We start from the raw sequence: 72,089 nt of genomic DNA, 5'->3' as shown, positions 1-72,089 counted from the left end.
TCCATCAAATACCCAAAAAGTTCGTTTAAAATATGAACCCACTCATGTTATCTCCTTTTCAAGACCTCTCAGTGTCTTCTCATCCAAAACCTATAGACTTTCCCATTACGTAACGACCCTATGTCACCAGGCCCAAGCTGCCTCTCTGACACTATCACCTTCCTGTCCCTAAAGTGATCACTTTGCTCTAGCCATCCTATTCCTTAAGCACAACAGTGAGCCAAGATTCCCAGCTTTCGCTCATGTACACCCTACCTACGCAGTTCTTTTCTTGTTTTCTTACTTCTACCCTTATGTCATGTAGTGGCCTGCTCAATGTCACCTGTCCTGAGAAGCCCTCTTATCCCTTTTTACAAACTCTCGAACTCTGTCACAGATTGACATCTACTTCATTGTTATACATTTATATTGAGCATTGACCACCTCAGAAGAGTAGTCACAAGTCAATCCCCAGGTCTTCCTTCCTTTCACTCACTGGCATATTCCAAAGGGAGCTGTGTCGGGCTGGAGATCTAAGCCTGGAGACCTGTAATTTATATCCTCTCCCTAATTTATAACATACCAGATTTATAACATGTGAGCTTCAATATGAGGCAACTAAAGATCTAAGTAGAACCATTCTGAAATATTAAAGAAAAAATAATTTTTTTCTTGAAAGTTTGGCTCTCTAACCTACAAGGTGAAATTCACTAAATCTAGAATCATCTAGAAAATTGGGACATATTGTTGGTGTGTATGTGAGGTCATTCCCAGAAAGGATTACCTGTTAGAAAAAAAACTCCCCTAAATGTGGGTAGCACCATCCTATGGGCTAATAATACCCAGACAGAATAAAAGGGAAAAGCCAGGAAGAAAGCAAGAGAGCATCAAGATTGCCCTTGTCTCTGCTCCTGGCCTACTGTGATATGAAATAAGAGGCTCCACAATGCCTTGCTCTTCAGGACAAACTTAACCTTCTGAAACCATGAGTTGAGATGCATCTTGCTGCTTTTAAATTGTTTTACTGGGTATTCAACTACAATGGCACAAAGAAGTAACTACTAGCATCATAGCAGAGAAACTCTCCCTTTGTAGAGTTTCCTTATGTTTATGAGATGTCAGCAATTATACTTTTTGAAAAGTAGAAGTTTTGTGATATGGACTCCTGAAATCTAACATTCAAGAGGCGGTCATGAGTTCTAGGCCAGCCCACCCTGGCTACAGAATAAGATGACATCAAGAAGAAAGAGCAAAGGAAGAAAGAAAAAGGTATGAAAAAGTAAAATATAAAATCCTCACCTAAATGAACATATTAGGTGACATAATAGGCTATAAAGTCTGGAGTCAAACTGCCTGGACGCAAATCCTGGCTCAGTCACCTGTGTACTGTGATATGTGTCACTCTAAGTGGGACATATCACAGGTGTCTGGGTATTTGGTCAGAGTTTACTCTGGGCATGTTTATGAAGAGGTTTGTGTTTGCATATGAGACCAACACATATGGGCCAGGCAGGGGTGGTGCATGCCTTTAATCCCAGCACTTGGGAGGTAGAGGCAGCAAGATTTCTGAGCTCGAGACCATCCTGCTCTACAGAGTGACTTCCAGGACAGCCAGGGCTACACAGAGAAACTCTGTCTCGAAAAAAAAAAATGAAAGAGGAAGAGAAAGGGAGGGGGAGGGAGAGAGAGGGAGAGAGAGAGCAACACTTGTAAGGTTAAACTAAAATAAAGCAAATGCCCTCCCTGGTGGGGATAGCCTCATCCTGACAATTTAAGGCTTGAATAGAAGAGAAAGTCCGTCCCTACAATGAGATGATATTCTTCCTTTCTGACTACTTTCAAAATGGGACATGGATTCTTTTTCACTGTCAGATTATCTATGTATCCATCTACCTATTTATCCCAGTGTTTTCACTTCTCCAAACAACCCTAATACGCATGCCAAATTTCCTATCTTTCAGTCCACGTCTAGAGGTAATAGCAGCACCTAGAATGGGACACTGTTGTAAAACATAAAGAACCTCTGTAGGCCAGCTGTTTTGGTAGTCTCTAGCTTATCGTTATTGTGTCAGTGCTTGATATTATAATTCTGGAAGTCAAGGACCTTTAAGAACGATGGCTTTGCGTGGGAAGTTCGTAAGAGGTAAAGTTGGGGAAGGCTGGGAAACATCTGTACTCCTGAACCTTACCTCACATTTCCAGGAGCCTGAGAGACAGGATGGGATATGGAATACTCATTCACAAAATAATACCCCATGCCATTCCCTGAATATCTGCAAAACTATCTCAGAGTAGTAGCATTAGACTTCAAGGTCAAAGGGGTTATTAAAGTAACTTTGGAGTTTATGGTAGTGATTCAAGTCCGCCCTCAAGATAAGAAATCCAAGAGAGAGGACATTGCCAAAGTCAAGGTCATTATCATTTAATCCACTAAATCTGTACAACCAACAACAAGCCAAACCTGGCTGTTAACGCACTTGGACTCTGACACCTTGAAGCCACTAGAATCCCGTGATCGTCCTGAACCAAGATTCATCTCACAGTACTTTAGCTCCGCAGGCCAGTCTGCAGCTTACAGTTTAATTAAATCCTGTGGAGTTGCATTTTTGAAGAAGCTATTATCTTTAAGTGATTCTGGTTTATGAGTGTCTGAGAAAAAAAAAGAAGGGGAGAGAGAAAAGGCAGGACAAGAGGTGACAGAGGAGGGAGAATGGGAACAAATCGAGCATCTTTGATCTGTGTGGATTAGTTATGCATCTTGCCAGTGATAATTGAAAGACACAAGGAGAATGTGAACAGCGTGCAGAAGCTCTGGCCCGGGGTGGACGCCCTCTCTCCATCACCTGTGTCCATGGACCACTACGTTGCTGACACTGCATCACGGTTCTCAAAAGGCAATTTTGGACAGAGCATAAAACAGTTCTTCGCCCTTACAATTTACATTTAGATGCTGCTGAAATAAGGGACGGAAGCACATCTAAGTTGAGTTTACAGTTTCAATCAAAATCTCTCCTTTCTTGTGATGCTTGTTATCCATCATATAAAATGGTCGTCGCATTGGAGAGGAAATTTCAGCGAATAATATTTTTGCCTTGCCTACTCAGCCTTGAGTTTCGGGAAAGGAATGGCTTGGAGTTGTTTGTTTGTTTGTTTGTTGTTTGTTTGTTTTGCTTTGCTTTATTTTTCTGTAATTGTTGCTGTTATAAAATGAAAATTAACTATTTTTTTTAGATCTCAAAGAGCAAATTTTGGGTGAGCACACAGTAGGAGGGGGGGTTCAGGAAATGGTCAAGTCTGTAAATGTTCTCCTCGCCAGACACTCTTATTCCTGCAGCACAGAAAAAAGGGAATAGCACCTTTCCATGCAAATAGAATGGCCCCGGGGCTTTTCCTTGCAATATTTATGACCAAATTATATTTTTAATGTCTTTGGAACTCCAGAAACAATTGCAAGTACATGATTAGCTGACAGTGCTATGTTTTTAGTGCACATAATAAATCTAGATGTAAATTTCATTTCAGGGTTGTATCCTCTAAGGAGGCTAGCTACTTGATCTTTAAATTCCGGCATTTGGTGCAATCTAATTCCACAAATGGTGATTGTTGCTTATAGAATGGACACTGTATTAGGCACGGAGGGGTTGGACAGCACTGGGGACACAGTCTCTGAACTTAATGAGCTCACAGCTCAGTGAGGAGATTGGGATTGTCAAGGAGACAGAGCAAAGACATCAACCAAATCAAAGTATAGAACAAGACAGTGTTACAATGGCACGGGAGGGTACTATGCCCAGTTCAGATGTCCTCGGCCCTCTAGAGAGTCATGCTGTCAGCATCCTCCTGCTGCTCACCCTCCCCATGGACTTGTCTGTTCCTTCTCACCTCCTGAACATGCACCGTGTGACTCACTGTCATTTATTCCATCGCTACACATATCAACTCCAGCATCTTCTTTCAATGTCTCCCACTGCCTTGGTCTTTTAGTTTTGTTGTCTCCTAAAATGCAATGACCCGACTGTCCCCCACCCTCAGCATCTCTTCTTGCTGTGCAGATCACCATTAGAAGATGACTATGCTGCTTCTGGTAGCATGCCGTTCTCCATATCCCTTCACCTGGACAGCCAGGCCAGGCTCCTGTCTGTAAGCACAATATAGCATTAGTAATAGTGTCAGGTTTTGGTGCCCACCCATGGGATGGGATGGGATGGCCCAACTTGGGTCGTTACTGGAGGGCTTTCCTTCAATATCTGCTCCATTTTTGCCCTTGCATTTCTTTTAGACGTGATGGAAATTTTTGTAGGTGGGTTGGTGTCCACATCCCTCCACTAATAATTCTGTCTGTCTGCTGAAGGTGGTCTTTTCAGGTTCCATATCCCCACTTTGGGCATTTAGGCTAAGGTCACCCACATTGAGTCCTGGGAGCCCCTCATATCCCAGGCCTTTGGGACTTTCTAGAGGTTTCTTCTACCCACCACCCCTTGCAGCTGCATATTTCCATTTAGTCTCCTGGCCCTCTGGGCCTCTCTCCTGTCTCCCCCCATACCTTATCCTGCCTCCTTCTTTTCTCCTTCTCCTCCCCTCTCCCACCCACGTCCTTCCTCCTGTGATTATTTTGTTCCCCCTTCTAAGTGGGATTAAAGCATCCTCACTTGGACCTTCCTCCTTGTTAAACTTCTTATGGCCTGTGGATTATATCCTGGGTATTCTGTGCTTTCTTACCTAATATCTACTTATCAGTGAGTACACACCATGCATACCCTTTTGAGTCTGGGTTACCTCACTCAGGATGACGACTTCTAGTTCCATCCATGCAAAATTCTAATTTTTTTAGCTCACTTTTCCTAGTCCCCCAGCTCCTACCACCTATTGGGCCCATTCATATTTACATGCTCCTTCCTCACCCCTCCCATAGACTCCGAAGACTGCGGAGTGCACTGCACTGCGCATATTCTAACCTCCCTTGATTAACTACAAACCCTGCTCTAAGCCGGCACCTGGATCTCAGGCATCCAACCCACCAGATAGATAAACGTGTAATTATGCTGATTGGCTTCACTTCACATCAGTGATTCTTAACTCCCAGTGGAGCTGGCCGGCTCCCTGGGATTCATGTTATATTTCTTTAATTATTGCAAGTTTCCTGCTCTCCAGAGGAATGGTCCATATCTTCTTTCCTTTCCTAGAGCTCTAGCACCTCTTCTGCCGTTCATTCAACCATGACCTGATTTATTATACATTGAGTAAATGGAAGCAGTCAGCTAAGATTCTACATGGGCCAGAAACCAGAAGCCACCTATGGGTACCCACATAGTCTTCTTTCCTGCTAAAAGGATGACTGTTCCAATTTTCACTTTCCTGTATGAAGTCAGCCCTCCTTTGTTGTACAGTGAGAAAGCTCTGTATTCTCTCTTCTCTCTCTCTGTCTCTCTCTCTCTGTCTCTCTGTGTGTGTATGTGTGTGTGTCTTTCTCTCTCTGTGTCTCTCTCTCTCTCTGTCTCTGTCTCTGTCTCTCTCTCTCTCTCTCTCTCTCTCTCTCTCTCTCTCTCTCTCTCTGTTTATCATCTTGAATCATTCCCACAACCATAAAGGCATACAACTATAGACACATGATAAAGAAGGCTGCCCAGATTGTATGTTCCCTGACACTTTGTAGCCAATCTCGATTTTTAAAAAGTTATTTATATAACAAGGTCATGTTCCTCTTTACCAAACCTCTTTTGATCTAGATTTTTGTCCCACATCAACCTGTGTCATGATAACTCAATTTTCTTTTTTCCCTACATTGTCAATGTGCTATAAACCTTATTATTTTTTCCTCCTTGGAAAACTGTCTTCACCTGGCCTCAAGAACAAGGGTTCCAATGAAACCTGGCAGCTTCAGAGCTGATGAGAGTTACACTCTATACTACTACTTAAGCACTGGTACGTGTCTCCCATGGCCAAGAGTCGATGACACTTACCTAGCAGACATCTCACACTCAATATACACAGGACAAAAAAATATGTTAAATTACTGAATTTCCTCTTCAGATCTTCAAAAACAGTCTATTGAACCTGTCCAGTTGCTTATGCTCAAAATGTTAAAAAATTACCTTTGAGTTCCTTGGTCCCTATTTCCACATTTAATCCAATAGCAAATCTTTTTGGTAACACCTTCAATATCTATCCACTTCCTACCATTTCTACTTTTGTGACCTTTGTGAAAACCAGCCTCCTCTCATCTGGGTTTTTGATATAGCCTTTGATGATAGTCTGTTTCTTTCCTTGACCACTGAATTACAACTAAACAATTAGAGTAATGTTTTCATATTAGTTATATCATGTTGCTGTGGTCTGAATATATGCACCCTCCCTCTAAAAATGAGTTGAAAAATGATCACATATAGTAGTATTAAAAGATATGGGACTGGGGAAATGGCTCCGAGATGAAGCTGCTTGTCATGAAATCATGAGGATGGGTGTTGTCTAATTTCTTTTGTCTGTGATAAAATGACCAGACAATAATCAGCTTAGGGAAGAAAGGGCTTATTTTAGTTCATCATTCCAGGTTACAGTTCATTATTGCAGAAGAGTCAAGGCGAAGTAGCTAGTCACATCATGCTCTCAGTGTAGATCAGAGAAATTGCTTTGGCTCCATTTGAGTTCTCCACTCTTACACAGTTCAAGATCCACTGCCTAGGGAATGGAAGTGTCGCCCATATTGGGCATACTCTTCCAATATCTTCCTATAACTTAATTAAGACAATTCCCCAAAGACATACCTATAGTCCAATTTAATGTAGACAATTCCTCTGTGATACTTCCCCCACCCCACCCACCCCCAATGATTCTAGGTTATGTCAGGTGGAGAATTAAAGCTGACTGACCATCACACTATCTAAAACTTGATTCAGTAGTGCATATCTGTAAATCAGTGCCTACAATGACATAGGAGGAAAGACAGTGTAATTCCAGGAATTATCTGTAAATAAGCTAGGAATGACCAAAGATCCTGCCTCCAATGAGGCAGATGGTGTGGAACAGCACCTAAGGTTATCTATCCTTTGACCTCCACATGTGTATCATGGTACATGAACTGTACTCACATGACCACGTGTACACACGTATACACAAATACACACACACACAGCATGCATACACACATTAAAGAAAAAAAAAACAGACACCAGGAATGGTGACACATACCTTTAATCCCAGTACTTAGCAGGCAGATGACTGAGTTCAAGGCCAGCCTGGTCTACAGAGCAAGGTCTAGGACATCCAGTGCTACACAGAGAAAAAAAACTGTCTTGAAAAATACTAAATAAATAAATAAATTGGTGATAATATTTATATATAAATATAAACAAATAAATTGATAATAATAACCTATAGACAGACAGATAGATAAATGTAGAGAGATGCAGCTTTTGGGAGGTAATTAGATTATAAGCTGGTTAGATTTTTTTTGTCAGCTTAACACAAACTTGGGTCATCTGGGACGATGGAATCTCAATTTAAAAATAGCCTCCATCCGATTAGTCTGTAGGCAAGTCTGTGGGGTTATTTTTTTAGATAAATGACTGATGAGGGAGGACACAGCCCACTCTGGCTTATGTCACCCCTAGGCAGATAGTTCTGGGTTGTATACAAAAGCAAACTGAGCAAGCCATGGGGACCAAGCCAGTAAGCAGCATTCCTCCATAGTCTCTGATTCCGTTCCTGCCCCCAAGTCCCTGACATGAATACCTGCCCCGATTCACTCTAATGATGAAATGTGACCTGAGATATATAAGTCAAGAACAAAATTTCCCTCTCCAAATTGGTGTTGGTCACTGTTCAATCACAGCAATAGAAAGCAAACGAAGACAGACTTCAAGGGCTGTCGTCTCGTGAGTGACACTGATGTCTTTGCAAAAGTCTACAGGAGCTTGTTCATTCTTTCCACAAGCATGAAGGAACCATGAAGCAGAGAGTGAGTCCCCCCAAGACACCTGATCTTCTAGGACCTTATCATAGAGTCCATCCCAGCCTCTAGAACTTTAAGAACTAAATGTCTCTTGTTTATAGATCGTGCAATCCAGGGTACTTTGCTATAGCAGCCAGAACAAGATAAAAATGCATTGTTTCTTTATTAACGACATTCCAGGAGAGCCACAGCTCATTAACAGTAAAAGCCTCCACTCACTCAGTGCTGACAGGACGGCATAGGCTTGTCTTCATTGCCTGTGTGGTGCCATATTCTACCTCTCTTCCATGGCTCACTGACGGCTCTGCTACCTCAGAGGCTACGCTCTTGCTGCACCTCAAGTATGCCAAATGCACGGTCTTCCGGACCTCGGACCCTCTTTTCACCTACCACATTCCTTTCACACATATCTGGTTTGCTCTGTGCCATAACTCAGGTCTCTGCTTGAATGTCACTATGCCATATGTCACCAAACAGACTGTAAGTTATCCCCTGCCCTGTCACACTTGCTCACCTTACTGTGCTTCAGTTAGCTCCTTTGAGCTTGCCATTACCTAAAATAGTATATATTTGTTCCTCTGAAATAACGATGAGAACCTTGGTTTTATTCCCTGCTGTGTCCCAGGGGCTAGATGAACATTCAGCACACAATAGTTACCGAATAATATCCATTTAAGTAAATGAGGAAATACCTACCATCCTTCCTTCTTAATGTCACCCAAACTGGGAGGCAATGCAGAGACATGAGACTGGACTTAAGTCCTTCCTGTGATCATCATTAATCCCCTCCATTCTTTCCCCACAATATACTAGTTCTGGACCAACATCCCTCTGGACCTACAACTCTCATCTTCAGATTCCTAGTCTCCTACCTTCTCCCCTACTTTCCATCTCCTGTATCCCAGCTCTCCAGGAGGCATTCCCTATTGCCCAGTTCCCCTAACCTCAGTCACTCTCTGACCCCAGTTCCTACAAGAGCACTTAGCTCTGAACAGAATATTCCTTATTCTTAGAGCCCAGATCCTCTGTGTGTGTACAAACTGAAGCTATTTTTATCATGAAGTTAGAGTGGTCTTTTTAAAAATAAATTTGATGGGGTCATTACTCAATTAGAACATGTCTTAAACACTCGTTTTTGTTTGTCCAGATAAATTTTTCATTCTGTGGCAAATATCTGAGACTTCCCATGAACTGCGTTTTCTCCCCTAATGGATTTTTGTGTCTGCTTTTTTCCCCTCTTCGTTTAAAGCATTTTTATAAGTAACCTCTCCCTATGCCTGCTTAACTCCAATTTGTTCCTCAGGATTCAGGTCACAAAACTGCTCTACAAAATAGATACTACTCCTTACATACAGGGCGCCATACAGTTATTATGTTAGAACTGGAAATTGTATTATATACATTGCAACCAATCCCTAGGCTAAACAGTAGTTTACAAGTAAAGATGCTTTATTCCTGTATAGGTGATACAACGTCTTAAATCTAAGTCCCAAGCTTAGCTTACCACATTGCTCATGTGAGATAACATCATGGCTAGTTTGCTTACTGTCAATGCTACATAGTTACCCTTCTCTCATCCAATGGCTCTCATTTCCCAGACTTGCCTGAAAACTCAGAGGTAAGCAAGCCTGGCCACTGAAGAGTCAAGCTGGTGTCACGAAGCGTATGTCCTTTAGAGATAACCTGGTGCCCTGGGCACTATCTCAAAATCCAGTCAAGAGTAGGAGTACTCTCATTGTAAACAGCTTTCTCATGACCTGGTGACTTGGATCCTCTACCCAAAAGATGACCAAATCAATGACCACTATCCATTCTAGTAAGTACTTACGATGCACAAGACATTGTGCAGAACTATAGGAAATGTATTTAAGTCTCTGTCCCTGCGGTCACTGTCACCCACTTTAAAAACCTGTCCCCCAATAAGGCCTGATACCTTGAGGGGCAAACACATTCTGAAAAGTCCCTGGAAACTAGGGAAGTGAGGAAAATACAGCTGGCTGCTTTCCCACCGGAGACTCGTCCACCCAGCTGTGCCGCCTTCAGAACATCTCGCCAGCTCTCTTTTCTTCTTCCACTCCTCTGAGAAATTCAACCAGGAGGGCTTCAGCAAAGCCCACTGATGATTAAAATCTGTCATCCTTTGTTCAAGCTTCTGACTTAAATATGCGCACTATAGTCTAATTTAAAAGGCAAATAGGGGTTGGGCACCGTGTACTTTGAAAGGTTTTGTGAAACAAAATGTGATTTCCTTTTGTTTGTTTTTTTTTTTCTTAAAATGTTAACTTGACAGAACGTTTCAATTATCTGTAAAATCCACTTATATGGAAGGCTGCCATCTCCCTTAGTGTTAAGATAAGTAAGAATTTTAGTGTGTTATTTAAACAACCCAGCAGGGACCATCTGAAGTCCAAAGAAATTGAGATAAGCCTCCTGGGGAGTCTCCTTCCCCTGCAGTTTCTATAAAGAGAACTGGCCATAGGAGTAAGCATGTGATTCCTGAAGTCAGCCTGTTTCCCCCATTAGGAAAGTATCACCAGGATAAAGCAGCCAGCTCTCAGAAAAGACAGGCAGGTCTTCTTGCCCTCTGCCTGGCTGCTTCCCACTCTCTTCATTTCACCCAGAGAAAGGAGCAGACATGCTCTAGAGAGAGCTGGGACCACACCATCTTCCAGAGTCTCTTCCAAATTGTTCCAGGCAGCTGGTGGAGGCGTGCCGATGGGCTGAATGTTTTAAAGTTTAAACTGTTGTTCTGATATTTTAAAATTGTGTCCCTTTATAGGGAGACACCTTATAAGAGAACAAATGCATGTCCCATGTAACCACTGCATGGGCTCCTTTTGAATACATGAATGCAGACAAGCGTGAGATGCTGTCAATGTACTCAGTGATGTCAAGGAGGACCACCTCCTGTGCAAACCCGTGCTTCCCTGTATCTACACATCCATTTCATCATTTCAGGCTGGAGCCTGTGCTAAAACCAGGAATTTAACAATGTGAAACTAACTAGACTCCACCTTTGCCTTCTACCCTTTGCAAAATCACAATACTTTTATGAGCTCCTGAAAATTAGTAATGGTTATAGATACCAGTGAGCCTAGGCCAGGGGTGGAAAGATTGACCTAGTTATAGCACTGGGCCGGCAGAGAAGCCATTCTCTAAGAAACGATACCTGATCTAAAAAAGCCAAGATTGAACAATGGCATTAACCTTCAGCCCTTGATGTATGGCAACCAATCAATTATTTGCCAGCGTGTGTCAACATTTTTAACTGTGTGCACAAACTATACACCTGAATTTACTGGGAAAATACAATGTCACTGGGTCACTTGGCACATCTTACCTGCTGTCAATTTTACTCAGAACTATTAAGGAATGGGGTTTTTTTCTACCTTATTAGATCCAAGTTAGGTTTTTATAGCAGAAAAATCAATATTTAAGGTGTTCTTTGTTGTTGTGTTTATTCTTTTAAGAAGAAAAAAACGCTACCTTCTAAGCAAGTCTAGTCTGCTCCTGGATTCTTTTAGATCACATTCAAAGCCTCTATTCACAATTTATATCTGTCGTTAAGGCTATATCAGTAGAAAAATGTAAGGTTTGTTTTTGGGTTATAAACAAATTTCTGCTCAGGTCTGTTAAAGTATTGCTTTCATCACTGGGCTATAAGTAGCTTGATGGACACATGTTCAGAAGCAGCAGTGGCAGTAGAACTAGATTGCAGTAGTGACATCAGTAGTAGCCAAAGCTAGAACTGTTGGCACAGCCATCGTGGGGACAGTGGTTGCGATGACTGTGCCATGTGCAGTGAAGGATGCTTCTGTTACAGAATAGAGAAGTGACAGGTGGTGTGTCGACCATAGCCATGATAGCAATAGAAGTGATAATGCAGCAGTAGTCAGTAGCCTCAAAGGGTCCGAACCCTACTGGAGGTATGAGATTGAAGGAGATGTTCAAATTCCTCTCATCATTAGAATGAGGTTAAAGACCTCTAATTCTTCTGAGTGCAGTTAAAAGTAAATAAGGTATGCATTAAGAAAGACCCTGGCACAGAACAAACCAATCCCAAGGTATTTTGAAGAACTGTCCTCATCCTTCTTACACGTACTATGACATATGTCTACCTTCAACAAGAAGCTGGAGTGAAGGAAAAGCAAGCCAACGGAAGTATGGGAACAGGAGAACAGCAAGAAACAAAAGATTGACTTTCAGTAATAGTCAAATGCATGATCATCAAACCACGCTTGCAACCATGCAACATCCTGTGGGCATAGTTTCCACCAAAATTATCTTTTCAGCTAAGTGGGATGACTAGAGTCTGCAGTGCCAACAAGTGGGAGGCAGAGACAGGAGAATTATTGTTCAAGGTCATCCTCAGCCACATATTCTTGCATATCCACATAGGATATGCAAGAATAGCTTGGCATATTTGAGACATAGTCTAAGAAAACAAAAAACCTTTCAATGCACTGTATAATCCCCCTTTATGCTCTACAAAAGACTGTCTTACACATGTTACATATTTTCAAAAGGAAGGATTGGTTCAAACCCCAAACAAAGAATGGTTAACCTGGTATTTATTTTCCTGGAGCCAGATACTATATGGTTTTTCTGCTCTTAGCCACCTACTTCTGATTTCCTTACCTCTCTGGAATAGATTTCCACAAAGGTAATTGCTCACTGGTTTTCTGAAATCTTTTAGAGAAAAGAAAATCATCTTTAGTTGTTTAATTCTCTAAATAAAACCCAAAGAACCAACAAAAGCCACAATGCATCTGACAGTGGTCTATATTTTAACTGTAAGAGCCTTTTCCTCTTCAAAGACTAGTTGGAACCTTCTGTTCTGAAGACCAGGGTATCTGGGCATTTAATCTTCTTAGCCAGGAGCACAATAGCTTGTTTGTAGACCTAGTTGGGAGTAATATAAACATTTTGCCTTAAGGCAAACTTAGCATTCAGTTTTTCTGCATGCAAATAATTTAATCCTTTCTTTCCTTTTGCTTAGCTGCTCAAAGGCAGATGCATTCTCTTTAGAGATTAACCAGAATGTGATGACTTAATTCACATTTACTTACACGCCTGGCTTAGCATTCTTGCAATTGTGCTTTTTGAACATTCTTCCTAAAAGCAGCTACTGTCATTTTTTGCTGAAGAAAGTTCCTATGAATCCACTCACTATAACAAGGGCCCAAAACACTAAGAAAGTGTGCAGGTGAGTGGCTGAGTTTACTGGTTCAAACCCCAATCAAAGAGGCAGCCACAGAGGTTATTCCTGGCTCCAGCTCTGATGGGCAACGTGAATCATGCCCCAGTGACTTGTCAGCATTCTCTTGATGGATGGTGATAAGATTTAGCAGGTCTAGGATCAGAAGAGGTTCAGCGTTTGGCTGCACGGGGGTTGATTTATCTCTGAGTTGGTGGGGACGATCAGTTCTGTTACTGACTAGTCACCAGGGACTACTCTCCTGAAAACAATGAATGCAGTCATTTGTCTTTCTTCCTTCTTTGTTAAATCTGTAAATTCACAACTACTAAGAAACCTGCTAGCACCGAGCACTTTGCATATAATAATAATACCCAACGTTTACTGAATGCAACTGTGCCACACACTGTTCTAAATGATCTAAATATAGAAATGCATCTCACAAAACCCAGTGCAGTGAGAATTGTTATTATCCTTATTTACCAATGGATTTAGAGCCTAGAGGGGGGCTGAGTTACTTGTACAAGGTCACACAGCGAGAGCGTGCAATCAGCACAATTCGGGGGAAATGCAATCTAAGATTATCCATGGGACTTGTATAAAAATGGGTAGTGGACCTCTAAGGGGTCAGCAAAAGCAATTAAGTCATTACTATCTCCTTAGAGACTCTAACATCTTGCAGGAATGGAAGTTATATATTTCACTAGCATCATCCAAAAGTTAATGGCGGAACGAGCTACCACTATCAAAGGGGTGAAGATGAAGTGCTACTTGGAGACTACTGAGCCTGGAATCTTATCTCAGAGATGGGCAATGGCAATTCTTTGATGGTCATGTGACCCAATTTCCAGTTTTGGATATAGAATCTTGAATAAGAATTTCAATATCTCCATTTTCCCATACACTAATAGAACAATTGTACTGATGACCAACTAATGTTTGGACCCTACTTCATGGAATTACTGTCCACCTTTGAAGAGAAACACCGAGAAGATGTTTCCTAGACTGAAGAGCGCTATGCACATGTACTGCCAGTTGATGAAGCACTGAAATGTGCTTACTTCTGAGAATATTTTTTCATAACCACAAGACTCCTGTGCATTGCTCCTGTGACTCCTTAAGACACTCTAGCTTGATTTCAGCGGGAGCTACTTCTGTCCTTGACCAAAACAAACAAACAAACAAACAAAACCTCTAGTAATCTTTATTTCTCATAATCCAAAGATATCTTTGTCATGATATTTTAAGATATCTAAACCAGACCCTGGTCACTTCCACATTAAAATGACTGAACAAAGACCACCCACTACAGAAAAGCAAGCAGGTCTCCAGAGATTCAGGAAAGTATGCTGAAAGAGTCCACAAGGAAGAAAACTTTTACCCTAAATGTCACATTGTTTAAAAGTGTATAGATACTCAAAATTAAATGTGTGGGGCAGTGATTTAATTTTTGAGACAAGGCAAATGGCCTTATAGAGGAAATATCACCCCAAAAGCATATAGCAAACAGTAAAGCATATCTAAATGTGCTGTAGGGATCATCAGAAAGCAAAATAACTCTTGAGGACAAACCATGTCTTTTCCTCAGAGCAAAATCAGTCTACATCTATACAGAGTAGAATGTTAACGTCAGAAGCAAAAAGCATTGAAAGTCTCTGGAGAACAATGGAAAAGTAAACCAGGATTCAAGCATTTGCTAAAACCTTCTTGATTCCATTTCTCGACTATCTTAAGATATTCCCCTCCCTTTATTGGGAGATCTAGGGATACTGTGTTGATATCAGGGAATGAATTCTTTTTAGGGGTCAGAATTCAAAGGAGAAAAACAGTTCTGAATAAACACAAGCCTTTCCCACCAGGATTTCTTAACCTAGAAACTAGTGACAGTAAGTCTTCCTCAAAGTTTTGTTGAGAGAATGGAATGAGGTAGCTTCAGTACGCATACCTGGCCAAGAATTGTCAGTAGGAGGTGTTTTCTTTAATCCTCTCCCTGCCCTGACTAATTCAGTAGATCCATTTGCTATTTGTAGAACAGTACTCCACTGGCATTTAGCTTTTGTCATTTGAAGTACAATTTAGCTAATGCAAAACTCCTTCAAAGTCACATAACAAAGCCATTACCACTCATTTTGCATGATGCTTATAAAAAAAAACAAAAAACACTCTCATTGTTGACTTAAGACTTTGGAGGACTCAAGATGTCAATAGCCTAGTGAGTCCTGCCCTTTCTCCACCAGCCGCCTTTTACAATAGAATGCATTCTAGTTCATTTCAGAAACCACTCAGATGTCTGACTTTCATAAATTTAGTTAACAGGCTTCATTTATAAATTCCAATAGAATCATTTCCTTTGAAGTGTCACATATAGAAATTTCTAGAACAACAGTAATAACAATATAATCAGCGTAACCTACTCAGTAAGACTTGGCTTCAGACCTAACTCTTTCGAGTTGTTTTGTTGTTTGTTATTTACTTCTATTTTCTGTACATTACTACCAAGAACCACAATGATTGAAAATGAGAATAACATCCACACCTTGCAAATATGGACAATAACAAAGAAAAACTGATAAAGAAGAGAAAGAAGTAATGTTAACACCAGCATAAATCATAAAAAGTCAAAGACAGAAAATTGAAACTCTCCTTAAATCCCCCTATAGCCTAACCTTGTCCTATTAAGAAAATGAGATTCCAGAGGACATAAATTTCTCCAGCTTTATTAACACATAGTCAATCAACTGAAATGTATATATTTGTAGTATGCATTGTGACACTTCAGTATATGTGCCCATTGCAAAATGTTCAACCAAGCAAATTAACATGACCATCACCTTACATTATGTCTGTAGTGAGATCTAAGATTGGTTGCCTCAGCAATGTTTAAATACACACTGCTGTTAACTTGGCCACTATGACAAGCGTTCTCTAGAATTTGTCTGTCCTAACAAAATCTTTGTAACTTTGGCCAGCATCTTCCCATTCTTCTCCCAGTCCCTCCCCCATGTAGCCACCCACTCGTGTGAGTTCCATTCCATTAGAATCCACACACAAATGAGATGGTTCTTTCCATGTCTGATTTATTTCATGTAGCATATCCACAGCCTCATTACAAGCCCAACAATCAAAGGCTAAAGAACACATCACCTCCAGCTAAAACTGCCCAAACTGTGGAAAAAAGAGAAGGAAGAGAAGGAGGAGAAAGAGAAAGAGGAGGAGGAGGAGGGGGAGGAGGAGGAAAAGGAAGAAGAAGAAGAAGAAGAAGAAGAAGAAGAAGAAGAAGAAGAAGAAGAAGAAGAAGAAGAAGAAGAAGAAGAAGAAGAGAAACTTTTTATGTTTTTAAATTGAGTAGCTCAGCTAATTTTGTTACTATGGTAAAAAGCTTACTAATATAGTAATCACATAGAGCAGTAAGCATGTTGGCCATAACAAGAAAAATAATAAATAATGACCTGGCTATAAAAATATGTGCTTCATCTAATAGCTCATTTTTATCTAGTATTAGTTTTATGCACCCTAGGTATACCTCCACCTTAGGACATCAAGTCTCTGCAGGGTTAGACACTTCTCCAACTGAGGGAGAGAAAACAGCCAAGTTAGGGGAATGGATTCCACAGACAGGCAACAGCTTTAGGGATAGCCTCCGCTGCCATTATTCAGGACCTACATGAAGACCGAAGTGCACATCTGCTATATATATGGGCAGGGGCAGGTGTATGCTCTTTGGCTGGTTGTATAGTCGCTGAGAGCCCCCAAAGGTCCAGGGTAGTTGACTCTGTTGGTCTTCCTGTGAAGGTCCTATCCCCTTTGGGACTGCAATCCTTCCTCCTATTGTTCAATAAGACTCCTCAAGCTCTATCCACTGTTTGGCTGTGGGTGTCTGTATCTGTCTGAGTCAGCTGCTGGGTAAAGCCTCTCAGAGGACAACCATGCTAGGTTCCAAGCATGCCTCTTTGTATTATAAACTACGCTTCTAAATTTGGAAGTCCCTTTCAATCAATACAATGTTTGTATGTCCCCTAGTCTACTTGTGTTTGTTGTTCAAAGATGTTCGTAAGCATAACTTATCCTCAGAATAAAGTCCCTTCTAAACAGATCTGTTAAACAAATTCCTTGTATTTTTATCTGAGTATTAGACTAAAATGTCTTCAGTGTAGACACACTTTTTTAAGTAATTTGTCTATGTGTTTGATTAGCTGTCTCTTCCTTCCACCATGTAGCTCCTGGTACAACAAGAGCAGATGCAAAAGCCTTTCATTTGCCTAAATATTTTTGCAACAATTCCAGTATAATTTTCAACAAGAAAGACTTCCCAAAAGATTCTTACTTTATCATCTCATTGCTCATTACATTAGTTACTTTTATCATTACTGTGTCAAGAAAACAACATTTAAAAAGGTTTGGTTTAGGTTTATGGTTTAAATGGGTACAATTCACATGGTAGGGAAGGCAGGGCTCTAAGGTGGTTGGTTATATTGCATCCACAGTCAGAAAGCAGGGGAGATGAGTGCTGATCTCTCTCTCTCTCTCTCTCTCTCTCTCTCTCTCTCTCTCTCTCTCTCTCTCTCTCCCTCCCCCACCAGTTTAGGACCCACATTCGGGATGAATCTCCCCCACTCAGTTAACCCTTCCTAGAAACATCCTCACATATGCCTAAATGTGTGTCTCCAAGGTGACTGAATCCAGCCAGGCTGCCAACAAAAAAATCATCATATTTGTTACGACTGCTACTTATTATAGTTAGTTCATAAAACTGCTACATGACAGACACCAGACAAAAGTACCTTTCACATTCCTATAACTCTTCAAAGTTGTCTTAGATAGCACTCGTACTTATTGCTAAAACAAACGAACTCAATATGACCCTATACCCAAGTTTTCCCCTTGTGCTTCTGTATGCAAACAAAGGCTATCCTCTTCTCTCTCTTTTCCCTTTTTAATAACAGAGAAATTTTTTTTGCTTCAACTTATTGAAAAGTGTTAAGAAACTTTTCTTCTCCCCACATTTTGGAATTTTAATTAAAATGTCTCAGCTGATCTGTCTGCTAATGATTATTTGGACAATGATGCAGAGAATCCTTTTTCTCAAAGGAATGAACACCTTCTAAGCCAAGAACAGCTTTGGGTCCAGATGTTACTGTTGTTCGTTCTCACCATTAATCACCAAACATTGCAGTAGGACCCACCATGGATATTATTCAAACAGAGACTCAATTAAATTCAGAGGCAGTCCATTTAATCTTCATCAGCTCAAACAATGGCAACTTCATTTTTCTCAACCAAATGTTGAGACAGAGGAGAAACTTGAGAGATTTTCATTTCATTCAATATTGTTATAAAGTAAGTGGATTTACAGTTTGACTTTGGAAAAAGGAGAGCCATGGTGTTCTGCTAGAAGCAATGCCACGGGCAAGATGCTTCATCTTGCACCGTTACGCAGGAGCTGCAGAAATGTACTGATTTAAAAAAAAGAAAAGAAAAGAAAAAAAAAGATTCATTTGCTTCCCTAAATGCTGTAATAACAAGAAAGAAATAAGATGTTCTGTTCAGAGCCGGCAGCGTGAAGATGGATGTGGGGTGGGAAAGGAGTTGTTAGAAGATGAGATGGTGGGGGATGGGAAATGCCTCTAACTCCTATGTTACTCATTTCTTCAAAACCAGGAAGGGCACAGCTCCTAGGATGGGTCCTGCTAGAAAGGCACAGTGGATATGATGAATGAGGAGTCTAAAATTAAGGACAGCATCAACCAGCTAGACATCTTTCTTTTCGTGGTTGTGACCTTGGCATACTTTCAAAGGTGTGTAAATGCAGACACAGTGCTAACTAGATGTCTTTACCTGAAGTCAGTTACTTCAAGGAACTTGAAGGAATAGAATCTTATTTTTGGAAGCCTTTCACGTCTGTGCATTAGTTAGCAGCCTCCAAAGAACTAGAAGATAGACAGACAAACTTTCAGACAGAGAGGTAGATATAACCATTCTACTTTACAGACAGTCAGAAGTCAAGGTGCTCCTTGGAAGTTGGGATAAACATCTGTAGTCAAGAAAATCCCATGGGCCTGTGCTTTTACTCTGTGGGGTCTGTGTAAAGTCTAGGAATTAGTAACAGATGAAAATGGAGCTGTTAGACACCAGCGGATGACTGAGCATTTCACTCACCTTAGGGGGATGTCTGGCACACAGCACTCAGACGTTGCAGATGCTATCTGGATCAATAAAACATGAAGAAAATCACTGGGAGGAAAAAAGAAGCATGGCAGAAAAGAAAGAAGTGAGTAACCCAAGACAAGAGAACAAGAACTAAAACCATAGAGAAACATGGCTGAAAATTGTGACAAGGGCTGCAGAGATGGCTCACCGTGGTAAAGTGCTTGCCTGGAAAGCATGAGGACCAAAGTTCAGATGCCCTGGACTTCTCATCAATCCATGAAAAGGCCAAATGGGCTGCGTGCTTGTTGCTGACCCACCTAGAATTTTAGCCTCAGAAGCAGAGATGAAATGGGCAAAGCATGCTGGCTAGCTAGATTAGCCATATTAGCAAACCCCGGCTTTGACTGAGAGACTCTCTGAGAAGCAAGGTAGAAAATTAATCCTAGACATCAACGTCCATCCTTCATATGCGTGCACACATACATGCATGTGCACCCACATCCTCTTATTTGCTCACATGCATGCAAGCACTCATACATACACACACACACACACCACATGAAAATAGAAAAACTATATTGATGATGGTCACATCATAAAGTTTGTCCATCCAAATTAAAGAGATTGGGTTTCAATTCTACATGCAGTCTGAATGCCCCAATAAGTTTTTGCCCAAAAGAAATAAAAGTAAATATGTGATTTGGAAAATTATTTCAGACATAGCAGCACATTGGACTCCTCTGGAGAGTTATAAAAAATACCAACGCAAGGGTCCAACCCCAGAGATTCTGATTTAACTGGCATAAGATAAGACCCAGATAACAGGAGTTTCAAAAGTTCCTGAGCTGAACTGTGGTGGCACACGCCTTTAATCCCAGCACTTGGGAGGCAGAGACAGGCGGATTTGTGAGTTGGAGGGCCAGCCTGGTCTACTGAACGAGTTCCAGGACAGCCAGGGCTATACAGAGAAACCCTGTCTCAAAAAAAAAAAAAAACAAAACAATATATATGCATATACATATATACATACATATATACATATACATACATATGACAAGGGCATACACACACACACACACACACACACACACACATATATATATATATATATATATCAATAGCCAGGACTACACAGAGAAACCCTGTCTCAAAAAACAAAAAACAAAACAAAAAGTTCCTGGTATGGACTGTTTTACCCTGCTCTTAGGACCCTTTCCTCCTCCAGGGTTGCCTTGCTGAGCCCAGATATGAGGATTTTAACCTAGCTGTATTGTATCCTGTTATGCCATATTTGGTTGTTATCCCTGGGAGGACTGCTCTTTTCTAAAGGGAAACAGGAGAGGAGTGCATGGTGGGAGAGGGGAATCTAGGGGAGACTGGGAGGAGCGGAGGTAGCAGAAACTGTAGTTGGGAAGTATTGTATGAGAGAAGGATGGATAGATAGATAGATAGATAGATAGATAGATAGATAGATAGATAGATAGATAGAGGGATGAATAGATAGATAGATAGATAGATAGATAGATAGATAGATAGATAGATAGATAGAGGGATGGATAGATAGATAGATAGATAGATAGATAGATAGATAGATAGATAGATAGATAGATAGATAGATAGAGGGATGGATAGATAGATAGATAGATAGATAGATAGATAGATAGATAGATAGATTAATGGATGAATGGGTAGATGGATGGATGTGGGTGTGGGTGGATGAGTAGGTAGATAGGTTGGTAGGTAGGTATATACATATGTACGTACACACATACATACATACATACATACATACATACATACATACATACACAGACAGATGACAGGAAGCAAACCAGTAACTCACATAGGCAGCAGTTAGAGAACCATCACTATAGAATGGCCACTCTGAAGTCTGTGTTTATTGAATCAGTGGTAGAGTGTCACCATGGGAAGATCTTGATCCTGAAAGAGAGGGTCTCTTTTAGAAATTCATTTGCTAGGGTCAAATGTCACCTTGAGATGGTTAATTAGCCATAGGAAATAAGGGGAAAGAACTAGGAATTTAATCCAAAGTCCCCAGCTGGAGCAATAGCCCAGAATGCTGAGGAAGTAACTGGGGTAGGAAGGTGGGGAAGGAAGCTAGGCCTGTCCCCAGTTGATGTGGCCTTCGCCTCATCCCTTTGCTCTTGATCTACACCACAAAATTAACCAACATCAGCGTTAATGACTTTGCCATTGGGCTGCAAAATGTAGCAGATGTGGATTGCTACAAAATAAAGGACATCTGTCCTACCACAGGTGGCCCTCTCCTAAGACTTCCCTGCCTGCAAAGAACCTCTAAGGGATCCTTTGTGAGAGGACTTCAGCTCCTTTCAGCTGTCACCAGTCCCAGCTGAGCAAGAGAGGGGCACAGTTAAGGGATGGGGATCCAATCACCATGAGTCCATTGATCATAGTCTCCACTCTGATGCCTTGAACTATACCCAAGCAGATGGGAGCCAGCAAGGGCTCACGCTGAGCACAAATGAGCTGTGAGTTTCTTCTTCTTAATTCCTCCTCTGATAACAAGCTTGCAGCCCCATGATCAATATTGCCAGCGCACCGCTGGGCACCCCACAAAGAGTACCTTGCTGACGATTACTCTTTTTAGGAAAATAATTACCCATGCACACACCAGTGTGAAAATTATTTATAGTTTATTCTTCCTCTCCCAAACTGGAACAATTAAAGGTGTGCCGTCTTTAAAGAAGCCATGTCTCTTGCCCTTCACAGCAAAAGACTCTTGAGAAAAGCTGCTGTTCTGTAAAAAGTAGAATTTTGTCCCTCTTGGATTTATAAGCCAGATGAGAAAGTGTTGTGGTAGAGACCGCAGAGCTGAAATCAGCTTACGGACAAAGTGTGTCGCTGTGGATTCAGAACTGGGATTGTAGACATGAATCAAAGAACAGAGAAAGACTTCCTGCCTAAACCCCACTCTCTCCTCTGGAGTCAAAGGATGGAGGCACACGAGGTCTAGTCAGGTACAAAATTGTCTTTCAGCCAGGTGTGGTGATGCCACAGCATGGTGGCGAGTACCTGTAACCCCAACACGGAGGAAGCCTAGACAGGAGGTTTGCAAACTTGGAGCCAGTCCGAGGTACACAGAGCGACCCTATCTCAAATACCCCTAAGGAATCTGCAAGCCTTTCTGTGAATGACTTAGGTCACAGATACTCACTGCAATCAAAGCTCAACTGGATTACTCTGGAAAGGAAGCCTCAAAGATAGGCCTAAGGAAACATTCTTGCCCTACCCAATAAGCCAGGCTGCTGGTACAAAGAGAAATCAACCAGGGTTGGTGGCAACTGAGCTCAAGCGACAGTGGGTGCCTACCATAATGATGTCGGAGTGCAAAGCCAATACTCACAAACAGAACCCTGGTCCCAGCTCAGCATGGAGCTAATAGTGGGGCTAAGCAAAAGACTGGATGGTTCTCTCCTCTTCCAAGGCTGAGCCCAGGGATTGAAGCAAGTACATCCCCTTTGGGGAGATCAGGAGTTCTCATGCAATCATTGGAAGACTCTAATACTACACAGTTATTATCTTGTAAAATTCAAAAGCTATTGGAAACCTTGGATTTTCATTTGTTCAATCTGACAACCCTAGTCATGTCACATGAGTGTGTCTTCACAGTTTATTTCTTTGCAGGACAATATGAAGTGTATGTTCTCACTATTAGCATCATTGACAGTCATTTTCCTCAGAACAGGAATATCTCCTTAAAATGTATAATTTTCTATTAAATAACTATATAATATTTTATTTCCTCTTTTCCTTTCCTTAGATAGATAGATAGATAGATAGATAGATAGATAGATAGATAGATAGATAGATGATAGACAGATACATACATACAAACATACATACATACATACATACATACATACATACATACATACATACATGATAGAGTTAGATACACATAATACATAAATAAATACATATATTTCTACATACATAGGTACAACTTCCCCAGTCTATACCTATATTTTCAGGACTGACCATTGGTATTGGATAACCAATTGATGGGATCTTCTCTGGGGAAGACTATGTCTCCCTTTCTTAGCATCCTTTAGTTCCCTGTAGTTTTTATCTAGGAATGAGGACTCCAGAGCTTTCCCTCATTCACATTAGCAAGTCACTTGCAATCAGAATTGTTACCTCATTTAGTCTTGTCAGTGAGACCTCATGGTTGTAGCTTCTGACATTTCTAGGAGTCTTAATCTCACACAAACTCCCTAATCCTCTGGCTCTTACAGTCTTTTCTCTTCCTCTTCTGCAATGATCCCTGAGCTTTCAGTACAGTAGTTGTACTATAAATGTATCCCTTGGGACTGGGCTCCACAATTCTGCATCTTTATTGGCTGTGTTTTTCTGTAATGGTCCCCATCTATTGCCATGAGAAGGTTTGTTTGTTTGTTTGTTTGTTTGTTTGTTTGTTTGTTTTATGAGGGGGTAAGGAATATACTTATCTATGGTGTATGGATAGATATTTAGAATGTGGTTAGGGGTTGTGTTTGTTTAGTAATGCCTGGTTGTACATTCCCCTCCAATGGCTTCACTAGCCCTATATAGTTTCCAATACTAGGCATGATTTCTCTCTTGATGAACAAGTGTTAGTCCAATTAGAGAGCTATGAGTTACCACCAAGGTGTGAATGCCACTGCTGCATACTTCAGGTTACTGTACCATGTTGGCTGTTGCTGCGGTTCATAGCCAGCATGGATGGTTAGGACTGTTGATTGTTTCCCTCCTTTGGAAGCTTCTATGATACATTCTGGTACCATGAAAGCTAGCCCTTGTGAGGAGACCTCAGCACCCTGGATCTGAGGTGCATAGTGTCTTCGTTGTTCTATATTTTTAAAGCACCAGCCTCAAAGTGTCACTTCTACGCTAACTGACAGACTAACATGTGAAGGTCTCTGGTCTGAGATTATATGGTCAAGACATTTCTTCCACTGACTGTTAAAGTTACCACAGATGAACAATACAGTGACGTCCTCCCCAAGAATGCTCTCATTACAGATGCCAACATAAGGTTGCCAGACTACCCACACCTATAGCCCAATTGGCTACAAAGCCAAGCATTACCACTACTCTCCCACGTTCACATTTGCTAGACTAACTCAGAGAACTTGGGAAAATGCAATTGTTGCCTTACCAGTCAGGGTTCTTCAGAAGACAGAACCAATAGGGTGGATATTTACAGAGAAGGATAGATAGATGATAGATAGATAGATAGATAGATAGATAGATAGATAGATAGATAGATAGATACATACATACATACATACATACATACATACATACATACATACATGATAGACAGACAGATGATAGATAGATGTAGATGATAGATAGATAGATAGATAGATAGATAGATAGATAGATAGATAGATAGATAGATAGATAGATTATTGACAGACAAATGATAGATAAATAGAAATAGAATAGGATGATTATTTATTGATTAGCTAGATATAGACAATACATACATACATACATACATACATACATACATACATACATACAATAAGTGACATAAAAGAAATCAGTTTAAACAGTTATGGCAGTTTAGAAATTGATGTGGTCCACCATCTGGAGACCTGAGTATCAGTAGATAACTCAGTCCAAACCTGGAAGCCTCTCACACAAAGAAGGCAGTGGGTGTAAGTCTCAGTCTGAGGCAAAAAGCCTGGAAAATTGGAACTATTTGTGTAAGTTCTGGAGTACAAAGGCCAGAAATCTTATAGTTCAGATGTCCAAGGACACTACGAAATTGTCCTGGCTCTATGAGCAAAAAGAAATTGCCTTTTCTCTTTTCTCAGCCACGTTTAAATCTGTCTAGGCCTCCAGCCAATAAGCAGCTGCTCATCCACAGAGTGGAGTCTCCTCAACCTCCTTAATCTGCAGATGTATATGCCGATCTTCTTCGGAAATACCCTCATAGGTCTGCACAAAAGTACTGGACCATCTCCCTAGACATCCCTCAATCCAGTAGACACCTAAAATTAGCTATAACACTTCAAATTGTAATCCCATTACCAAAAAGACTCAAGTCATAACTTGCCAAATGAAAGGGTGACAGGGCAAAGTCTGGAGGTTCCACACAGAGAGCTCCACATCTTCCTTCAAACTCAGGGAGCTGTAATGATAGGACACAGTCCAGAGCCCCAATCCGCAAACATAGGGTTCTTCTTTCTGGAATAGCCAAGCACCCCACCTAGACTTCCAGTGAGACTAGAGCCAACAGTGACCTCATTACCAGGAGCTTAGGCGTGGGCCCACCACGGCTAACAAGCATGTGTCTATCTCTTGGGATTTAAAGGTTCCCTTACAAAGTACCTGCTGTGCAAGCACAGGGGCCTCAATTCAGATCTCGGGCATATCAGGAAACAGGGCAATAAGTGATAGGGACCAGGCAGATCCCTGAGTCCAATCAACCAGCTGGTCTAAGCAAACTGATGAGCTGCAAGCTCACTGTCTCAAACAATAGAGGTGACGAGAAGTTGCCACAAAGCACTCAATGACAACCTCTGGTCTCCACACATATAGTAGGCATTTGTATTCATATGCACATGGGTACAGAGCTGTATTAACAAGTGTATAACAGCAGGCACATAATATTCACATATTACACTTGTACACACTAAAAGTATCCAAGAGAAATACTAGACAAACACCAGAAATGAGATGCTTAAAAATAATATTTTTGCATTGAATTTCATGCCACTGCTCTTGGTAAAACAAGCTCAACAACAACAACAAAAGGAAACTAAAGTGGATCTCTTTTCTTTTACTATTATCACATTAAACTTAAAATACAGACCAATGCAGCAACAATAATAGTTTATTGAATACTCAATCTATGTCAAATACTAGCCAATTGAACCACATGGCAACCCAAATCACAGAAAGGATACAAGAGCCAGGAAGATGAAGTATCAACCTAAAAGAAGACTACTGGATTTTTATTCTGACCTAAAACTAATTTCTTACAGGACTGAAAAGAGATTAAAAGTATAATAATATGCTGTGACATATAAAAACTGACAACATTTTTAAAAACTTTTTACTGAATATTTTCTTAATTTACAATTCAAATGTTGTCCCCTTCCCCCACACACACCGAAACCTCCTATCCCATCCCCCCTCCCCCTGCTTCTATGAGAGTGTTCCAACACCCACCCACCTACTCCCACCTCCCCGCCTTCGCATTCCCCTACAGTGGGTCATCAAACCTTCACAGGACCAAGGGCCTCTCCTCCCCCTAATGTCCAACAAGGCCAACCTTTGCTACATATGCAACTGGAGCCATGGGTCACTCCATGTGTACACTTTGGTTGGTGGTTTAGTTCCTGGAAGCTCTGGGGGATCTGGTTGGTTGACACTGTTGTTCTTCCTTTGGGGTTGCAAACCCTTCAGCTCCTTCAGTCCTTTCTCTGACTCTTCCATTGGGGACCCCGTGCTCAGTCCAATGGTTGACTTCGAGCATCCACCTTGGTATTTGACAAATTGCCAAAATTTAATTTTCAAGTCTATAAAAAGGTTTTACAATTTAAGTACTCATCTCCCCTCCCCCACATGCACCCAGTCACCTAAGTGATCGTATGGGATGAGGCATTTAATAAGTGATTAGGTCATGGAGATGAAGCCTTGGTGAATAGGATTAGTGTACTCATAAAAGAATCTCCAAGGAGCTAGCTAGAACCTTTGTACCATGTGAGACATAGCTAGAGGGTGCCATCTACGAACTATAACAAATGTTTTCACAAAACACAGAATCTGCTAGCACCTTGATTTTAGACTCCCCAGCATCCAGGACAACAAGAAAGGTGTTTCAGAAGCCATCCATTTTATACTATTTTACTATAACAGCCCAAATCGACTAAGACAGAGTCTCATACTCAAAATTATGACTGCTTGTTGCCATATAGTCTGTAACTGCTTTCACACTGTGGGAGTGGGCTTAGATGGTAGCAAAGTGGCACTTGAAGCCTATAATACTTACTACCTGGACTTCTATAGGAAGACTTTGCTGACAAGGTAGAAGGCAACTTGGCTAGTGAGAGGCAGAAATGCAAAAGGTAGGTTTCTGTGACCACAAAGCACAGTAGCAGTAGCAAGTCCCTTCTTTATGATCAATTATCTATTTGGCATTTAAAAAAATCAACACTTTGTAAAAAAAAAAAAAATGGTGAACTCAGAGACCACCTGAACAGAACAGATTGATTTTAAACCTTAATGTACCAAAAGGAAGCAGGGCACATGACTCAGTCTGTAAAGTGCTTGCAGTAGCTGGGTACAGATCCCCAACACCCATGTAAAAAGACTGAAGCATTATAATTCCAGCCCTGGGAGCACAGACAGCATCATTAGGACTTTCTGGCCAGCCAGTCTAGGCAAATCAGTGAGCTGTAGGAAACCTAGTGGCATTCTGTAAAGAGTCCTAGAGGGAGAGTACTTGGAAAAAGGGGGTACCTATAGCCTTGATGCTTTTCAAATGGGATATTATTAAGTTGGTGAACATGGGATATACTTTTACCAAAGACTGAACATTTTGCAACATTATACATGCATTGATTTTGAATGTTTTCTCACAGCACAGTTAACCTCTTCCTGGAAAGACCCTGCCTCAACTAAACTCTGGGAGAGCCCACAAGATACTTGATGTATCTCTGGACTTTACACACATGCACATCTGCACACACTTATACACAGACTAGCATTAAATAAATAGCAGCCCCTGGAGAGCTACAACTTTTTATCTTCCTAGAGCAGAACAAACAGGAAAACCGAAACTGGAGTTCAGAATGAGAGGAATAACCCAAGTTCAAGTTCAACCACACAGAGTCATCACTGCCTGAATTTGCATATCCCAAGGCCTGCAACACAAGGTTTTTACCTTCTTATTCCACTCTGAGAGCCACGCTCTAGAGAGCTCCATCTGTCACACATTTGACAAGAGCGGGGGAGTTATAAAAACTGGTGTGATTGAAGGACTGAGGTGTTTATAAATACCCCACGTTCACAACAACAGAAAAAGGCAAGGAAAACATTTATGAATATTTGAGAGATCATACATCAAAGGAGGAAGGAAATGAGAAATTGCTTGCTGTTATCCAAGGAAAATTGTAAGCTGATAAAACAGAGCATCGCCGTGTATAACCTGTTTAGAAGCCCAGGCCGGAACACTCTTTATCAGTCCAAGCCCCAGGAAAGAATGAGGGAGGGCTTGCCAAACCTATGGACTGCTCCAAAAGAAACAAACAATCATATCCAGCCGGGGCTTACTCCACTGGCTCCGTTACATTGCAAGTTCTTATCTTGGGAATTTTATAATGACAGTGAAGAGAGTGGCCCAAGAGCAACTACTTTAGTAGTTTAGTAGTTTAGTAAGTGAAAATCTTCCTAAGGATTAATTTGGCAGATTGGACTCTACAGGAGCAGCCTCTGGCCTGTGGACCACAGTCCCGCTGATATGCAGTGCCTTCGCTCTTCTGTGGAGGCCATTTTGGCATGAGAAACGAGGAGAAGAACGATACATTGGGTAAAGTGGACTTCTTATCCACAAAGCTTTAGGTCCCACCCTGATAATGAAGATGGCCACGAGTGAACCAAGTCAGACATGGAAAAAGTACAGTGGAGACAAGAAGGAAGCTCTCTACCCAAACTCTAACAGAACCCATCCTTGGCATGATGTCCTAATCCCAGTGTCTCAGGAGGGTACAGAGATGTTGCTCTCCGTGTGACACTAGCATTGTCAGACCATCTATGGATGGTCATAAGAGCTGCTCCTGGGTTCTGCAGCTAAACGTGTGCACAGGTGGAAGTGGAGACACGTGTATAAACAGGAAAAAAAATGCTAGCTATTCCTGGAAACCTAGTGCCATTCTGTAAAGAGTCCTAGAGGGAGAGTACTTGGAAAGAGGGGATACCTGTAGCCTTGATGCTTTTCAAGTGGGATATTATTAAGTTGGTGAACCTTGACCAAAGACTGAACATTTTGCAACATTATACATGCATTGATTTTGAATGTTTTCTCACGGCACAGTTAACCTCTTCCTGGCTGACATCGTAAGTCCTTTTTCTGGTCTTACATGAGAACCTTTGTGCTCTGTGCTCCAAGCTATTCTGCAAGCTTAGGGTGTTGGTTGCTTGGTGATACTCGCACCTTTCGGTATCTCTGTCTCCAATGTGAGATGTTACTGTCTTCAGCTGATGCTGTCCTTTCTAAGTCCAGCCATTTTGTCAGTGTATTTCTATATCTGCAGAACACAGTACCTGATCCTTTGCCAGAATATCCTTGCAATGGAAGTGTTCTCCTTCTGTCCATATTCTGCATAGAGGGACAGCTATGTAACCCAGGAAACATACCCATTTTTCCATTTGCTTAATGACTCTTCTGGCTTCCTACTTAGTGCATAGATTTTTTATGCTTCATGCTGCAAAATCCCGTATAGATATTTTGACGGGGGGGAAAAAAGACTCTAATTTTTCTTTTATCTGAAAAGTCTCACGTTATTGAGAAGTTAGTGACACCCAAAATCACACTGTTGAGTGCCCCATCACACACAACAAAGGTCCAACAATGGGCTGGCTCCTGGCCAACATTCATATCTGGAACATATGCTCTGTGTAGGCAAACCTTTAACACTACCATAGACACATTTTATATTTGTGTTTGAAGATATAGAAAATAGTCTGCAACAATGTGATAGCTGTTATTTATCAAAAACTATTCTCACATCTTTTTTTTAAGCTTTTAACTAAGCAGTAGTACTACCTGTTGGTGGGATACAGGGTGCTATTTCTGCGTGTGCATACAATGTGCCATTACCAGAACAGAGGAATGGACATATCCATCACGCAAAGCGCTGTCTTTTCAGAACTTAGGATTCAGGATCCCATCAGATATTTTTAAACTTAAAACTATTGTTGTTAACCATAGTTACCTTACTATGCAATAGGGCATGGGAACTTATTCCTCCAACCTAAATGGCCCGTATTCTCCATGTCCCAGCCCTGTGTTCTTTAGTCACTGGTAAATAGTGTTCTATTCCCTGTTCCTACACAATATTTAGTATTTAGCTGTATATTAGTAACTTTTCTCATCACCTTGGCCCAAATACCTGACAAACCTGCAGCTAAAGGGAGGAAGGATCCACCCAGGCTTCCAGTTAGAGAGGGAGGGATCCATCGTGGCAGGGAAGGTATAGCTCGGTCCACAAGGAAGCAGCAAAGGGAGAGGAGAGATGCTGCTGTCCGGTCACGTTCTCCTTCTCCCTTTTTATTCAGCCCAGGACCCCAGCCCATGGGGAGTGGTCACTCACCATCACGGTGCATCTCACCTCCTCAGTTAATCTTCAGAAAATGTGTGTCATTAATGTCCCAGGTGCATCTTAATTGACAGTTGGAATTATCACTGCTTCCTCTCAGGAAAGACAAGCTGAGCAGTATACTCACCTTGGAGAACAGGAACCGGAAGCTCAGAAGCTTTAAGATGCTAGCGTCCTCTTTAAGGTCAATCCAAAAGTAGAAAGGTTGCCAGTGTTGACTGGAAGACTGAGTCCAGTCTCTGCTCTCCTTCCCACATCGTATCTCCCAGAGTAGGACTGGTCACATCATTCCAGTTCTGAAATATATACAGTCCAAGAAGGTTTCTTGTATTTTATTATCCCAGGGCCATCCTACATGAATCCTCACAATAATTTGAATGAAGTGAATTTTTTAAATATACTCTATTTGTTAATCTTTGCACTGTGATACGGAGGAATGGCATTGGATTTTAACTTGTATTTCAGTGGTAACTACGGGAATTGACTTTTTCCCTTAATACCCATTAACTTTATGCTTTGATAAATTACCTATTCATGTGCTTTGTTCCTTTTTTCTATTGTAATTTAATGATTTATGAAAAAATGTTAAAGATATTTACAAGTAAATCTTTTAACCGTTTATCCACCATTTAATTTAAACATCTGACCCCAATTTGACCTCCATCTGTCCTCTTTCCTTATTGGTGACCCTTTGTGTGCATAGTTTAAGTTTTTAACTTTCAGCTTTCACCCAAGTTCCTCCAGATCGAAACATAATTGCACTGCTTTAACTCCATTCATTTAGACAGTCTTCTAAACTAAAATACACAGAGGGAGTTCAAGAAACAGCAGCCACTTTGTCCTGTTGTTATCTACTGGTACCCATGTTAGACCTGGGCCTCCAGATAGATCAGGATTCAACAGGAATCATTAGTCATGCAACAGAAATGACTCCATCTTTGTGTCTACCCCTGCCATAGTCAAGAAGTAGTGTGCAAGTCCTCTCTTTACTGTGCTTAGTTTAAAGAACAACCTAGTATGTCTACATTTGGATGATATCATTGATCATCAAGGATAGAAAACCAATACAAACATTTTACTTTCACATGCGCGTGCACGCGCGCGCGCGCGCGCGCACACACACACACACACACACACGTTTTAAAAAGAGTACAAAAGAAAGTGATGTAAAACTGTCTATCGAAAACTTTATGATTTGTTTGTCATCGTCTCCCTCCTTGCCTTCTCAGAACATGTAGCATATCCCATGACAGCTCATAAAGCACACCACAGCCACCAAATCACCAGCTATTATGGAGACAGTAATGCACACAAGATACCTTAGTAGGAGTTATAAAAATATAAACACTTCTGACATTATTGTTTTCTTTTTTTAATTTTTTATTTTATTTTATTTTAATTAGGTATTTTCTTCATTTACATTTCCAATGCCATCCCAAAAGTCCCCCATATCCACCACCCACACACTCCCCTACCCACCCACTCCCACTTCTTGGCCCTGTCGTTCCCCTGTACTGAGGCATATAAAGTTTGCAAGACCAAGGGGTCTCTCTTCCCAATGATGGCCGACTAGGCCATCTTCTGCTACATATGCAACTAAAGACATGAGCTCTGGAGGTACTGGTTATTGTTGTTCCACCTATAGGGTTGCAGACCCCTTTAGCTCCTTGGGTACTTTCTCTAGCTCCTCTGTTGGGGGCCCTGTGTTCCATCCAATAGCTTTCTGTGAGTGTCCACTTCTGTGTTTTCCAGGCACCAGCATAGCCTCACAAGAGACAGCTATATCAGGGTCCCTTCAGCAAAATCTTGCTGGCATATGCAACGGTGTCAGTGTTTGGAGGCTGATTATGGGATGGATCCCCAGGTGTGGCAGTCTCTAGATGGTCTGTCCTTTTGTCTCAGCTCCAAACTTTGTAACTCCTACCATGGGTGTTTTGTTCCCAATTCTAAGAAGGGGCAAAGTGTCCACACTTTGGTCTTCATTCTTCTTGAGTTTCATGTGTTTTGCAACTTGTATCTTGTATCTTGGGTATTCTAAGTTTCTGGGCTAATATCCACTTATCAGTGAGTACATATCATGTGAGTTCTTTTGTGATTGGGTTACCTCACTCAGGATGATGTCCTCCAGGTCCATCCATTTGCCTAGGAATTTCATAAATTCATTCTTTTTAATAGCTGAGTAGTACTCCATTGTGTAAATGTACCACATTTTCTGTATCCATTCCTCTGTTGAGGGGCATCTGAGTTCTTTCCAGCTTCCTTTGTTCCATACCCAATGTTGGAATGCCTGGATCTCAAGGAAGACATGGTTTCACATTTTGAGCAATCTCCACACTGTGTGTAATTATGGTTGTATCGATGTTTGCTCTGCCAGCAGTGTGCAAGAGTTGCCAATTCACATGTATGCAATTTTTTTGTCTTTTTCTTTTCCCGAGGCAGGGTTTCTCTATGTAGCCCTGGCTATCCTGGAACTCACTCTATAGACCAAGTTGGCCTCAAACTCAGAAATCCAACTGCCTCTGTCTTCCAAGTGCTGGGATTAAAGGCATGTGCCACCACTGTCCTGCTTTTTTTTCTTTTGTCTTTTAATAATGTCCACTCTGGTTTAAATGGTGACATTTATGACACCTCATTTATCAATGGTTGGTGATTATTTCATGGAAAAATGCAATCCAAATCACAAAGTTCTAACCTATGTCTCTACATTGGTTCTGGGAATTGCAACCCCACTCAACTTTACCATGTTTCCTGGCATGGTCCACTGCCCCACAACTCTTCTTTTTATAAAGGAGAGGTGTCATCAGAATAGCTGTCTCCTATGTTGGGAACAGTTTCATATTGAACCAAGACCTGATTAGTCATGATCATTGCAATGCTACTCATCTGCTGCTTTAGAAATTGGATGAGTCAGGGTGCCAAAAGAAGCAAGGCTCCCTGGTGTAGTTATTCCCTGAGAGGCTCTGCCAGAGCCTGGCAAATACAGATATGGATGTGTGCAGCCAAACATCGGACTGAGCATGGGGAACCCAATGGAGAAGTTAGGGCAAGGACGGTAGGAGCCGAAGGGGTTTGCAAACCCATAGAAGTACAACATTATCAACCAACCAGAACCCACCCCAGGGACTAGACCACCAATCAAAGCATAGACATGGGGGGGGCATAGCTCCAGCTGGATATGTAGCAGAAGATTGCCTTATCTGGCATAACTGGGAGGAAGAGCCCTTGGTCCTAAAGAGGCTCAATGACCCAGGGTAGAAGAATGCTAGGGTGCTGAGGCAGAAGTAGGTGTGTGGGTGGGGGAGCAACCTCAAAGAGGCAAGGGGAGGTGAGGGGATGGGGGCTTGTGGAGGGAAAACTGTGAAGAAGTATAACACTTGAAATGTAAATAAATAAACTAACCAATAAAAATGAAAGAAGAAAAAAGAAGCAAGGTTCCAATGGCTGCTACAGGGCCAAGGAGGGTAAGAAGCCAAGCTACCAAGGGGTTAGAGTACCAAGGGGTAGAAGTGTTGGGAGCATAGAGTGCTCAGAGGTTCCACTGGGGCTCTTTGAGCATTTGTGGATCTTGTGAATGCCTGGTGCCCAAGTGGATCAAAAGAGGATGTCAGATTCCCTGTGGGTTATGGGAATTAAAACTGCATTGTATGCATGAACAAAAAGATGCTCTTCACCACTGAGCCATTTCTCCATCCTTGGGACTATGAATTTGACAGTAAATGGGCTGGAGATAACACATGAGGAGTTGGAAGGTTGAGAAAAAGCAGTACAGGTTATAAATACAGTACTCATTTATGAACTTGTCAAATAAGTACCTATTAGAGAAAGGAATAAAGTTACTGCATGGTGCCAAGGTGGGTAAAGAATCCCAAGATGGGTGGTCTTAAATTAGTTCCAAAAGCCATTTGTTGGGAAGCTTGTGGGAAGATCATATGGAAACCAAGACCATGGCAAACTCCCTGAAGTTCTGAAAGAGACAGTCCTCTACAGATTGGTACTATGTCTAAGAAACCTCTAGTGAAGGACGACGTTTACTACAGCCACTATGGTCAAGGCTGGCTTGTTCAATAATTTTGGAAACAAGTTTAATGCCCTGAAGATTGATGTACTGTGCCCTAGTGGATAAATGTGCCCTAGTGGAAAGGAAGATGTGAAGAGATGTAGTGAGTTCAATTCTGAATTGAAGGTCAAGCTCAGGAAGAGGAAGAACATGATTTTCTCTGATTGGATGACCATTGAGCACATGTGTGAAGCCTCCTGAGAAACCAAGTTAGACAAGAAGCCTTCCTTTTGGCCTACCTAGCTGCAAACAGTGTAAGAGAAAACCATAGCCCTTGCTGCACAAACTTTGTAAATAAAAATGACATTATTATATACAAAAAAGAATAAAGCTCTTGCGTTTTTTAATATTTCTTCTTTATTACTTTACACTGTTCCTTTATCAGCTATCCTAAGAAATCTTTACCTAGAGATTTTATAATTTTAGATCTTACTTTTAGAACTAAGATTCATTTAAGTACACTTTTATATCTGCTGTCCATCATGAATCCAAGTTTATTGTGTGGGTGTGGATTTTCACATAGTCCTGCCACCTGTTGAAAAGTAATCTTTAGCCAAGCACTGGTGGTGCAGACCTCTAATCTCAGCATTGGAAAGGCAGAGACAGGCAGATCAATGTGAATTGGAGGCCAGCAGGTCTACAGAACAAGTTCTATGACAGTAAAGACCACACACACACACACACACACACACACACACACACACACACACACATCCGACCACCATCACCCTGGGGGAAAAGGAACTTGCCAACAGAGAAAAGAACTCATAAAGCTGGGTGAACTCAGATCCTATGAATCTTAGAATTCAGAAAGGCAAGAGTGGAACCATTCCCTGCCACCTCTGCCTGCACTGGAACATGGAACCTCATCACCCCACTGAGAGGACCCCATATAACCATAAATCATGTAGGAAAAACACCTGGTGTCCTCTTTAAAACATTAGTACTTATAAGCATTTGAAGACATTGAACTTAGGAAGACACAAAATGGAGAAATTCTGGAAATGGAATATCTAGGTAAGAAAACAGGAACTACAGATGCAAGCATCCCCTATAAAATACAAGAGATGGAAAAGAGAATCCAATGAAATATATCCATCAAAAATGTTGAATTCCAAACATCCCTGATACAAAACAACAGGAAACTGGGATACCATGAAAAGACCAAACCTATGAATAATAGCAAGAAAAGGAGAAAAACCCTAGTTCAAAGGCCTAGAAAATATTTTCAACAAAATCAGAGAAGATAATTTTCCACTCTAAAGATGGAGATGCCTATAGAGATAGAAGCAGCATACGGAACAGTAAATAAATTTTACCAGAAAGAAGGCCTACAGAGCCAATGGACTGGACTCAAGTGGACTCACTATCTGGGTCTGAGTTAGATACTCTGCATGTATTTTATGGTTGTGTAGCTTAGTGTTCTCACAGGACAGACCACTGTGGCAGTGAGGGCATCTCTGACCCTCTTGGATGCGCTTAAGACCCTCTTCCTCCTCCTGGTTTGCCTCGTCCATCTGTGATGCGAGGGTTTGTGCATAGTTTTCTTGTAACTTGTTAGGCCATGTTCACTGGATCCTTGAGAGGCCAGCTCTTTTATATCAAGGGCTATGGAGGAGGAGGAGTGAATATGATAGAGACAAGAGGTGGAGAGGAATGGAGAAAGGAGAGACTATACTCAGCATTTAATGTATGAGAGAAAAATGAATAAAATAAATTTAATAATGGAAAATCACAAAAGGATCCTTGAAACAAGGAACTCTATATTTGAAAGGAAAAAAAACCTGATGAGACATGTTAGGACTCTTGTCTTTCTCTCTCTCCTCTCTTTCTCTCTCTCTCTCTCTCTCTCTCTCTCTCCTCTCTCTCTCTCTCTCCTCTCTCCTCTCTCTCTCTCTCTCTCTCTCTCTCTCTCTCTCTCTCTCTCTCTGTCTGTGTGTGTGTGTGTGTGTGTGTGTGTGTGTGTGTGTTGTGTTGTGTGTCCAACCAGATGTAAAGAATACCCATCAAATGACTAAAGTTTAAGGGCAAATACACATTCAAAGACTAGAGGTGGAAGATTTGTGAGGGCTTCAGGATCTCTTTCAGTGTGAATGCAGTAGTAATGATGCTTTGGAGACCTGCAGCAGAGCTCTAGGGCTAAGCTATCTCTGTCCACTTTGTATTCGCTATGGACTCCAATGGACACTCATGGCTTATCAGTTCTGTTGCTACCTCTAACTTCATCAAACATATCTATTGGTCACGTGCAACAGGTCAGGACCTCTGGTCCTTGCTCTGCCTTCAGGCCCATTGGCTGCTCGGCTGACAGGTAAACCTGGAGCCAGCCAGCTGAATTGACATTCTCATGGTGCATGAAGGTTCTCTAAAGTCTGCTGTTTCTTCTCAGTTTCCTTGGTAATCACCAGCACTCCATGGATCTTTGATCCAGGGGCTTCTGAGTTCTGTGAAGAGGAATACACTGGGCCACGGCTATTCTGGGACTGGTGACCAGCATGGGTATCCCTACATGGCATGGGCAGAATGAACATAGGCAGAACTCCTTGCCAGAATTTGCATTCAGTCCTCAAGGAAAAACGTTTTTCCTCTTCTTTCTTTCTCTCTCTCTTTCTTTCCTTCTTTCTTTCTTCCCTTCTTTCTTTCTTTCCTTCTTTCTTTCTTTCCTTCTTTCTTTCTTTCCTTCTTTCTTTCTTTCTTTCCTTCTTCCTTTCTTTCTTCCTTTCTTTTTTTTTAACTAGTTCATTAATGGATACACAGCACATACACATGAGAGCTTCAGGGAGCAACCTGAAGGGGAGGTTAGAATTTGCTCTTATTTAACATTGCAACCAAGAACATAAATTTGTCTAAAAATGACAAGACAACGGGAAGGCACCTTGAGCTTCTGAGACAGCAAATTATAGGTAGATAAAAGGGGTAAAGAAAAACAAACAAACAAGGTGAGTTAGTGGGGTAGGTGGGTCCCTCTGGTGCCTCCTGAGGAGGTTAAGACCTGTGGAGTTTCAGTGATTGACAGCTGGTGAAGAAAGAGAGCCACATCTACCTGTCTGTCGACATCAGCACACAAGGCATGGACAGAACTCTTTTTACATCTGCATTCCAATGGCCACAGACTCAAAATAATTCTACCAAATTGGCCTGCATGCATGCCTTCTATTGTCCTTCATTATTCTTGCAACTTTCTCTAGCTATCCCGGTGGAGTCACAGCTCTGCCACTCCACTGAAACCACCATGCTTTCTGGGATGTGAGCGAGCCTCCCGTGTCAGCCAGCACTGTGCACACTTGAGCATTCATGCCTCATCCAGACGAAGAGCCTCACCTTTGTTCAGCTCCTGCTGTAAGACTCCGGGGAGCCTTAGCTTACCAGAGACCCCTGAGTGAACCACGTAGCTGGATGGATGCAAAAAGCAAGAGGAATTTATTGTTCCAGTGCACAGGGGTCATCCCAGACCCAAAGGAGAGGTGCCGACCCCCAGTGCCCATTCAGTTTTTATATTCCAGGGGCAGAATAAAGCATCAGCAACTTTTCCTCTACTTTCAACCTGTGATTTTAACAGAGCCTCCCAATGGCAAAGTCACCTGGAATTCCTACCTGGCTCTGTGCTCTTCTGGTCTGGTCTGTATCTTCAGCACACTGCTCTCCACTCTCTGGTATCATCCTCCAGGGACCACAGTGCCTGCAAGAGCACTGGAAACACACAAAAGGAAGGACCCTGTTAGGAGAAATCTACAGGACCCATGCTGGTCTGTGCTGGCACAGGCCTTCAGGCTGATTCTTCCAGAGTATTCCATTGCTCCATTCACACACCCTTTTCTAGCACCCTTGCCCAGCCTCAGGACACTGTCTTCTGCTGTCAGCATGTAGTCCAACTTTGAAGGACTCCACTTAGGAGGGAAGACAGGATTGGATTTTTCTCTAAGACAGTAGCTACATTGCCACCAAACCCCTGAGCACAGATGCTAGTAATTTGTTGAGGTAACAGGACAGTCTTAAAAGTACAAAATATAATACAAAAAGTGTCAGACTACGAGTATTAAAGAATAAAGTGTGTCTCAGGCTGGTAGCTCAGGAAAAAAAAAGTACAAAATAACCATGGGCTTTCCCACCTACACACCAGTTCCTGAATAATTATTTGAAGGCTTATTATTAATGTAAAAGGCCTAGGCCACAACTTAGGCTTGTTTCCTGTCTATCTTGTAACATATTTAACCCACTTAAACTATACTATGTCTGCCAAGAGGCAAATTACCTCTCCTTGATTTCCTGTGTCAATCTTCTTTGGAGTTTGTCCAGAGTAAATCTTCCACCTCTGACTATCTCCTGTAGTTCTAATCCCTCTACTGGAACTGACCCCCCACCCACCCACCTTGATTTCCTGGCCTTTGCCTATAAGTTTAACTCCCGGCATACAGGGTGACTCACAGCAGCTCTAATTTCAGCTCCATGTATACATCACCTCTGTCCTCCATGGGTACTTTTACTCACATGCATTTGAAAAAGTTGCATCTCCGACATTTATGGTAACGCAACCTTTGGCTGTCTATAGAATTCCACAAAGGAATCTGATGGTGAGAGTACAAGCCATGAGACTCAGAAGACAAAACCATACCCTAATAGCAATAATTGTAACCAAGTAGATTTCTTTATGGTGTATTCTACAGATAATCTCTTATGTACTGTCTGGAGGTAATATATGTCAATTAAAAGATGCTGCTGTGAGTCTCATCAGCCATTGCCTAACTCTGTGATGAGGGTAGACCAAGTTATTCCAATCATAGAAAGATAACAACTGTATCAATGAAATAAATTCTTTTTTTTTTCTTTCCATTTTTTATTAGGTATTTAGCTCATTTACATTTCCAATGCTATACCAAAAGTCCCCCATACCCACCCACCCCCACTCCCCTACCTGCCCACTACCCCTTTTTGGCCCTGGCGTTCCCCTGTTCTGAGGCATATAAAGTTTGTGTGTCCAGTGGGCCTCTCTTTCCAGTGATGGCCAACTAGGCCATCTTTTGATACATATGCAGCTAGAGTCAAGAGCTTCGGGGTACTGGTTAGTTCATAATGTTGATCCACCTATAGGGTTGCAGATCCCTTTAGCTCCTTGGGTACTTTCTCTAGCTCCTCCATTGGGAGCCCTGTGATCCATCCATTAGCTGACTGTGGGCATCCACTTCTGTGTTTGCTAGGCCCCGGCATAGTCTCACAAGAGACAGCTACATCTGGGTCCTTTCGACAAAATCTTGCTAGTGTATGCAATGGTGTCAGCGTTTGGATGCTGATTATGGGGTGGATCCCTGGATAAGGCAGTCTCTACATGGTCCATCCTTTCATCCCAGCTCCAAACTTTGTCTCTGTAACTCCTTCCAAGGGAGTTTTGTTCCCAATTCTAAGGAGGGGCATAGTGTCCACACTTCAGTCTTCATTTTTCTTGAGTTTCATGTGTTTAGGAAATTGTATCTTATATCTTGGGTATCCTAGGTTTTGGGCTAATATCCACTTATCAGTGAGTACATATTGTGTGAGTTCCTTTGTGAATGTGTTACCTCACTCAGGATGATGCCCTCCAGGTCCATCCATTTGGCTAGGAATTTCATAAATTCATTCTTTTTAATAGCTGAGTAGTACTCCATTGTGTAGATGTACCACATTTTCTGTATCCATTCCTCTGTTGAGGGGCATCTGGGTTCTTTCCAGCTTCTGGCTATTATAAATAAGGCTGCTATGAACATAGTGGATCATGTGTCCTTCTTACCAGTTGGGGCATCTTCTGGATATATGCCCAGGAGAGGTATTGCTGGATCCTCCGGTAGTACTATGTCCAATTTTCTGAGGAACCTCCAGACGGATTTCCAGAGTGGTTGTACAAGCCTGCAATCCCACCAACAATGGAGGAGTGTTCCTCTTTCTCCACATCCTCGCCAGCATCTGCTGTCACCTGAATTTTTGATCTTAGCCATTCTGACTGGTGTGAGGTGGAATCTCAGGGTTGTTTTGATTTGCATTTCCCTGATGATTAAGGATGTTGAACATTTTTTCAGGTGCTTCTCTGCCATTCGGTATTCCTCAGGTGAGAATTCTTTGTTCAGTTCTGAGCCCCATTTTTAAATGGGGTTATTTGATTTTCTGAAGTCCACCTTCTTGAGTTCTTTATATATGTTGGATATTAGTCCCCTATCTGATTTAGGATAGGTAAAGATCCTTTCCCAATCTGTTGGTGGTCTCTTTGTCTTATTGACGGTGTCTTTTGCCTTGCAGAAACTTTGGAGTTTCATTAGGTCCCATTTGTCAATTCTCGATCTTACAGCACAAGCCATTGCTGTTCTGTTCAGGAATTTTTCCCCTGTGCCCATATCTTCAAGGCTTTTCCCCACTTTCTCCTCTATAAGTTTCAGTGTCTCTGGTTTTATGTGAAGTTCTTTGATTCATTTAGATTTGACCTTAGTACAAGGAGATAAGAATGGATCGATTCGAATTCTTCTACATGATAACAACCAGTTGTGCCAGCACCAATTGTTGAAAATGCTGTCTTTCTTCCACTGGATGGTTTTAGCTCCCTTGTCGAAGATCAAGTGACCATAGGTGTGTGGGTTCATTTCTGGGTCTTCAATTCTATTCCATTGGTCTACTTGTCTGTCTCTATACCAGTACCATGCAGTTTTTACCACAATTGCTCTGTAGTAAAGCTTTAGGTCAGGCATGGTGATTCCACCAGAGGTTCTTTTATCCTTGAGAAGAGTTTTTGCTATCCTAGGTTTTTTGTTATTCCAGATGAATTTGCAAATTGCTCCTTCTAATTCGTTGAAGAATTGAGTTGGAATTTTGATGGGGATTGCATTGAATCTGTAGATTGCTTTTGGCAAGATAGCCATTTTTACAATGTTGATCCTGCCAATCCATGAGCATGGGAGATCTTTCCATCTTCTGAGATCTTCTTTAATTTCTTTCTTCAGAGACTTGAAGTTTTTATCATACAGATCTTTCACTTCCTTAGTTAGAGTCACTCCGAAATATTTTATATTATTTGTGACTATTGAGAAGGGTGTTGTTTCCCTAATTTCTTTCTCAGCCTGTTTATTCTTTGTGTAGAGAAAGGCCATTGACTTGTTTGAGTTAATTTTATATCCAGCTACTTCACCGAAGCTGTTTATCAGGTTTAGGAGTTCTCTGGTGGAATTTTTAGGGTCACTTATATATACTATCATATCATCTGCAAAAAGTGATATTTTGACTTCCTCCTTTCCAATTTGTATCCCCTTGATCTCCTTTTGTTGTCGAATTGCTCTGGCTAATACTTCAAGTACTATGTTGAAAAGGTAGGGAGAAAGTGGGCAGCCTTGTCTAGTCCCTGATTTTAGTGGGATTGCTTCCAGCTTCTCTCCATTTACTTTGATGTTGGCTCCTGGTTTGCTGTAGATTGCTTTTATCATGTTTAGGTATGGGCCTTGAATTCCTGATCTTTCCAGAACTTTTATCATGAATGGGTGTTGGATCTTGTCAAATGCTTTTTCTGCATCTAACGAGATGATCATGTGGTTTTTGTCTTTGAGTTTGTTTATATAGTGGATTACATTGATGGATTTTCATATATTAAACCATCCCTGCATCCCTGGAATAAAACCTACTTGGTCAGGATGGATGATTGCTTTAATGTGTTCTTGGATTCGGTTAGCGAGAATTTTATTGAGGATTTTTGCATCGATATTCATAAGACAAATTGGTCTGAAGTTCTCTATCTTTGTTGGATCTTTCTGTGGTTTAGGTATCAGAGTAATAGTGGTTTCCTAAAATGAGTTGGGTAGAGTACTTTCTACTTCTATCTTGTGAAAAAGTTTGTGCAGAACTGGAATTAGATCTTCTTTGAAGGTCTGATAGAACTCTGCACTAAACCCGTCTGGTCCTGGGCTTTTTTTGGCTGGGAGACTATTTATAACTGCTTCTATTTCTTTAGGGGATATCGGACTGTTTAGAAGGTCAACTTGATCCTGATTCAACTTTGGTACCTGGTATCTGTCTAGAAATTTGTCCATTTCGTCCAGGTTTTCCAGTTTTGTTGAGTATAGCCTTTTGTAGAAGGATCTGATGGTGTTTTGGATTTCTTCAGGATCTGTTGTTATGTCTCCCTTTTCAGTTCTGATTTTGTTAATTAGGATTTTGTCTCTGTGCCCTCTAGTGAGTCTAGCTAAGGGTTTATCTATCTTGTTGATTTTCTCAAAGAACCAACTCCTCGTTAATTCTTTGAATAGTTCTTCTTTTTTCCACTTGGTTGATTTCACCCCTGAGTTTGATTATTTCCTGCCGTCTACTCCTCTTGGGTGAATTTGCTTCCTTTTTTTCTAGAGCTTTTAGATGTGTTGTCAAGCTGCTAGTATGTGCTCTCTCCCGTTTCTTCATGGAGGCACTCAGAGCTATGAGTTTCCCTCTTAGAAATGCTTTCATTGTGTCCCAAAGGTTTGGGTACGTTGTGGCTTCATTTTCATTAAACTCTAAAAAGTCTTTAATTTCTTTCTTTATTCCTTCCTTGACCAAGGTATCATTGAGAAGAGTGTTGTTCAGTTTCCACGTGAGTGTTGGCTTTCTGTTATTTTTTTTTGTTATTGAAGATCAGCCTTAGTGCATGGTGATCTGATAGGATACATGGGACAATTTCAAAATTTTTGAATCTGTTGAGGCCTGTTTTGTGACCTATTATGTGGTCAGTTTTGGAGAAGGTACCATGAGGTGCTGAGAAGAAGGTATATCCTTTTGTTTTAAGATAAAATGTTCTGTAGATATCTGTCAGATCCATTTGTTTCATCACTTCTGTTAGTTTCAGTGTGTCCCTGTTTAGTTTCTGTTTCCATGATCTGTCCATTGGTGAAAGTGGTGTGTTGAAGTCTCCCACTATTATTGTGTGAGGTGCAATGTGTGCTTTGAGCTTTACTAAAGTTTCTTTAATGAATGTGGCTGCCCTTGTATTTGGAGCATAGATATTCAGAATTGAGAGTTCCTCTTGGAGGATTTTACCTTTGATGAGAACGAAGTGCCCCTCCTTGTCTTTTTTGATGACTTTGGGTTGGAAGTCAATCTTATCAGATATTAGGATGGCTACTCCAGCTTGTTTCTTCATACCATTTGCTTGGAAAATTGTTTTCCAGCCTTTTATTCTGAGGTAGTGTCTATCTTTTTCTCTGAGATGTGTCTCCTGTAAACAGCAAAATGTTGGGTCTTGTTTGTTTAGCCAGTTTGTTAGTCTATGTCTTTTTATTGGGGAGTTGAGACCATTGATGTTAAGAGATATTAAGGAAAAGTAATTGTTGCTTCCTGTTATTTTTATTGTTAAAGTTGGCATTCTGTTCTTGTGGCTGTCTTCTTTTAGGTTTGTTGAGGGATTACCTTCTTGTTTTTTCTAGCTCATTGTTCCCGTTCTTGTATTGGTTTTTTTCTGTTATTAACCTTTGAAGGGCTGGATTCGTGGAGAGATAATGTGTGAATTTGGTTTTGTCGTGGAATACTTTGGTTTCTCCATCTATGGTAATTGAGAGTTTGGCTGGGTATAGTAGCCTGGGCTGGAATTTGTGTTCTCTTAGTGTCTGTATAACATCTGTCCAGGCTCTTCTGGCTTTCATAGTCTCTGGTGAAAAATCTGGTGTAATTCTGATAGGCTTGCCTTTGTATGTTACTTGACCTTTTTCCCTTACTGCTTTTAGTATTCTATCTTTATTTAGTGCATTTGTTGTTCTGATTATTATGTGTCGGGAGGAATTTCTTTTCTGGTCCAGTCTATTTGGAGTTCTGTAGGCTTCTTGTATGTTCATAGGTTCTCTTTCTTTATATTTGGGAAGTTTTCTTCAATAATTTTGTTGAAGATGTTTGCTGGTCCTTTGAGTTGAAAATCTTCATTCTCATCCACTCCTATTATCCGTAGGTTTGGTCTTCTCATTGTGTCCTAGATTTCCTGGATATTTTGAGTTAGGATCTTTTTGCATTTTCCATTTTCTTTGATTGTTGTGCCGATGTTCTCTATGGAATCTTCTGCACCTCAGATTCTCTCTTCCATCTCTTGTATTCTGTTGCTGATGCTCAAATCTATGGTTCCAGATTTCTTTCCTAGGGTTTCTATCTCCAGTGTTGCCTCACTTTGAGTTTTCTTTATTGTTTCTACTTCCCTTTTTAGGTCTAGTATGGTTTTGTTCATTTCCATCACCTGTTTGTATGTTTTTTCCTCTTTTTCTGTAAGGACTTCTACCTGTTTGATTGTGTTTTCCTGTTTTTCTTTAAGGACTTGTAACTCTTTAGCAGTGTTCTCCTGTATTTCTTTAAGTGATTTATTAAAGTCCTTCTTGATGTCCTCTACCATCATCATGAGATATGCTTTTAAATCTAGGTCTAGGTTTTCGGGTGTGTTGGGGTGCCCTGGACTGGGCGAAGTGGGAGTGCTGGGTTCTGATGATGGTGAGTGGTCTTGGTTCCTATTAGTAGGATTCCTACGTTTACCTTTCGCCATCTGGTAATCTCTGGAGTTAGTAGTTATAGTTGACTCTGTTTAGAGATTGTTCTTCTGGTGATTCTGTTACCGTCTCTCAGCAGACCTGGGAGATAGATTCTCTCCTCTGAGTTTCAGTGCTCAGAGCACTCTCTGCTGGCAAGCTCTCTTACAGGGAAGGTGCACAGATATCTTGTTTTTGGACCTCCTCCTGGTCGAAGAAGAAGGCCCAAAACAGGGCCTCTCTCAGAAGCTGTGTTGCTTTGGCAGTTCCCAGAAGCTGTCAGCTTCTGTGGTGCAGACTCTCACCTGTGCAGACTAAATTCCTAAGTTCCAGGGAGTCCTGGAACCAAGATGGCGACCGCTGCTCCTGAGGCTGAGGCCGCCTCCTGAGCCAGGCGGACACCAGTCCTCTGGTCTGGACGGTGGCCGGCTGTCTGCAGCCTGCAAAGGGTACTGCCTCAGTGGCTCTGTGCTTCCGTCTGTCCCAGAAGCTGTCCGGTTCTCTGGCACACCCTCTAACCTGTTCAGACTAATTTCCTAGGTCCCCCGGAATGGCGACCGCTGCTCCTGAGGCTGAGGCCGCCTCCCAAGCCAGGCGGACACCTGTCCTCTGGTCCGGACGGTGGCCGGCTGTCTGCGGCCCGCCAAGGGTGCTGCCTCAGCGGCTCTGTGCTTCCGCCCGTCCCAGAAGCTGTCCGGTTCTCTCTGAAATAAATTCTTAATTTTTCCAATGTCAGAAGGTGATAGACAATTATTTTTGGTTATAGGCTGACTTCTTTTTTTTTTCTTTTTTTTTTATTAGATATTTTCTTCATTTACACTTTAAATGCTATCCCCAAAGCCCCCTATACACTCCTCTGCCCTGCTCCCCAACCCACCCACTCCTGCTTCCTGACCCTGGCATTCTCCTGTACTGGGGCATATGATCTTTGCAAGACCAAGGACCTCTCCTCCCATTGATGGCTGACTAGGCCACCCTCTGCTACATATGCAACGAGACACACAGCTCTGGGGGTACTGGTTAGTTCATATTGTTGTTCCTCCTATAGGGTTGCAGACCCCTTTAGCTCTTTGGGTACTTTCTCTACCTCCCTCATTAGGGGCCCTGTGTTCCATCCAATAGATGACTGTGAGCATCCACTTCTGTATTTGCCAAGCACTGGCATAACCTCATAAGAGATAGTTATATCAGGGTCCTTTCAGCAAAATCTTGCTGGCATATGCAATAGTGTCTGGGTTTGGTGGTTGTATATGGGATAGATCCCCGGGTGGAGCAGTCTCTGGATGGTCCTTCCTTCCTTCTCAGCTTCGAATTTTGTCTCTGTAACTCCTTCCATGGATATTTTGTTCCCTATTCTAAGAAGGAGCAAGTATCCACACTCTGGTCTTCCTTCTTCTTGAGTTTCATGTGTTTTGCAAATTGTATCTTGGATATTTTAATTTTCTGGGCTAATGTCCACTTATCAGTGAGTGCATGTATAGGCTGACTTCTAATTTCCCCAGGTCTTTAATAGAAGGCAAATGTTGTGCAAAACACTCAAAGTATTCCTTAAATGGAGCTCATATTTACCTTCAGTATAGTTTAGAAACCAAGAAGCTGAACAACCTCCTGTTTCAGCAACTTCATAATTATTTGTGATCCCATAGTTAAGACATGATTGGAAAGGGGAAAGTTATTTGAATCCTAGTTATTCATCTGCTGCATTTTCTATTTATGTATTTATTAATGTATAGATATAATCTCAGTTCTTAGCCCAGACTGGCATGGAATTTTTCTATGTAAACCTCAAATGGTGGTTAAAAGAAAATTGGGCACTTAATGTACAAGATTGTATCTAGATCTTTGTCTCTGCCTACATAAAAATCAACTCCAAATAGACTGAAAACCTTAAAGAAGATCTGATACTCTTAAATTGCTATTAGAAAAGTAGGGAAAACAAACTAAGGGCGAAGCATAAGTTAGCATTTGTGAATTGAACTACATTTTCACAGGAAATATGGCAAACCATTGATAATTGAGTTGTCATAAGTGTCACCATAGGAAACAAGTGTGGACATTATCAAAGGAAAAAATAATTTTCCAGCATGTGAAATGGAAACCCTAGCACAGTGCTGGCAGAGCAAACATCTACACAACCATCATAAGGCCTAGTGTGGAGATTCCTCAGAATGTGAAAGCATGTCTCCTGCAAGGCTCTGCCAGTGCCTGGAAAATACAGAAGTGGATGCTCAGAGTCATCCATTGGATGGAGCATAAGGTCCCCAATGAAGGAGCCAGAGAAATACTCAGGGAGCTGAAGGGGACTGAAGCCCCATAGCAGGAACATCAATATGAACTAACCAGTACCCTCAGAGCTCCTTGGAACTATACCACCAATCAAAGAAAACACATGGTGGAACTTGTGGCTCTCGCTATATTTGTAGCAGAGGACGGCCTAGTTGGTCATCAATGAGAGGAGAGGCCCTTGGTCCTGCAAAGGCTCTATGCCCCAATATAGGGGAAAGTCAGGACCAGGAATGGGAGTGGGTGGGTTGGGGAGCAGGGGAAGGGAGGAGGGGATAGGGGATTTTCTGAGGGGAAACAAGGAAGGGGATAACATTTGAAATGTAAATAAATGAAATATCTAATAAGAAAGAAAGAAAGAAAGAAAGAAAGAAAGAAAGAAAGAAAGAAAGAAAGAAAGAGGGGGGAGGAAGGAAGGAAGGAAGGAAGGAAGGAAGGAAGGAAGGAAGGAAGGAAGGAAGGAAGGAGAGAGAGAGGAGAAGAGAGGAGTGGAGAGGAGAGGAGAGGAGAGGAGAGAAGAGAAGAGAAGAGAAGAGAAGAGAAGAGAAGAGAAGAGAAGAGAAGAGAAGAGAAAAGAAAAGAAAAGAAAAGAAAAGAAAAGAAAAGAAAAGAAAAGAAAAGAAAAGCAAAGCAAAGCAAGCTTTGGAGTCAACCAGTGTGCAGAGAACTGATACAGAACAGTACACAATTCCTCACAACACCAAGAGGATCTGCCAGATGGCACCTGCTGGCTGCACCTCCTCAGGAAGAGACACAAGCTTGTTTAGAGTTTCTTCCAACAGTGATTTGGTTGCAGGAAGCCAGGGCTCCTGTCATCTTGGAAGCCTCGCCATCTCTAGTTCACATGGCAGCACAGAGCATCCCTTGTGCTCTGAAGAAAACTCTGCCATCTCAAGAGGATATGAATGGCTGGGCAGAAATACAAGCTGTGGGTTACCCAGATTTCAGGCTACAAGAACACTGTTTTGTGAACAGAAGTCAGGGCCCTGGTGAACATCTCCATACCCAATTATAAAGAGATTTTGAAGACACTGAGATAGGACAACTGCAGAGGGAATTAGAACTCATATGAATTGATCCAAACTGAGTCCTTTAACAAGGTGGCTACCCTACCTCTACATGTCTATTGAGGAAGAATGTATTTGGGCTTTCAAATCCAGCAGGTGCAACCTGTCACAAAAGTACCAAGGATTTTGAGCAGGAGGGTCAGCCAGCCTAGGCTACATAGCAAGACTTTGTCTCATAAAAAATAAAGGAGAGAATTGTGCTTAACTTGAGTAGACTTGAAGGACATTAGGCTAAGAAAATAATCTACAAAACAGAGACCAATATTGCCTAGTTGAAGCCTAAAACACAAATTTCCACTACTGATAAACAATAGCATGATGGAGAGATGTTTGCAGGATGCATTCTAGGCAGTATGTAGGAGGAAGAGGGCAAATATGTAATGCACAGGATGAAGACCACAGTGCATCATGAAGATTAGTGTACTCTCACCACTGGAAAAATGCTGCTTTTGGAAGACAGACATGTTAGCTTGTTCCAGTATCCAGACGTTTATATAGATATAAAATAGGACACCATAACACACAGTTCAAACACAAAAAGTTTACTGTAGATAAAAAAAATAGTCTGTGTATTCCAAGTTGTTTAAACCATACAATTTGTGTCCAGATTCCAGCATATGATACTCTTGGTGACACTTCTGCCAAAGCAGATCTTAAACCCAGATCTCTGTGGATATCCTCATTGGTTTATATTCACTCCGACACACAATGCCTAAAATCAGAAATCATTCACCCTTCAGTATCCAGGACCTTTTTAAAAAAATATATTATTAGATATTTTCTTCATTTACATTTCAAATGCTATACCAAAAGCCCCCTATACCGACCCCCAGCCTGCACCCCAACCCACCCAACCCCACTTCCTGGCCCTGGCATTCCCCTGTATTGGGGCATATGATCTTCACAAGACCAAGGGCCTCCTCCTATTGATAGCAGACTAGGCCATCCTCTGCTACATATGCAACTAGAGACACAGCTTTCAAGGGTACTGGTTAGTTCATATTGTTGTTTCTCCTATAGGGTTGCCTACCCCTTTAGCTCCTTGGGTACTTTTTCTAGCTCCTTCATTAGGGGGCCCTGTGTTCCATTCAATAGATGACTGTGAGCATCCACTTCTGTATTTGCCAGGCATTGGCATAGACTCATAAGAGAGAGCTATATCAGGGTCCTGTAAGCAAAATCTTTCTGACATATGCAATAGTGTCTGGGTTTGGTGGTTGTATATGGGATGAATCCATGGGTGGGGCAGTCTCTGGATAGTCCTTCCAGGACTTTTTTTAAAGGCCATCTTCATGGTTCATTTCTGTAGGTATTGGTTGATGCCACTGCTTTAGAAGGGACCCAATAAAAGGTATCCCCCTCTCCACTGTACAATGCCTGTCAGTGTTGTATATGTCTGCGGTCTGGGTCATGCAAATGACACTGTTTCTTTAGATGTTTAACTTGGGATGTGGTGTCCATGCCTAGGTGACTGAGAGGGCAGTACACCAGCTGACACATCTTATCCCATATACACAGCAGTGCACTTGGTGGATGGAAGGGATTTGAGCTGCACCTTACCCTGATCACTTGACGTCTGCTGGAGAGAGAGGAACTTTGCCCCAGTGAGGAAGTTCCCCAAGTTGCCTCTTGTAATCTTCTTGCACAACAAAGGGTCATGGTAAGGTGCTGGGTGTTCCTGAGATGAGAGCATGTTTTCCTTCTCTTCTTGCCCCCAGTCCACCTGGCTGCTGATGCCACCTCTGTCTCCGGTGCTACTTCCCTACCAATCAGCAGGACACTCTTCCATCAATGAGACCTGAAAACAGGGGTTTGGTAAGATTACCGAGTGTTAGCCAATCATGCCTTCCCCATGGCATGAGCAAGGAAGCATAACCTGTGTGGCCGTCTTCAGTCCACTGTGTTAGGGCTTGGTGGGCACCTCCTGCATTGTTCACCACGCAGACGAAACTGTTCTCAGACTTTGTCCCTTGTTGAGTGTGTTCCTAGGAGTCCTTTGGGGCTGCAGCAAAAGACCATTCAGGCAGTAAAGGCACTAGTCTTGTCTGGGGACACACAGCTGCATTAGCAGCAACATCCCTTATGGGGTATCAGAAAGAAAACAGCTTTGATCTTGTGAGATACTGTTGAAAATAAAAAAGGCAGTATATACTAGCATGAGGGCATAAGGAGGAGTGTGAATCTGATGACTTAATTCCCTAGGTTTTCTTAGGTGGTAGAAGGTAGCAGGAGACCATAAACTGCCCAAAGGAAAACCCTGCTGTCAGATCAGAGGGTCTTATTTGTTTTCTTACAACAGGTTCTTATCCATGATCATGCTTGGAAACAGGTCCTGCTCTGGCTTCAACTATTAAACACTTCATATTTCACTTTGGCTCCACTCAAAACATAGTTGGTGGACTTTACCTTTTAAGCTCTCAGATGCCCTGGGGTAGTGTGCACCATGACATGATCTGGATTCACATGGCTCCTATGAAGATGAACTGGTTAATGTTTCAGATAAGGGTGTAGACAAGACAAAACAAATTTGGAGAGACAACTAGAGTAACAAAAAATATGACAATACTTTGCTTGGAATACAGATTCTCTCCATTTCAACCAAATTTCAATAGCAACAAGAATGCCAAAGGAATGCTCTCTCTCTCTCTCTCTCTCTCTCTCTCTCTCTCTCTCTCTCTCTCTCTCTCTCTCTCTCTCTCCATCTCTCTCTCTCCATCTCTCTCTCCATCTCTCTCTCTCCATCTCTCTCTTTCTTTCTCTCTCACTCTGTGTGTGTGTGTTTGTGTGTCCCTGTCTGTCCAAATAGGGTGAGTTGTGAGGGTATCTGAGTAATGGTGGGTTAGAAGCAAGCTGTCTATCAAGCCAGGATGGTTTTATGAGCTGCACCATGAGCAATGGACTCACCTGTTCATGTCCACTCTACCTTGTTTATGAGTACAAGATGGACATTCCCTGCACTCTCCTTGCTCTGTTTCTGGCTCCAAACTGGTAAGCACCAGTCATCTTGGACACAAACACAAGTAGATCAGAGCAGAAACTCTGGGGTCCTACTCTGCTTCCAGTGTCCACTTGCTCTTCTAATGTCTCATGGGTACATCTGGAGACAGGCAGCTGATGATCTCTACATGCCTGAAAGTTCCTCTGAGGTTTGGTTTCCCGATAATGACCTGCATGTCATGGTACCTTGTTTCCAGAATTACTGAGATCTATGGAGTACTTTGCTCAGCTGGCAAAACTGTGGAATCACCAGCCAACATAAACCAACCTAGAGGGCAAAGTCAGGACAATCATGAGTTCAGACCTTCCTCCCACAACCCATGCTCAGTCCTCAGGTCGCAAAGGACCTGAGAAGGGTATCACACAAGCCAGACACACTCTGTTACTCTGCAGACAGAGGAAGAATTTGCCCTTAGTTTCATACTGTGATGTAGACATGGTCCCCCCGCCCCCCGACCAGCACCCAACCATGGGAAATTCCTCCCTGGCCCTCTCCTGTATCTGTGTGCATCCTCAGTAGGCTGCTCTTCACTCTCTGGTATCATTTTTCACGGAGCACAGTGCCTCTAAATGCTCTTCAAACAGACATAAGAAAGGGAGATCTCAGTAGAAAACTTCAGGACTTCTGCTTCACTGTGCTGGCTCTGTGCTGGCATGGGCCGTCAGGCTGATTCTTCCCGAGTGCTCCACTGATCCCTTCACCCACCCTCCTCCAACACCCTGGCCAGGCTCCAGACACCGTCCTCTGCCCTCTACACGTGGTGAAGTTACTCACAAAGGATACTGTGGGATTAGATTTAGCTGTGATAATACATTACCACCAACCCCTAAAATGTGTATTCTTGTAACCTGTTTATTTCAAAGCATACCATTTAGTCCAGGAAACTGTTCAGTGAGTGCAAGCATTTGCTGCCAAGGGTGGGGATGTTAATCCATTCTCCAAGACAGATAGGGTGTAAAGACAGAACTGACTCTGTCCGGTTAACTTCCATGCACATACCGTAAATAAATATTTTTTTCTTTAAAGAAATTGACATTATTTTAAACAAACAAACAAACAAACAAAAAAAAAACCTAGAGGTAGAAGTGTATTGTAGTCTCTCCACTTACCTGGTACCATGGCTATCTCCATAGTTCTTTTGACTCACAGCCAGGTCTCTGTTGTTGGTCGGGTGCACTCATTTGGATTGGCAGGCAGCAACATAAAGTTCGCAGGCCTCTTAGAAAGCCATTCCTCAGGGTCTTCCAGACCCATCTTTGAAAGGGGGCCTGGGGCGCAGTCTGACACCTGCCATGAAGGTGTCCCTGGAGTGTATTTGGGGAGGATAGTCTGGACTCTCTCTGTTGTATAGCAGAACCCTCCCCCTTGGCCTCCTTCCTGGAGAATGGAGGTGATGTAACTTGTGAGTTCATGATGTCCATTGACCCAGCTGTAGTCACAATGTGGAGCTGTCCCATGAGGTTCTCCTGAGGCGAGACTGGTGAAAGAGGTGGATTGATCTTTCCTCTAGATATGTTGGTGCCCTCACACTGATCTTCTTCCACAGAGGCATGATGACAAGAAACACACTGTGAAGATCCCTTGCTCTTTGAATAGGTAGATCCAGCTTTGGACACACCCATGGATGTCTGGAGGGTGTAGATTTTCAGTGATGGATATTCCAAAGATTCTCCAGTAGAGCTTTCTTCTGAGGTGTCACTGATCTCTGTCTCCCCCCAGATGCTCCTCATGTAGTGAGCCTTCTGGACAAGCTGGGGGCGGATACTGTGGAGTGGTGTTTTCTTCTTGTTGAGGCAGTTCCAGGTGGGTGGCTCATTGTAGTTCTCTTTCCCTTCTCAAGACTTTCTGATTTATTGGGAAAACTAAAGGTGGGATGGGTAGGCCCACTAGATGCCCTCCTTACAGCTGTTTGGTTTTTTATGGTTGGCTCTGTGTTTTTCAACATTCTATCACACAGCCTTGGATCTGTTTTTTTGTTGTCTTGTGTTGCCAGGGTGATGTTGCTTGATCACTAAATAAGTAGCCATCACCTGATAGAACTTTTTCTCCTGCAAACTTTCTCTTATCTCTCCTAGATTGTATCCCATGACACCCATGAGTACCATTATACTGGGGTCCGGGTGGCTTTCAGTGTTCTCTCCCAAAGAAGCAGGAGAAGCTTCGTTGTCATGGTTTAGCCACTTAAATCTGGCAATGTCACGGACTGTTGGCCTCTCTCCAGGGTTGACAGTTAGCAATTTGGCTATCACCTCCCAAAGTTCTGGTGACAGACTGAAACTCCTGGGGTACTTTCCTGCAAAGATCTTCTGCTTTGTTGCTTCCATAGCTATATCCCTCGAAAGGGAGTCACCCTGTGGCCATAAAATAAAGCACAACCCCCAAGCCAGGGCTATACAGAGAAACCCTGTCTCGAAAACAAACAAACAAACAAATCTCAAAAATCTAATTTCAAACAATAATGCAACAAGATTTAAATAGTAATTTAAAAGAATTTCTTAACAACAATAAAAACAAAAAAAGGCCAGACTAGACAAACTCATTGATGATTTTCATCAAATCTTTAAAGAAGAGCCCACACCAGTACTTCTGAAACTATTTATTAAACTAGAAAGAGGAGCAGGAGCAATCAAGATTTATCCTTAGAGAATGTATTACGCAGAAACTGAGGCCACATGGACACAGTAACAAGAGTCTCATAGTAACATAGTCAACACCCGTGAACACAGACACAATAATCCTTAGTCTGAGAGCTTAATGCCTCACACAGAATTCAACAGCCCTTGAAAGGACCAAACTTCCTGATCAAGATAGATTCATCCAGTCATGCCAGGGCTGCAACAACCACCAACGATTGACAACGATGCATAGAAATGGAAGGGCAAGAATCACTTGCTCAGCTGAAGAATGGAATTGTCATTTAAAAAGAAGAACATGGATCTGGAAATCACCCTGTAGTGTTTAACAAGCCAGTCCAGAGATCCTGGCTCTCAAGTGCTGAAGCATAATTAGGGGAAGGGGAAGTAATGTATCAAAAGACGGCCTAGTCGGCCATCACTGCAAAGAGAGGCCCATTCGACTTGCAAACTTTATATGCCCCAATACAGGGGAACGCCAGGGCCAAAAAGGGGGAGTGGGTGGGTAGGGGATTAGGGGGGTGGCTATGGGAGACCTTTGGGATAGCATTGAAAATGTAAACGAGGAAAATACCTAATTTAAAAAAAGGGGGGATTGATTGGGAATGTAAAGAAGAAAGAAGGGACTGGGGTACAGGCTCTTAGATTAGGTGAATATTATTAAAGTACATTATGTGCATATTAGGAAATGTTTTAGGGAACTGTCCTACTTTATGCTTAATGTTTATTAACAAAACCTTTAAAAGGTAAATAAACGGCAATGAAAATGAGTAGGTAGAAAAAGACAAATTGAAGATAATTAATGGTGATAATTTAAACTATATAAAAAAGAACATCTAAAATCAAAGACAAACTAAAAAAAAGAAAAAAAGGAAAACTAAAACCAGTACCTGCAACCCTCAAGCAGTAAAGTGAGAAAAGGGCTCACCGTGTCAAAGTTCAAGCAGGTTCACCAATATCTGAGTCCAAACCTTCACCAGAATTCGAGTCCAAAAACGTCACCAGTATCCAAGTCCAAACCTTTGCCAGAATCCAAGTCCAAAATGTCACCAGTATCCAAGTCCAAAATTATCACCACAGTCCAAGTCTCCCAAACCACCACCAAACCACTCTCCGCACCAAAAGGACAAAAACCAGCCCTGGGCAGTACATTCTATGGACAGGTATGTGTCATTTATCACAGTTGTTCTTTGTGAGATCAGAGCAAAACATGGACCAATGAGGGATGGACACACTCCTGTCCCAGAAGACTGTATTATCTACTCTGCAGTCACTGCTACCAAGTGCCCAACCAGAAGCAACAGAATGGTTCATTTTGGCTCACACTTTGAGGGAACAGGGAAAGCATGATGTAGAGTGATAGCATGTGGCTGTTCACACAGTATTGGTCACCCCATGTCCAATGCCAGGTCATAAAACTCCTTCCTAGAGCTAGAGCCCACCTTCTAACACTAGATTCCAGCTTCCCTTCACAGTATTACCAGCTAGAGACCATGAGTTTTGACACAGTGTCTATAGGGGATTTTTTTAAAAAATCAAACCACAATAAGAACTGTCTCCACTTTAAAGGTAATAGAAACAGTAATAGGAATAATGATTATATGGGCCTCCAATCCTTTATGCTTTAATGGGTATACACTCTGGTTGCAGGAAATATTTAAAAAACAACCAACAAGTTTCCACACAACTGCCAGACACTGGCAACTCTCTGCCCCATGGTGCCTGGCTGGCCAGTCACTGGCAAGCAATGACCAACCTGTTTTTATCGCATAGAGACTCTCTGACCCAGAGCTCCTGAACTGTCTCCACCCAGCTTGCTAGGTTCCCACAGGTGGGATCTGCCATTGAAATGGGGAGACTAGTCGTTGCATCTTGTCCTCATGCTAAAACCTTCCAAAAAGCCTAATTCTCTCCTGCTTCCTCTCTTTCTCTGTCCAACTGGGAAGTCCCTCCTACTCGCCCAGCGATTGCTTCCTTCATTTATTAAGGGATTGATTGGTTCACAAGAAGTCACCTGGGTATGTGACTCACTCCTTGTCCACAGCCCCTTCCCAGAAGAGCAGAATTGGCATCAAAATACAAACAGCACCAGGCCCATTCACAATAGACTGATATTTACCAGTAAGAAAGTGAACCCAGAGGATGCTCCTATGTCCTTTGGGAGTAGGACCCAAAATCTGTTCTAACAACTGTCTCTTACAGTTCTCAACATATCTATGTTCAAAGTAGTCATTTCTCTATATATACTTGCTGTCCAAACTATGCCCCTCAATGTAGTTGTCCTGTCACAAAATATTCTTTTTCAAACACCCTAGGGCAAGTTACCTAAGTATGTGGGACTTAAAGGAAGGGAGTTTGATCATAGCTTCCCCAAAAGACTCTTATTAGATTTCTCATCAGAGACCTAGAAGCCCAGGAGACAGAAGGCAGACATCTTTGTGATGATCAAAAAGGAAGAACATCAGCCTAGAATCCTACAGAGAGCAAAAGCTGTAGGCATGGGAGATAGAGAATCTTCAAATGTCAAAATCTCATCGTGCTCTACAACCAATTGCCTTAGACTGGGAAATATATAAACAACAGAAATTCATTTCTTGTACTTTTGGAGATTGGTAAGTTAAGAACAAGATATTCAGGATGTTTGATGTGTATTGAATGCCAGGATGCTGTGTATTCTCACATGGGCCTGGTAAATGAAACTCTCTTTCATTTCTTTTTATTTTCACATATATATATATTTACAATCCTCTTCAGCTCCTTCATTCCTTCCCGTAACTCTTCCATAGAGATCCTCTAGCTCAGTCCAATGTTTGCCACCTGTAAGTATCTCCATCTATGTCAGTCAGATGATGGTTGAGCCCCATAGAGGATAGGCATATAAGATCCATGTCTGCAAGCACAACATGGAATCAGCAATAGTGTTGGGATTTGGTGTCAGGCCCTAGTCTATAGGGGACACATTCTTTCATGATTGTGAACACCTGGGTTGCTACCACAAAGGCCTCAAATAGGACTGAAGATTCAGCATAGATTTTTGTGAGCCACATGTTCCAACATCAGGCCCCAAAACTAGAGCTGGTTACTGTCACTGTACCAATACCATGCAGGTTTTATCACTATTGCTCTATAGTACAGCTTGAGGTCAAGGATGGTGACTCCCCTAGAAATTCTTTTATTTTTGAGAATAGTTTTTGCTATCCTGAGGTTTTTTTTTTAATCCAGATGAATTTGAGAATTGCTCCTTCTATCTCTGTAAAGAATTGAGTTGGAGTTTTGATGAAGATTTCATTGAATCTATACATTGCTTTTGGAAAGATGCTCATTTTTAATGTTAGTTCTGCTGATCCTTCGGGGTCATCTCCGCAGAGGGCCCTAAGGTCTCCAGAGGACTCTCCACACTGCAGGCACCCTAGGACACCCGGGACCCTGGGATCACTGGTGAGTGGAATGTAACATCAGTTCCAAAAAACCCAGAGGGTCTTGTGCTAGCAGCAACAGGGTCAAAGAATAAAGGCAGGCCCTAGCACTCCCAGAATCTTGAGAATCACTGAGACCAGTCCATGCAGGAAAGCACATGGGCAGCAGAAGCAACAGAGGTTCTTGGACAGGGTCCCTTTGGGCCTCCATCCTCAGCCAGGAGACAGAGCTGAGACACAGCCCCCTGGACACCTTCCCTGCCAGAGGAGAGTTGGCCTCCAAGGAGGGCTCTGACCCCAGGAATCAGGAGGTGGATCTAAGCTCAAGACTTTCGTTCACCTTCCCTGCAAGAGGAGAGCCTACCTGCAGAGAGTGTTCTGATCACTGGGACACAGGAGAGAGTTGGTTTTCCAGGAGTGCTGCCTGAGCCTAAAGAATCACAGGGGGAATAAGCTCCAGCCAGAAAGAGCTAGAACATCTAACACCAGAGCTTACCAGATGGCGAAAGGCAAACAAAAGAATCTTACTAATAGAAACCAGGACCACTGGGCATCATCAGAACCTAGTATGTCCACCACAGCGAGTCCTGGATACCCCCAACACACCTGAAAAGCAAGATTCAGATCTAAAATCATATCTCATGATACTGGTAGAGGATTTTAAGAAGGACATTAATAACTCACTTAAAGAAATGCAAGAGAACACTGCTAAACAGATAGAAGCCCTTAAAGGGGAAGCACAAAAGTCCCTCAAGGAATTATAGGAAAACACTGCTAAACAGGTAGAAGACCTGAAAGAGGAAACACAAAAATCCCTTAAAGAATTACAGGAAAACACAACCAAACAGGAAATGGAATTGAACAAAACCATCCAAGATCTAAAAATGGAAGTAGAAACAATGAAGAAAACTCAAAGGGAGACAACTCTGGAGATAGAAACCCTAGGAAAGAAATTAGGAACCATAGATGCAAGCATCAGCAACAGAACACAAGAGATGGAAGAGAGAATCTCAGGTGCAGAAGATTCCATAGAGAACATCAGCACAACAATCAAAGAAAATGGAAAATGCAAAAAGATCCTAACTCAAAACATCCAGGAAATCCAGGACACAATGAGAAGACCAAACCTACAGATAATAGGAGTAGATGACAATGAAGAGTTTCAACTTAAAAGGCCAGCAAATATCTTCAACAAAATTATAGAAGAAAACTTTCCAAACCTAAAGAAAGAGATGCCCATGAACACACAAGAAGCCTATAGAACTCCAAATAGACTGGACCAGAAAAGAAATTCCTCCTGACACATAATAATCAGACCAATGAATGCACTAAATAAAGATATAATATTGAAAACAGTAAGGGAAAAGGGTCAAATAACATATAAAGGCAGGCCTGTCAGAATTACACCAGATTTTTCTCCAGAGACTATGAAAGACAGAAGATCCTGGACAGATGTTATACAGACACTAAGAGAACACAAATGCGAGCCCAGGCTACTATACCCAGCCAAACTTTCAATTACCATAGATGGAGAAAACACTTCTAACATTAAAAAAACAAATGGAAGTATTTTGTGAACCAAAAATATTCAAATGCCTGGAGAAATCGGGATACTTGGAACCAAAACCACTACACAAATATCAGTTTTTACCAACATGCTAGTTCTTTGGGATGTACAGCTATTCAACAAGTGTAATACTATAGCACTGACTAGAAGAGGAGGAGGAGGAGGAGAAGGAGGAGGAGGAGGAGGAGGAGGAGGAGGAGGAGGAGGGAAGGTAGGAGGAGGAGGATGAGGATAAGGAGGAAGAGAAATGTGTATGTGCTTAGGAGGGAATCTCAGTTGGTTTAAAAAAGGAGAGTTGTTGAAGACAATGAAAAAAATCTGTGCAGACAGTGGGCACCACGCCCCCTGGTGGCAAATGTCTGCAGCTCTCTTTGCTCTGTAGTCCTCTGTGTAGTACTCCGGATGCCCTTGGAGAAACAAGCTGTGCCCAGTGCAAATGAAAATGTCTTCTCCCTTCTTCCACATTTCAAGGATTAAGACATTTTGCTCTCGCTGAGTTCCCAGGCTGTGAAGCCCCTTGGCATCTCACATATTAATATGACTCACACTGATATGACTTAAAGAGCCTCTTTAAAATCTAATCTATAACACTGTGCTTATTTACTGCTCCTTGACAGGTACCAGACCTAATTGAAAAAGAATGTCTCCCAATATTAAGAATTGCGAACAGTCAAGTAACGATAAGAAGAATGTATTAAAGGATTAAGGGCAAACAGAAAATGACGAGGAGGGCAGGACAGAGAAAATTAAAATAGCAAGAAGAGAGATTTTGAAAAATGGCATTTGTGAGGGGCAAATGAAATTATCCAACTTTAACTCAATCTATCACAGAACACAGTTTCATAGTGTTTAAAATATGCCCTTCTCCTCCTTTGTAGTGACAGGTTTTACCCAACTATCTCTCCTTCTGAAGACTGTTGGGTTGGCACTTGTCCCTCTCTGTCCAGGACTCTGCAGCTGCCCAAAATGCCCACGCAAAATGGGAATGTGTCCTTCTCCTGAGGAAAGAGGGTGACAGGTGGCTTCACACTGTGTTCCATGGCTAGGGTAGGGCTCGGGAGTGGGGATAAACAACAGAAACCCAGCCACGAATGGTACTTATTTCAATCCCTCTCTCCCTGCTCACCAGCAATGTAAACATCTTCAAAAAGTACTTATTTCCAAAAGGCTCTTTCCAGCTTTTACAAAAGAAAATATATTTTTAAATTCCTGGAAAGGCCTTAAAAGGAACCCCACGACATCCTCAATTAAAGAACTCATTTAGTCTAAATGGCAGCCTTTGCCAGGCACTCAGAGTAAGACAGCAACGCTCTGCTGTACTTTGAGATTAGAAGGGAATTGGCAGGCATATTGTCAGAAGGAATATTACACCATTTTGACCTCCCCTAAAAGACAAGTTCAGAGCTGCTGAGCTACATCAGGAAAGAAGATAGTCAGTCCTGGTAAGGACTTTATTTCTCTCTGTCTCTCTGTCTCTCTGTGTCTGTGTTTCTCTGTCTCTACACACACACACACACACACACACACACACACACACACACACACACACACACACTATACCTCTCTATTTCTCTCCCCTGCTCCACAGCCACTTGGCAGGGCTCAAAGGTCATGTGAAAAACACAACAAGCAGATGTAATCTGCAAGACAGGAATCCAAATTTCTTAGCATCGTATTCATGGGTGACCAGCGTCCAAAACCAGGATAAAATCAACTAGTGCTGTGTGAGGCACCTGGCCTTTGGTCATGTGGTCAGTCTTCTGTGACTCTGACCAAACTTCTGAGATGGGTCAATGTAAAGGAGGGACTCTATGGTTTGGCTCATGGTTTCAGGGATGTCAGTCTATGGCTGCTTTGGGCTATAGCAGTACAGCAGGCACTGGCAGAGGACTTGACTGAAGAGCCTGAGTCACAGCATAGTGGCTAGGAAGCAGAGTAAAAGAAATAAAGTAAGAGCTTGTCTCCCCAATATCTCCTTCAGAGCACTCCAGTGACCTAATTCCTTCTTCTAGCACCTGCATCTCCAACCCCAATATATTCCATGGCATTCCAGTTATCAATGAAACCTGTTGGGACACTTAGACAAACTATACATACAGCACTGGCATTTTGTCATAAAAATAGAAAGTCACTCAAAATGAAAAAAAAATTTTTTCCTTTACAATAGAGAAGCCCAAGGTAAGAAGGAACTTAGGACCCTCATCAACATCCTGAGATTCAATAACCTAATTACTACATACACACAGAATGTATGCAGGGACTGTTAGCACAGAGAATGTATGCAGGGACCATTAACACATCTAAGACTCTCAAAGAGTAAGCTGTGAGTCAGCAGTACCAGCAGGACCAGCAGGACCAGCAGGACCAGCAGGACCAGCAGGACCAGCAGGACCAGCAGGACCAGCAAGACTAGCAGGACCAACAGGACCAGCAGTGCCAACAGCACCAGGAGTCTGAGTTCAAAGGTCACTCTAGACATGCTGAATCAGAGCCCCAGACAATGGGTCCACAACCATCTTAAGCCCTTCTGGTAGTTCTTCTGCTCACTAGAGTTTGAGAGTCATTCCTACATAGGGAACTGTGTGTAGACCTTGGTTGAATGCAGAAAATACTATTATTATTTAGATCTCACACAAGCAGCCATAGCAGGGAGTTTCAACTCTACCATCAACATCACTGATCTGCCGTTCTGTCAACTCAAAGACTTTTGAAGATCTGAGGTCCAAACCTCTGAGAACCAATGGAGAATGTGTTTAAAATGAACAAACGCAAATCCTGCCTTCAGGAGAGCTTCTTGAACCTACCGGAACCCCACGGTCCTGATGCCCAAGGATGGAGTGTCTGCTTAGTCTTTCTACAGCATTTGCATCTGCTCTTAACAGTAATGTGCAATGTCAACCAGACAGTTATTACAATTCACAGCCAAGAACTTTGAAGGTCTTGCACTAAATCTTACAACTAGTAGCAAGCAGAGCCATTTTGTATCTGGGGCTCTGCCCTATCTTCAAACCGGGGTTGTTGTTGCTGTTTCCTAGCTTAGAATGTTATTGGCAGGAATGAGAACAACTGGCCTGACATGCTAAAACCAAGTACAAATGGTCTGCCATTCAGGAGTAAGAAGTACATGGCTTCCCCTGAAACAGAAAATAGTGAGTAAGAAATCCCACCTCCGGGTAGATGGCCAGGAGACCTGGAAAAGGTCACTCTGCACACAATTGCCCATGAAACCTTTTGTGTGTCTCCAGCTAAGTAAGCCAGTCCGTGCAGCCTAATTTAGTTCATTACAGAGAAATCACTCCTATGGGCTGTTGGTGAATGAGAGGATCCCTGGTCTACCCTTCAGTTTGTTACTCTGGCACAATATAGACCCACTTTATTAGTGTGGAGAAGCATCTTCAGTTTAATTTTACCAGCATTTATTTGGCAGCCAACAGTGCAGAAATCACTGTAGAAGCTAGAGAAAAACAACGTGGAAATGTAAGGTATCATCCCCGCTCTTAGGAACTCCTGAGCAGGTAGTAAAATGGGGTCAGGGGTTGTCTTCAGGCCCAGAAAGTGCTCGTGCACAAATGGGGTTGGCGGTAAATCCAGAAAGTTGCCAACTTCCTACCTGTAATCCCTGGCTATAATCAAGTATTCCACTTTGCCTTGTTCCCTAGCCCTCCCGGTTTGTTGTATTGCAAGGTTAAACTTCTGGCTTCTGCAGGGAGGGAGGAAGCCTTCACATCAAAGGCAGACAGCTGCCCCAGTTATTTCTGTAGCTCTGGCCCTATAATTACATTCACACAACTTTAATAGACCCTCTGGTCTCTGCAATCTTCTTAGCTTCCCAGACTCTCCGTTCTTTCTGTCAGTCTTTGACCATCCATCCAAACTGCTAAGAATCACCCCCCCTTTCTCCCTCCTACCCTCTTGTGTGTGTGTGTGTGTGTGTGTGTGTGTGTGTGTGTGTGTGTGTGTGTGTGTATTTCTCTCTATAGCCTGAAACATCATTTTTTCCGTACTCAGTCCCATCACTCTCATGACACACAAGGGATTGTACTGCCCCCGACTATGGAAATCCTACACTGACCTTCTACATCCCTCAAACTACCTTCGCATTCTACCTCCCTTCAGAACAAATCTCAAACATGCTCTAAACATTCTGCCCCTCTAATCTAACCATTGTGTGCTGCAGCCATCTTGTCAAAGCTATCAAACAAACACACACACACACACACACACACACACACACACACACACACACACACACACACACTTTCCAACCCCCCCTTTTTTCTCTACACCTCTCTCCCTTCTCCACTCCTTTTCCTAGCTTCCCATCAGTCTCCCTCTGTTCTTGTGTTCCAAGCAGCCTAACATGAGCACATCCCAGCATTTGGTCCTTGCACATCTCTTTTCAAAGCTCATTTCCAGGCTGATTTCATCCAGTCCAGATCTCTAAATACCGTACCTGCACTGATGTCTCCCACATTCTTTTAAATTCGCATGCCTTACTATCTGAACTCCATCATGCCTCTTGCTTTGTACCTCTACTTACACATATTCCAACATATTCTGTTTCAGCACAATGTTCAAAATGAATTGCTGATTCTTGGCCCACCACCACCACACATCTCTTGCGCAGTAAATCTCCTTCACTGTTATGTTTTCAGTAAATGTCAGCTCATTCTTCTTCTTCCAAAATATTAATAAATAAACAGATAAATGGATGGATGAATGGATGGATGGATGGATGGATGGATGGATGGATGGATGGATGGACATACTGATGAATGGACAGACATGTAGGCAAGCAGGTAGGTGGGTGGACAGATAGAACACAAATAGATAGATGGATAATAGATGATAGTGATGATAATGTACATATGCATATATATAGCTACATATACATATATGTATACATAGAGACAGATCCTTAAGCTCTCTCGTGTGCCACTCCTAACTTATCAGCAACTAACTTCAGTGCAGCATTGGACTTTACATACCACCTAACAGCTTCCTTCTTCATCCTCCACTCCACTTTGTTAAAGAGACAATTAAACCATTATGTTTAAACACAGGTTATTAAAACATTATTGTAAAGTTATAGCATTTATTATAATGGCCTCCTAATCTATCCCCTTGCTTTATTCCCAATACTGCTCCCCAAGTAAAATATAGGTCAATCTGTGTCAATGCTCTGCTTAAATCTCTTTAACAGCTTCGGAGGAAAGCCCCTGAAAACTTCTCACGGTCATGAAGCCTGCTGTGATGGGACTAGGGAGCCCCTTTCAGTCTCTCTGAGAGCTTCCTGGGCTCATTCGACTCCAGCTGCTCTCCACCACTCAACGTTGGCACATGCTGTGACCTTTGACTAAAATGTTCTTCTTCCGATGTCAGTACAGTTGGTGTTTCATTCTCCTGACAGCTCTGTCTCAGAGCCTTCCCATGAGCCTTCACCCTCACATGGAAGCCTCCCTCCTCGCCTCTCACCCAGATTTATGGTCTTACAGTGCCATGCCCACTCTGATGGTTATAATTACTATTTATTTCTGTCATGCACATAAAAATGCTGTTCTGTGACCGCAAGAATGTCATTTCTATTTGTTTTAATATCATGGTCTCAAGAAATAATGGCCCTAAAATAGGTATTCAGTAATATTTGTTGGATAAATGATAAGTGCTATATTCAACTAATTATTGTCTAACAACCCAGTTACAGATCAGTCTTTTGAGCATAAAAAACTGTATCCTTTTGTTTTTTTAAATAGATTCTAGAGAAATTTAATAAAAATACTCCACTTACTGTCACTAATATTGTGGGTTCTAATCATGACCACGACAGCTGTAATTAAAATAAAGATCATGGTGTGTATGTGTGTGTGTGTCCACATGTGCACATGTGTGCCAAATCAGGGACAACCTTCCCTGGATGTCATTCTTCAGATATTGTCCACTGCGCTGGAGTTCATCAAGTCAGCTAGACGGGTTGACCAGCCAGCCCCAGGGAATCACTTGACTCTAAATCCCCAATGCTGAGATCACAAGTACAAGCTACCACACATGGCTGTTTACGTAGATTTGAAGACTGGACTCAGGTCTTCGTGACTGCAAGGCAAACATTTTCCTATGAGCCATCTCCCAGTGATGATGATATTAACGATAAGACATTAAATATCAGTGATGGCTGGAGATCTTAAAAATTATCTCTGGTTTTGACTTTTCAAAGGCACAAGTCATGCACCATCATTGACCTTTCTGTGTTGAGTAGTCAGAGGTCTGCCTTTCACATCAGCTTTTCATCATCCATATAGTGAGTATCAAGGCTGAAGCTGGCATCCAGATGCCTTGGGCTAAAGCCTATGCCTTGAGAGCTCCGTATCCTCCCATTCACTATGGCACACTTGGCTTCTTCCACTCCCTTTTGTTTTCTATGAAGAATGGGTGCAGAGAACGAAACATAAAATTGCCTTACATAAAAAGACTTCAGCCACCGTTGGCTCTGTGGCTGGGGAAGATGATCACAGAAGGAGCTACAAGCTGTGGAGATACTTCATCTCAACATGTATAGCTCGTGTGAATCTGCTATCAAAAGAGATCAGTTTTCCCAAAGTTGACTTTCTAAAGGGGGGGGCCTTGGTGAGCTAGCCAAAAAGAAAAAGAAAAAAGAAAAAAGAAAAGCATCTTCTTAAAAGACAGATAGCCCACTTCAAAGCCAGGTTCTGCGTCTTCTGGGTGACCTGTAGAATCTTGTCTTTTCCTCTTAGCTTCCTCACAAAGTTTATAGGGTCATTTTATAGACTAGGATTATGTATATTTGTGTATTATTATCATGTGCCATGGATACATTTTTTTATTGTTCAGTGAAGCCATTGCAGGGTAAGATCTCAAGTTTACAAACCATCATTCCAGTATAACTCACAAATCTTTCTTTCCCTTGAGCACACAGAAAAAAAAATGTTTTCAATGATTGTCTTTATTGTACTTACAATTATCATTGCTCATTTTATAATTCATTCATTAAAACCTTGTTTTATTCCCCAGCTAAAAGGACTTTTCCATTGTTTACTAATAAAGACTTCACCATACTATCTCATCTAGTATTTCATTTTATTAGACAGAATAAAATATTAGTTTCTACAAAGAGGTACCTACTGTAGTAGAGGCAGTGTTTAATCCTGAAATCCAAGTTTCTGAACATCTTCAGATCTACAGCTTAAAGCAATGTGACTTCAAGTGGTAATACTGGGGTGCCCTTGGTTTCCAGCCTGTTTACAGCACTGGCTGCGACTGCTGACTTTGAGAAAGGAATAAGGAAGTTGAAACAGGCCTTCTAAAATGATAAACTAAACATTCCCAAGCACAGGAACATGGTGCGATGAAACTCCGACATATTTGAACCCTTGAACACGTGTTCTCAATGTTTATCAGATCCCTCCACCCCAGAAACAACAGAAACTGTTCACACAAAAGTGAGCATTGCATTGCCTTTATTCACTACTATGCCTCAGGGTTTGAATACAAAACATTTAGCAACTATAACTAGTATTTTGGGGAAATGAATAGGACAAGAAATAAAAGAAGACAATGACACCTTCAAACCAATGTAAGGACTTAAGTTAATTTGTCCTTAATCTGATCAAAGCTATCTGGGGACCATACATGCTACAGATGAAGCGCCCGTGCCCTCGTGTTTCTAAATCCTCCTGATAGTCCTCTCTCTACACGCTGCACAGTGCTGATCTTCATGGCTGCAGCCCTTCACTCTCTAAGCACCAGCCTTCTTCATGAACGCTGCTCCCTTGCCTGGACATGTCTTCTGTTTGATAGAAAAGTAACCTTGGAGAAACCAACTAAGAGGAAGCAATTGCTTGAAGTGTCAGCAGAAGCCAGATGAGCTTTCTAGGAGATTGTCTTCGTAAAGTGCAGATGGCGCTTATCTACAAAAGTAGAAGTTGATTATCATTGCACAAAGTGCAGCGTCATTTAAAAATATTTGAATAGTTGTAAAATCATATTGCTCAATGGATCTGATTATAGAAACATTCAGTTTGCAATTAGATTATATCAAGCCTCATTTTCTTATCTTCTTTCTCACATCCCAGAGAAATAAGACATGAAGGAAGTCATTTAACCTTCCACCTGTGATACTGCTAAGAAATGTTTGGAGAAAACTGGATGCTAAGGTTAACATACATGCCTTGATCCCAGCACAAGGGAGGAACAAGCAGAAACAGGCAGATCTCTGTGAGTTCAAAGCTACCCTGGTCTAAATAACATGTGACTTGAGGATTGCATCTTGAATACTAGTAAATTATAGAAATAACTGTCCAAAAAAGTTCTTATGTAAAGTGGTTTTGACCAAATGTTAATATACAACCTTGATATGGAATGATGAACTTTTGAGAAAGCTTAAAGATCTATTTATTTATTTTATGGTGTTGGTGTTTTATCTGCATGTATGTATGTGCTCTACATGTCCCTACAGCCCACAGAGACCAGAACAGGGCATCAGACCCCCTGAAATTGGAATTATAAGTGGTTGTAAGCTACCATGTAGACATTGTGAACCAAACACACACAGGTCTTCTGCAAGAATAAATGCTTTTAAGAACAGAGCTATATCTCCAGCAATTTAAATATTGAATTTTTTATGGGCTTGTTTGGTTTTTTTTTTTAATCTATGCACAGTCACACACACTTGGGCACTGAAAAGAATGTCACTAAAGTAGTACAATAAGGTTTTAAGTTTTATTCCAGTTATCTGGCTTTCTTTGCCATAACATAGAATCTTTGTAATCTAAGCCAAAGCCCTGCATTCTCCCCCATGCTAGGTGTATAATTCAGGAGAAGCTACGTAAGCTTTCTTCGCTTCATTTAGAAAATTGAGGTCGTAATTCTGATCTCATAAGATTGATATGAAGACTAGAGGATATATTTTTGAAGGCACTCAGTCGGCTGTAAAATATGACACAAAAAATCTTATTATACTATTAATATGCAAGTATTCTTTCCCATTCTCTACCCTAACAGAGAATCTTCCCTTATGCTTACGAGCTTCTCCTAACACTTGTCACTCTCCGAAACAAATATTTTGGTATTTGTTGTTGTTTTTCTAGTCGAGTGTCAGTGCATCCGTGCATTAACGAGTTAATGAAACTCCATCTCTAAGTATTTCCTAGTACCTGGCACTAAAGGGGAACTCAGACTGTATCCACGCAAGGTGAGGAATCCACACTTTGTATCCATGCAAGGGACGGGGTCCACACAGATGAACAGACCTCTGTTCATCAAGCTCTCCACAGCAACTTACAGGGATGAGCGGGTTAAGCAGACGGAGTTATGGGGCAGTTTGGATGTGTGATGGCATTTACCCACAGTCCTCAGGACGCAGAGCCAAATCCAAGAGAAAAATCATATAGGTTATTTAATGGGAATAATTCATTTGTCTTGTCTCCTAAGTACAACTCCGCTCACTGAGACAGGGAGAACAGTGAATACCACTCTTACATAACTGCTCTGTACAAACGTCCGATCCTGGCAGCGCCTTCCTACCCATCTAAGTGTTTGTATTTGCTCATTCCTCTCTAGCGGATTCTAAAATCCAAATCGCTGCAGTAATTCATTTTTTATTGTTCTCTTGCTCGGCTCCAACACATGTACAGTAGTAGTGTTCACTCTTCAGGGGGATAATGGCATTTTTGGAGATTTTACTGTAGTCATTACTCTTGCTTTTTTATTAAGAGACTTGACTTTAATCTTCTGCTTTAGCTGTGTGGTTTATCTTATGAATATTAATATACAACCCAAAGGGATCTATCCGGTGAATATGAATTAGAGCGAGTTTTCGTATTGAAGAAAGAGAAAGCCATTTTCTGGGATGCACATCTTTCTGGGGTGTATGAGCTCTAATTTAATCAGCATGGAGTCATCATGTTCGCCACCAGCACTCCAGGCCACAGAGTAATTGAAATGATTCAAGCTTGTTTAATAAAGTAATTTCAATTATAGCAAGAGTTGAGTCAGAAAATGTCAGCTGTGCAAAGTTTATGTTGCCTGGAATCTGCAATAGGGCACCAAATGTGCATATAGGAAGTGCCACTGTAGGGAAGAGTTGTATGTTTTGAAGCTTTGAAATATCTTTGCTCACATCAGATGAGCTTCTTGTGAGTGATTTGTTAGTCAAGGAAGCCAAGTTTAATTTTTTTTCCTGAAAATAGTGTGAAGAAATTCACTCAAAACCAAGAACTTGGGACTGGAAAGATAGAAAGTTTGTATCTAGCCTCTTTCCTCTAACCATAGCCAGACACTTCAACATGGTCTGCGCCATGCCTGAGTACGTTGTAGAAGGCATCACTAATATCTGGAGCTACCAATAACTGAACATAGCACATGTCTTCTCCTTCATGCTGGAAAGGAAGTCTCACAAGTTGTCATTTTAAAATAGGAAAGCATAATATGCATAAACTGACTTTCCCCAAATCACTAAAGATACAGCCCAGTGCCAGACATTTCAGGATGACTCTGACAGTCTTCCTAAATCCAAGGATTCTTAGTGATTCTGCACCCACTCCCTTCTTCTTTCCATAGCTGGTTTGTCCTTTTAGCCTACAATACACCTGGTACAATTTACACATTTAAAGTCCTGAGCAGTTCTACTGCCTCAAAAAAATCTTTAATCAACAAATTATCCCTCTATGTTTCTCCTTTTGTTTGCCTTTCTCTTTGATTAAGAGACATGTCTCTATACACAGATAGTGGGCTCAGCAGCACTCCAGCATCTAAAACAATTCTTTACTGTAGCTGTTGAGAAGACAGACAAGAGCACCTTTTTTATGTGTAACCCAGGAGCCTTATTATATCCTTTTTATTTCATTTTGCCTGCTTTCTTCCAAACAGCAATTCAACGTCCCTTTACCCGCATTTAGTTTAGTTATGTTAATGCAGACAATGGCTTATTCTCAATATGAAATAATGAGAGTTATGAACCCAACTTTGTAGACAGGAAACTTGAGGCTCGGAGAAGGAAGGTGGGATAGTCAAGGTCAGGCAATTGTTGAGCTTGAAAGAACTCAAGACTCTCAAATCTCTGCTTGCCGTATTCCACACAAGATCACACAACTCTGCCAGCAAGGATGACTTACTTCTGAAAGTATTGACACCAAACTTTCCCCACTTAGCATTTCAGGGAGATGAGAAGTGGGAAATTAAAGGGTCAAATTCTCTTCTGGATGAAATACTTATGACAATGGTATTCTTTGCTTAAATACTCTCATTTTTATATCATTTCAGAAGAAATCCTTCTATATCAAGAGGATTCCCAATTGCTGAGATAATGATGCCAACTCCTCACTGAAAAGCACTAGCTATTTCTATTCTTTTTATGGCTGTGGAAGGGAGAAGAGAGCTTTTTTAAAAACATGACATGAAAAGCTTCTAAAGGGTAATAGTTGATTCAGAATAGATGCAGACAAGCCGCAGAAACTGCGATGAAACTGCGAACAGATAAAGCACACACAAAAGTCTTTTCATGGAAAAAATCTTTCCAAGAGAGAGATCGCAACAAAATTAAAGTGGGAAAGGAAAATGTGTCAATTCTGGTTCAGTCATCCTCCCATTCTATGACATTTGTAGACTGATACCTCGCCACTCCTCATAGGACAACTAAAGGAACAGGGGGCGGGGGTGGGGGGGAAGGACTCAGATGGAACCTTTTTGGGCTCATTGAGAGGTGTTAACCTCCCCAGTCTTCTATCTTGCTTCTCAGAGTTAGTGAGAATTTTCAGAAGCCTGGCAGGTAGCCCTCCAGTTTTTCCACTGTAGGTGATATTGGGTCCCCCTTGAAGCCTTGTGTCATGTAATGCATAGCTTTCACAGTGGCTTCTCAGTATGAGCCAATGCTCTACCTGTTCTGTGTCACACACACCTTGAGTTAAAGTCACAGAGCAAGAGGACGCACCATCCTTAACAGCGATGGGGAGTTTCTAACCACACCTGTGGAAGGGTATAGAACTAAGTCCTCTAATCTACAGAACTTCTTTTGTTGCCATCTGAAGCCACATTCTCCTGAGAATAACAATCACACTTTTCTAATACTCAAGTCCACCCATTCTCAGTAGAAAATTCCCAGCTTCTACTTTGGAGGGAATAATATCAATAATATGCAGAGTCTACTTTCTCCCGGCTTCCCTGTCACACACATGAGACACACAGCCATGAAAACCTTGCCTGCATCCACAACACTACTGTAGCTATGGCTCAGTGCTTTGGTGAACATTTGGTGAACAGGAAGCAATGATCATCTGTTACTTCCTGTCCCTAGAAGCATTGTGGGTATGGTTGCTCCGTCACATGTGCATGAGGAGGTGGCAGAGACGAGAGAGAAGCTCTGTGTTCTGACCTATGAATATCTGAACAATTAGTAGACTAGCATTCCCTTAAAACAACAAGCCTGGAATGACTACCAGTTGGCACCAAATGGGCACAAATGGCTCCTAGGACCTGGAGCAAGCAGGAGGAGGGAGACTAGAAAAACCGAGCCTGGGACTGAGCCTGAGACAGATAACCTTTGCATAGGGCCTCTTGGGCAGGCCAGGTAAGGAGCAAGCCCATGATGACCACCAGACCAGGGCCATGGGGCTTGGACAGGGAGCTACCCTGAGATGACCACCAGTTGCATACCAAGCAGGCCTGGGGGGAAAGACCACAATCAAGGTGACTCCTGCCCAGCACTGTAATGCATGACTAGGGTATAGCACTCCCAGGACCACTCCAGAGATGACCCCAGACACTCAGAGACTCTGAGTGTCACTAACAGGAAAAAGTAACTGGTAGAGAAATGGAAGAGAAGGAGAAGTAGAAGGTCGTGGACACAATGAAGGGAGAGGCAGAACTGGAGATTCGAGTGTAGAGAGGAACAACAGCCTGAGGTAAGTAGCCAATGATGCCACCTGGAATCATAGTGTGGTCCTAGCCTGTGGTAG

General features: G+C 41.9%; 2 pseudogenes; one reads left to right on the top strand and one right to left on the bottom strand.

Moving 5' to 3' along the window:
* Positions 1 to 52,048: 52,048 nt before the first annotated feature.
* On the bottom strand, positions 52,049 to 60,164 carry Gm31049 (annotated as a pseudogene).
* An 11,253-nt stretch (positions 60,165 to 71,417) lies between these two features.
* Gm22011 lies at positions 71,418 to 71,540 on the top strand (annotated as a pseudogene).
* The last annotated feature ends 549 nt before the right edge of the window (positions 71,541 to 72,089 follow it).

The sequence above is a fragment of the Mus musculus genome, chromosome 5 (genome assembly GCF_000001635.26).
Source record: "Mus musculus strain C57BL/6J chromosome 5, GRCm38.p6 C57BL/6J".
Taxonomy (NCBI): Eukaryota; Metazoa; Chordata; class Mammalia; order Rodentia; family Muridae; genus Mus; species Mus musculus.
The sequence above is the reverse complement of the archived record's forward strand: the minus strand, read 5'-3'. Positions and strand labels throughout refer to the sequence as shown.